Source organism: Rhinatrema bivittatum, chromosome 6, assembly GCF_901001135.1.
Source record: "Rhinatrema bivittatum chromosome 6, aRhiBiv1.1, whole genome shotgun sequence".
NCBI lineage: Eukaryota > Metazoa > Chordata > Amphibia > Gymnophiona > Rhinatrematidae > Rhinatrema > Rhinatrema bivittatum.
The window spans coordinates 74145494-74217582 of NC_042620.1; positions in this window are offsets into that span (position 1 = coordinate 74145494).

Sequence of the window (72089 nt, forward strand, 5' to 3'; positions counted from 1 at the left end):
TTTTACCCTACCAGGACAAGCAGTATATGAGCCACTCAAGATCTTTAAAAGATGTCAGTCCCAGGCTGGGAGGGGCTGCCATTGCATGGGGCATTTCACTGCAGTATTTTCCATGGCAGTATTTTACCACCAGGAAAAATACCACAGCTTAGTAAGTAGGCTCTTAATAAGCTGTGGAGCTCTGAAAAACCTGAAGTGATCGGAGAAAAAGAATCTGGAAGAACAATTAGAATGGCATTGCTCTAGTCGAGGTCAGTTGGGAAGAGGGCATGTATAAGGCAGGGACAGGTGTCAGAAGAAAGAGAAGAAGCATTGGCCTAAATTCCACAAGCAGGCTCTGTAGTTTAGGGGGACCCAAGGAAGAAGGGGGGCAGCTTGCAATTGCTGGTCCAGAAGAATAGCTGAGGACCGTGGGTCCAGCTTTTGATGCTAATTTCTGCTATCGCTGTTTTCCGCTGCTTTCCTCCCCCCCTGGATCTTCCTTTCAGTGCTCTTCTCAAAAAAGGTTTCTTGGGAGCCCTTAATTTAAACTTATATCATTGAGATGAGTAGATTTTGTGTGTCTTGTAAAGGCATTGTTTGAGACTAGAGCAAATCTTAAATGTGTGAAACCTGAAAGAGAGAGAGAGGGATTGAAAGGAGCCCCCACATTTTTGTGCAACTAGAGAAGGAGAGGAGGATTGAATTAATAGAGGGAAAGGAAGACAGGAAGGCTTAGCAGGAAAAATAGAACTTAAGTTTTAGTGACATTCGATAAAATATGGGAGTGCATCCACACCATCACAGACAAGAGCCAGGCATAGTATCAGAAGGAAAGGAGCAACATAGATCTTACAGTCTTTAGGAAAACAATGATAAGCAAACTCGTGAAAAGAAATGAGAGCCAAATCCCGGAAAATAGTTAGAGAAGTGTAAAGGACTGAGGACAGAACTTTGATGCACACCAAAGGAGGGTAGGGGATCAGATTTAGAATGGTTCTGAATGACAGAATGACAGAGATAGGATAAAACCAGAGATGAACCATGCCAGAAATGCCAAGAGAAGAAAAGCTTGGTAAGGAGAATAGACTTGTCCACAGTATCAAAACTTAATGATAGATAAAGATGGATGAGGAATGAGGAATGACCATTTAGATAAGCAATGAAACAGTTGACCTAATGAACCAAAACTTTTTTTTGTGGAGTGAGGAAAAGCAAGATTGATGGGGTCAAGAGAAGAACCTTCAAAGGAAACAAAAGCTTGAATTTGATGAAGCACATCTTATTCAAGATATTTAGAAAGGAATAGAAGTGGGAGGCATCTGGGATCAAGGGAAAACCTTTTAAGAACAGGGTGGATAGATGCTTGTTTATAGGGATGAGGGAAGATACCAGAGATTATAATGAGGGGTTAAATATCACCGGAATGGAAAAAATAGGGAGGTTAAGCTATAAAGAAGGAGTGGGTAAAGGAACAATAAGGGCAGCAGTGGCTTTTACAGGAATCATTTAGTTCATTGACAGACAGTTTACTGAAGAAGGCAGGAATAAAAGAGATGTGCGTTGATGACTGGGTCAGGGAAATTGTGCACTACGTAGCTTGAGTCTTGGTGACAAAATGCTGAAACGAATCTCCAGAAAGTGTTACAGAGGAAAAAGTAGGGGAGAGCAGAGAATAAGAGAAACAGGTGTCGAAGAGATAGCAGGGGCTGTTTGCACAGTGGGAAATGGGGGTTGGGAAGAAAATATAGCAGTTTTTAACAGGACTAGTTGGATTTTGCTCACATAACTTTGGAAGTTATATGGGTAGAGCTAGTTAACTCAAAATTTACCCCTGGGTAGCGAGTAAAAAATTTCATAAGGCACATGCTTTTATGTGTGCCAAAAATAGATTTGTTTAGGATGGTGAGAAAACTGCACATATATATATTTAACATTCAAATATATACAGTAGGGATGTGAATCGTTTTAGGACGATTAAAATTATCGTCCGATAATTTTAATATCGTCTTAAACCGTTATGGAACACAATACAATAGAGATTCTAACGATTTATCGTTATAAATCGTTAGAATCGTGAGCCGGCACACTAAAACCCCCTAAAACCCACCCCCGACCCTTTAAATTAAATCCCCCACCCTCCCGAACCCCCCCCCCCCAATGACTTAAATAACCTGCGGGTCCAGCGGCGGTCCGGAATGGCAGCAGTCCGGAACGGGCTCCTGCTCCTGAATCTTGTTGTCTTCAGCCGGCGCCATTTTCCAAAATGGCGCCGAAAAATGGCGGCGGCCATAGACGAACACGATTGGACGGCAGGAGGTCCTTCCGGACCCCCGCTGGACTTTTGGCAAGTCTCGTGGGGGTCAGGAGGCCCCCCACAAGCTGGCCAAAAGTTCCTGGAGGTCCAGCGGGGGTCAGGGAGCGATTTCCCGCCGCGAATCGTTTTCGTACGGAAAATGGCGCCGGCAGGAGATCGACTGCAGGAGGTTGTTCAGCGAGGCGCCGGAACCCTCGCTGAACGACCTCCTGCAGTCGATCTCCTGCCGGCGCCATTTTCCGTACGAATTCGCGGCGGGAAATCGCTCCCTGACCCCCGCTGGACCTCCAGGAACTTTTGGCCAGCTTGTGGGGGGCCTCCTGACCCCCACGAGACTTGCCAAAAGTCCAGCGGGGGTCCGGAAGGACCTCCTGCCGTCCAATCGTGTTCGTCTATGGCCGCCGCCATTTTTCGGCGCCATTTTGGAAAATGGCGCCGGCTGAAGACAACAAGATTCAGGAGCAGGAGCCCGTTCCGGACCGCTGCCGTTCCAGACCGCCGCTGGACCCGCAGGTTATTTAAGTCATTTGGGGGGGGTTCGGGAGGGTGGGGGATTTAATTTAAAGGGTCGGGGGTGGGTTTTAGGGGGTTTTAATGTGCCGGTTTTGCGATTTTTCGATTTTTCACAATTTTTCACGATATTTTACCCCCCCAAACGGCAACAATACGATTCCCTCCCCCTCCCAGCCGAAATCGATCGTTAAGACGATCGAGGACACGATTCACATCCCTAATATACAGGTAGTTTTCCCATCTTACCCCATCTACAAAATAGCAGGGGAAAAATATGAGGATACTGAGGAGATGTAGCCTCTTGGTACCAACACATCTACCCCATGGTCTGTGGTATCCATGGGGACAAGAACAAGTAAAGCTAGTTAAAAATGGAGTGACCAGATGGAGAACTACATTCGAGACAGAAGTTCTTTTCCAATCCTGGTACAAAAAGTACAATACAGTTTCAGGATAGTCTAGCTCATGAAACCTTCTCAGCGGTCCTCCCATCCATTCCCCATAACCCATGAACACACATCAATATGGACTTAATCAAAGGCCACAGTTTATTATCTGTAACATTATACAGCTAGAGCCCAAGTGATATCTTAACACTTGCCTTGGAAAACTGCATCCCCAGAATTTTGGCAGCATATTACCCACAGCTCAACAGGACACTGCCTTCAGGACACCAATGTTTCCAATGCTGCTCTAGACTGCCTCCTGCATAGGCCTCTCTGTCACGTCCCAACAGGAGATGATCCCACAACCCAATCAGCGACTTCATTCATCTGAGTCTGCCCGTGTAGCATCCCCCCCCCCAACTACATTTGATCACCAAATCAGCCACTATAACTTGTAAACCTAATAGTTTAAATACATTCAAATTAACCCGAGTTTGGGTTACAAGCCACAAAAGAGGACCATTTGCTGATGAATCCTTGTACCCCAAACTTCAGCTGCCTAAATGTGGCTGAAAACCCTCTTCAAAGGACAAGTTCAGTAAAATCAAAGAAATTAAATAACATTGAAGATAATTTTATTAGATTTTCATCAAACACTTGTCCTGAACCTATTTTATAAATTCTCTTTGTTGAGGCACTAAATGTCTTTAGAAATTTCCATTAAAATCAGATGGACAGCACATGATTTTCTCATGAATGTATCTATTCTTGGCCATCATTTTTCAACTAACTGAATTATGGTGCTTATAGCTCATTGCAAATACAAATTTGGCACTTACAGTTATAAGTAGTCTGAGGTATCTATTTTATTTATTTATTTAAGTCTTGTATTCCACCACTTTTACAATGTATGCAAGGCAGATTACAGATTAAAACATTCATAATAACCAATCACAAAATGCATCCTCAAACAAAGAACTTATGTGGTCATATTTCATTGGCTTGGGATCTTGTATCTATATACATCTTCAAATTTGTAGTAGATGCTGTAGAGCAGCATTCACAGCCACTGAAGGAGACAGAATCACAGTCATCATGCAATAGCGATACCTAATGGCTAGACTTAAAGCCCATAATTGAAAGATTCTGGAAGAAACCCCACTGCATAGAAACATAGAAACAAAGAAATATGATGACAGAAAAGACTCTATGGCCCATCACTTTCCTAGAGATCGCCTGTATTTATCCCATGCTTTCTTGAATTCAGATATAGTTTTTGTCTCCACCATCTCAACTGGGAGGCAGTTCCACGCATCCACTACCCTCTCTATAAAGAAATATTTCCTAAAATTACTCCTGAGTCTACTCCCTTTCAACCTCATTGCATGATCCTTCATTCTAGATTCTCCTTTCCATTGAAAGAGGCTTACTTCCTGTGCATGGAAATCTTTAAAATATTTTAATGTCTTTATCATATCTACCCTATCTCGCTTTTCCTCCAGGGTGTACATGATCTTTAAATCTATCTCAATATGCTTTAGAACAAAGACCACTAACCATTTTAGTAGCCACCTTCCAGACCAACTCCATTCTGCATGTATCCTTTTGAAGATGTGGGCTCTAGAATTGTACTGTTGCGTTCATGCCTGATCTCACCCTTGCTCCACCCTCTCTACCTTAGTGGCGACTCCCTTCGGGTCTGACGGACAGATGCTGCCACGGCTTCTCCTCGCCGTTCTTCCTGGAATCCCCGGGCTGGCCTGACGCTGCGGATCTGCCATGTTCCTGATGACGTAAGGGCGCACGCGCGTGCACGCTCCAGAGTTTGTACCGGCAAGGGCGCGAACCTCGGGGGCGTCCCCCCATAGTGACATCATCCGCTTCCACCTTAAAAGGTCTTTGCTTGCAACTACGAATCAAGTTAGCAAGGGGAATTCTTTCTCCGCTGCTCTGCCTCCACAAATTTACCTAGGGGTACCCGCTCCTCGGGGGCCCCGCTCTCTCTTGATTTCAGATTGCTAAGATGGGACCCGATACTCGCTCCACGAGGGCCTACGTCCCTGAATGCTCAGAAGACTCCTTACTACCTGGAAGTGATCGCAGACGTGAATACTGTGAGTTCTATTAGAGATAGGAATCGGTACTCACTCCACGAGGGCATATGTTCCTAATCTCTGAAGACTCCCTTCTGTCTAAGACGTTATCGCAGGTACGGAGATCGTGAGTCATTATTGCAGATTGCAGATAGGAACCAGTACTCGCTCCACGAGGGCCCATGTTCCTAAATCCCTTCTCAACTCTCTTCTATATCAGAAGCTATCATATACCTATATCTTGTGAATTACTATTATAGATTGCAGACAGGAACCGGTACTCGCTCCACGAGGGCCTATGTTCCTACAACCCTCCAAAAACTCTCTTCTATTCCATAAGCCATCTCATACACACATATTGTGAGTTCTCATTCCAGACTGCATATAGGAACCAGTACTCGCCTATGGCTCCTGTTCCTGAATATACTGAAGACTCTCGGTTGCATAGAAGCTATTACAGATCTCTACAATTGTGAGTGTATCATCTACTACTGGTTATGTATCCAGCATACCCTGTCTACTCACTACCTATAGTCTCTCTCTACAGCTCAGCAACCCAGAGACCGCAATTCCAGTATCTGAGGGACTTCAGCCCTGCCGGGCACATCAGCTCACTACTGCCACCTCTGATGATTCTACTTCCTGTCTAATAAAGAACTATCTGTGTTTGTCTCCATACTCCAGCCTAGCCGGTGGTCCCTCTCAGGATATCCTCCTGGGGGTGCTGTCATCTGCCATCGGCCCAGGGATTCACCAATTTACTTTAAGTGTTCATTCTTACACTGCTAGAGCGGTATTATATGACTTCCACTCTGTGGGAAGCCAACCCACCACAGATCATTAACTCTGCCTATGGAGTATTACAATTGTTAGCTGTTCCCCTTGGCAGGATGATTCATAACAGATTGCTAACTCCCAGGCGGACTTATAACAGATTGCTACTCCTAGCAGCAGGGATTGATAACAGATTGTTAACTCTTCCCTCTCCAGGAGGAGATCCCTAACAGACTGCTAACTCCTCCCCCTACAGGAGGAACTCGATAACAGATTGCTAACTCCCAGCAGCAGATTTATAACATGTACACAGTATTCCAAGTGAGCTCTCACCAGGGACTTATTCAGGGGCAATATCACCTCCCTTTTTCAGTGACCATTTCTCTCCTTATGCAGCCAAGAATCTTTCATTCCTTTGCTGTCACTTTTAGGGATGTGCAGCAGGGACGGATACGTTTGATTCAGTATTCGTATTTGTTGGACCCAAATCCATTACATCCATTTTTGGGGGACCCCGATTCATTCATTAGTTACGTATGGTATTCATTTCCCATTAAAGTTTAAAAAACCCCCATCCCAACCCTTTAAATTTAATTAACTACAACACCAACCCTCCTGACCCCCCCCCCCCCCCCCCGCAAGACTTGCCAAAAGTCCCTGGTGGTCCAGCAGGGGTCCTGGAGCGATCTCCTGCACTCGGGCCGTCGGCTGCCAGTATTCAAAATAGCGCCGATAGCCTTTGCCCTTACTATGTCACAGGGGCTGCCAGTGCCATTGGTCGGCCCCTGTCACATGGTAGGAGCACAAGATGACGCTGGCCATCCATTGCTCCTACCATGTGACAGAGGCCAACCAATGGCACTGTCAGAGGAGACAAAATTATGTTCTTGAACGGTGGTTCCTCAAAAGGACCTGCTAACCTTCCAGTTTGCTAGCTACCATTCCCTGCGTATGCCCCACACTAATACTGCCCACCTTCCCAGTAAAAGGGATACAGAAACCCTCCGAGAACCCATCCATAAGTGCCCTAGCTGCCGCTGCAGTCCCTGTGGATTCCATAGATGTAGAACTTGAAGATGATGTAGAAGTGACCAAGGAGCTTGATGAACTCGAACGCTTTCTCCTATGTCGCCTGCTGCAATACTTGCCACCCCAGCCGCTTGTCTCCTCATTTTCACTGTCCCTGTCCTTTCCCCACATCTTGCTTTTCTGCTCCCTCCTCCCTGGTTTCTTCACTGTCTTCGCACCTTACCAAACCCAACTCAATTTGTGGCAGTGGGGGCGCAGTCCCACCCGAGGTTGCTGCTTCTGGCTCCTCTGTCTCCCCTTCTGCTGCTCCTGCTGCAATCGCTCCTTGACTCACCTGTGCTGTCAATGCAGTCACTTCAGGCACTTGCCATCCACTCCGCTGCCCCGGCTCGCCACTCATAGAAACATAGAAATGACAGCAGAAGAAGACCAAACGGCCCATCCAGTCTGCCCAGCAAGCTTTCACGCTTTTTTTTTTGTTTTAAATACTTCTGTTACTCTTGGCCCTTATTAGTAACTTTTTGGTTCTAGTTACCTTCCACCCCCGCCATTGATGTAGAGAGCAGTGCCGGAGCTGCATCTAAGTGAAGTATCTAGCTAATTGGTTAGGGGTAGCAACTGCTGCAATAAGCAAGCTACTCCCACGCTTATTTGTTTACCCAGCCTGTGCAATTCAGTCCTTGTTGGTTGTTGTCTGAATATAAATCCTCATTTCTTTATTCCCCCCTGCCGTTGAAGCGGTCAGCTGCGCAGGATATGTATTCCAAGTGAAGTATCAGGCTTAATTTATTTGGGGTAGTAACCGCCGTAACAAGCAAGCTACACCCATGCTTATTTGTTTACCCACTCTGCAAAATAGAGGGAGATGCCGCAGAACCAAGGACAACACCGGGATATCTTCCCTGTGGGTAACCACAGTAGTATGGGTCCCCAGCGGGGAATCCTCCTCCATAAGGGATTCTCCTTGGCCCAGCCCATTCGCCGCTTCCCTGCGGAGGGATGTGGCCAATGCCCCTCTCCCATCCACCAAATCCCCAACCTTGTTGCACATAATCATGAATATCTCGGGTCCTCCTCAGCTTGTAGGCCATAACCGCCTCCTGACCCTTGTCACACTTCCCACTGCCCTGTGAAAGCAGTAATTGCACCCGCCCAGGGGAGACTGAAATGACCTGCAGGTCCACCTCGCACCATTCCCCATGCTTCTCTTGTCATCCGAGGATCCCTAGACACCCCCATACCACTGGTCCCTGGTCTAGGCTCTTCTGGTCTTTCCAGCAAGCAAGACCCCAACTCCTGGTACAGTCCTGCATCTGAAGGCCTCCCCTGTCCCTCATTGCTCCCCTGATCTCCTCCCCCAGAACTTTGGGTGTCTGCCCGTGGCACGCTCGCCTCCCAGCCCGGGTACCATGCATCCACGCAAGGAGGGAAAGCCCTGCTGCTCCCATGCTGAGGCTTGGATACCCTGATGCTCCCTTCCGGCCCTCTCCTAGCCCCTACAACCATGCCAGCACCAAATTCCACCTCCTCTCCTCTGCCCCTTTTCCATTCCGATGGGCAGAGCTTCCCCTAGTGGGGGCTGTTGAAGCGCAAGGCTCCACTGCTCTCTTCCCCCGGCTCCTGCCTTTGCAGACGCTGCCCTGGACACTTCCGCCCTGCCCCTTGAGTCCCTCCTCTCTGCAAGGCCCGAGAAGCTGGCCTATGCACAGGAATTTCGGGCAGAGGGAGCCATGACTCCACCCCAGGCCCACCTCCCAACCAGGCTCCTCCCCCTTCTCTGCTCCGTTTGAACCGGCTCACCCTCAAAGCCTAGATTGCTGCAGGCACCCTCACCCATTGCATCTGCCATGCTCCTGGACACTCTTCAACAGCTGCAAGCCTCCTCCTCGCTTTTTCAGGGTAAGCAGCCAAGCAGCTTGACAGACCTCTGGCAGGGGAAAGGGACATCCTCCGATGTCCCCCCCCCCCCCCCCCCCCTTAAATAACGTTTCCCCTTCCAATATCTCTTGTGGTGCCCCTGCCAATGGGGGTGCACCGCGATGGGGGATTCATATTTCCCCCAATCGCTTGCCACCACTCTCTACTCCCCCCCCCCACCCCCGCCCTGCCGGCGCCAATCCACCATCGTGTGGCTGACGCGTCTGTTAGGACCGGGCGACTCAACACTGCGGTCAGCCCACCCTTTTATTCCTCAAGAACACATGGTTCCTAAAATCAATTGAGGTTTACCTCACTTCTAATCTTATTTGTGTTTGTTTGATGTGGACTTGCTCTAGGCCCTTACACAGTGAACACTAAACAGAAATATTTGTTAAGCAATTTTGCTTTTTCCACATTAGCCTCTAATATTCCTCCCCTTCACCTATGAGTCTCACAATGCCAATTTTCAACTTCCTTCTATGGCTAAGATATCTAAAAAAAAAGTCTTGTCCCCTATTTTACTGTTTTGCTGGTTTTATTTCTATTTTAATTTTTGCATTCCTGACTACTTTCCCAACTTCTTTTAGTTTTTCCAGATATTGTCGCTTGTCTTCCTCTTTCTGCAATTTCTTGTAGTTTCTGAATGCTATAAGGTGGATTTTAAAAGCCATATGCATGCCTAAGCCGAGAGATATGTGTGTGTCTTGGCCAGCACACGCCACGCAGATTTTAAGAAGTGCCTGGCTACGTGTGTATCTCTCAGTACGTGCACAAATCAAAATGTTTAAAAGGGGTATGAGTGTGGCCTGGGCAGAGCATGGGTGGGACATTTACAACTTGAAATATGTGCATAATCATTTATGAGCACAAACACTTGCCAAGGTCCCATACTGTGTAACTTTACTTCTGCTATGAATGTCGTTTAAGTTTTAAAATAAAAAAAATCATGGCTAGTCAGAGGGGTTTGAAGAGTTGGGGCTAATATGGTAAAAGGGAGGAAGGTTAATTAGGGGGATTAGGAAGTCGGGAGCCTTTACCTGAATGAACTAGAAACGGACTGGAGAAACTGGTAATTGCGTCGGTGTGCTTATCAAATAAAATCCCTCTACTTGTGCGGTAGAGCCGGCATTTGCACACACATGAGCAAATCCATACAAAAACTGTGCGTACATGTATGTGCATACAGCAAATTTATATCATACTCACATATACACACATATGCTATAAAATGGCTGCATCCATTCACGTGAGCCACCATAAGCGCGTACATGTACATCTGGATGGCTATTTAAAAGTAACCATTACCCCTTTTCTCCCTTAACTTTTCAGTTACTTATTTAGAAAACCATAATGGCCTCTATTTCCTCTTTCCTTTATTTACTTTCATAACAAAAAGGTTATTTGCCATTATGATATCTTTGATATCTTCTTTTAGTTTTGCCCACTGCCCTTCTATTTCCCCTAGATTTTCCCATACAGCTAATGAATCCTTGAGGTATTCCCCCATTTTAAGAAAGTTAATTTTCCTGAAGTCTAGGACGCTTGCCTTAGAATGAACCTTCATCTCTTGCATCCAAATATTGAACCATACCATCTGGTGGTCGCTGGATCGCAGATGATCATTCACTACAGCATCAGAAACACTGTCCCCGTTGGCAAGCACCAGGTCCAGTATCGCCACCTTCTGTATGGGTTCTGTTACCAGCTGGCAGAACAGTTCTCCTTGCAGAGAATCCAGGATCTCCCTGTTTCTAGAAGATACTACAGCTGGGATGCCCCAATCAACATCTGGCAGATTGAACTTTCCTTATTGTAGCACCTCCCCGTTCACATCAATCCTGTGAATATCCTCCATTAAATTTCTAGCCATCTTCTCTGTCTGTGATGGAGGTCTGTATATTATACCAATATAAGTAGATGTTCCATTCCCTCTTTCCAGATTAACCCACAGTGCCGCCTCCTCCTTACCTCGTAAGCCCAGTGAGTCTGCTGCTTTAATATTGTTCTTTATATATAAAGAATGGTCCCTAGCCAAGGATCATTCCTACAATGATTGGTCTGAGTTAGTTGGGAGGGAATATAAAATAGGAAAAAAAAACACTAGGAAGTTTCAAATAATGGCTCATGGTACTCTAGTCCAAGAGATGTTGATTGCAATTGAACTGGAAAACCAAAGGAGCAAGATGAAATTGCTGTGCTTAAAAATATGAAAAACTAAATATTAATTATATAATATTGCTGAATGTTCTTTCTGTTCTGGTTTTGATCTTAAAGAACCAATTCTTATAGTACATGAAGCCAGTATAACTGTATTGTGCATTCAGTATTATTACCTAATCATAAAGAGATGAGACTGATACAAAATTAGATTATGCACATTCTTAGTTGCTTTTGGAAGAAAAAGAGATACTGGCCTTTGCTAATGCTGCCATGCTTAATGCAACAGGGTCTGAAAAATGCAGTGCAGTCATTCTGAGGGTATCCAAAACTACAGAGTTGATTGCAGTTCATTAGCAAAGATTTCAAAGGCTAACATGGACAATTTCATTAACTACTGCTGATTCAACAGAACTGTGAAATCATTTTCCTTGAAATTATTTTCTAATACCTTTCAGAGAATCCTTAGGTAATGGTTGACTGCATAGCAATTATTTTCTTCTTCGATGAAAATCACCATGATTACGTCCTGTGTTTTAACCCATCTGCCCTTTATATTCAAGGGACACTTACTGGAGTATATTATGTATATCTTGAAGCATAGCAGTATACATTTAAAGGTTTAAGCATGTGCAGAATCAACAATTCAAGGTGTAGTCAACTCAAAGTATCACACATTTCATGCATGCTGTATCTGGTCTAATGATGAACTTTTTCATGATGTACTTGTTTAAAGAAGCAATTAAGTATTACTGAAATGAATGTGAACAATATTAAAATACTTGTGTTGATGCACAATGTCTTTGGCCACCATTTTACTACATTCTGGCTCTAGAGCTTTTGGACACCACCTGCTATTTCTGCCTCTCATAGTAGCAATATCCACAATGTTTCATGGGATGGTAGCTGTGGTTCCTTTGTGAAACACTACATCTACCTCTTCCACACCGGCCATGGGTTGCTTCTCTTCTCCTTTCCATTGGAGAACTTGGCATCTTAGCTGCTGGAACCATCAATGAATGAACTATCATGGGAAACTTGATATTCAGATTCAGAGTAGTCATCAACCCCAGAAGAAAGTCTGGATCACCATACTTGGAATATCCCTCAAATGATGAATTACTGTTTATCTGTGAAAAATAATCTGACCTCTTCTTTAATCATGCAACTCTCCTTGACTCTGGACTGTAAAAAAAAACAAAAACCTAGCATAATGGCACAATGAAATGAAAGAAATAGGACACTATTTTCCCCCACTCCCTCAATAAAAAAAAACTCTATGGCACAGTTTTGCCAAGTCAGAAATAGGAAAGGATTTCCAACCATCCACTAGAAAGTGTAGGCAGAAACAGACTACAAAATTATTCTCATCAACCCATAGCAGAGAAACAATTCGAAGTGCTTACTGTTTAGGCAGAATCCATTCTATCTAAGATCTCTCCTCTTTCTGTATTGTTTCCTCCCTTTTTCTTGCTTCTCCTTCCTTGCATTTACTAATAAGGCAAAGAGGTGATGATGACTTATGGGAATCAGGAAGGTCATCATAAGGCTATTCTTGATATCTTCCAAAGTGTTCAAGTATTCAAGGAGAGATGATAATGAACATTTCTGAGAGCAGAGGTGATGCAGGGTTCAGAAGAGATTAGTAGCTGATTAGAGGCTAAAAAGCAAGGCTTTGTGTTCAGCAAAAAGGCACTTTGCTTCTAAGGATAACATAACATAATTGGAGTTAAGGTGAACTTTAAATACACACTCTCCTCAAAAAACATGTTGAATCATCTCTGGAATGAGAAGCATATGTTTGTAACCCCTTATCAGATATCCCATTTAGGTGATTGTATAGCTGGACTCCCTACAGGGGTCTGTTTGGACTCCCTCAGTTTTTCTAAGCAGATGCCAAACCATTTGCTGTAATTAAATGAGACTTGGTGGAATCGCTGACAAATACTTAAACAAAATTTTAGTGTGATGGGGGTTCAAGCCGTCAGTAATATTTCCTTTGTATTATGGATATTTTGCAGCTGTAGGAGGGGGGGGGTTATATTTTTGATTCCTCCTTGTGTGATAACCCCGCCTTTTTGGGATATGGAATCTGGGGTGTAAATTTCCCAAGAGCGTTCTCAGAACTTCAGTGGAGTAGAGGGCTGGAGATAGAGATTTCCCCTGGATCTCAAGGAAACAGTGGATTGAAAGTAGTAGTGGAAAGGAGAGTAAATGATCCCTTGAGGATTTCCACTATCTTGCAGAGCTTTGGATCCCCTCAGGATCTATAAGGAGGAGAGAGTAGATTGGGACTTTCTATAGGGTCTCAAAGGACAATAGCTGAGTACTTGGTTGAACAGGCCTAGGCTTATCACATTTGAATTTTGATATTGAAGGACTTTTAGATAAAATATATTTGGGACTTTGACTTGACCATTTTGAAGGGAAGGGCATACCCCTGGTATCCCAGAGGACTGGAGCAAGGATCTGGTTGCCTGAGCAAGGTAAGAAGATTTTGATACTTTTTGATACAAGGACTCAAAGGGCTACACCCCACTGAGATAGTGTGATACAGTTTTCCAGTTTGAAGAAAACTTAAAACTTAGACCTATTGAAATTGGATGTTTTTGTACATGGGAACGCTTGTCCTGCATATTTTGTACTTGGAGATTTTCTTCCATTTGCTAATTCACTTCCTGCTGGAACCCATTTCAGTTTTCCCACATTGCAAGGGGAGCAGGTTTTCTCCATGGGTAATGGCGCAAGAGAAGTGAGAAAGGAGGTAGCATCTAAGATGGACAAATTGACAGTAATCTTCATTGCTATAACATTTTTTATGCTATTCTTGATTTTTGACATTTTGGCCTGGATTATCCTTTTTAAGTTACAGTAAAGACTATTTTATTTGAACATCATTCTTGGACTCCAGAGGGTATTTTCTCCTGATTTCCCCACCCTTTTCAGTGGTTGAACTGTGTGGCTGGACATTGGTGTGAATCCATTTATATAACCATCCAATGTTGCTGTTATTGTCTTCTTTGCACTGTTTGGCACCTGTTGAAGATCCTCTATCTCCAGTGTGAGCATTGAGAATGAAGAATGGATAGTCACACCAGGGGCCTTGATAGATTATTCTTCCTCACCGTCCGGACTGAACCCGAACACATACCACCCCTTAGTGATGGATAAAGCACCAAATGGGGGGGAACGATTACATTAGAAAGAAAACCAAACAATGCATTCATCTTATAAGCCTCTGTGAGTTCTGAATGTCCCCCACAACCTGCAATTAGGGATAATAATTTAAAACATACTTTTTCATGAACCTTTTTTTGGCAAATACTGACCATTGAGTTGACCAGTTTAAAGTGAATCATAAGAGTTTTCTCAGTGAATTCCGACTGGATATTATTGTCCGTAATATGTATCCTGTATTTGTTTAAAGAGAGAAATGTAAGTACCAGAATAGCTATAAGTGTAGGAGAGTTTGGTGCTAAATGTAAGTTTATTCATCCTCATAAAAGGAGCTATTTCTTCTTTTCAGTTCACAGACTTTAGCACATTTTTTGATCTGGCAACTATTTAAAACAGTGAACTGAATTACAACAAAGAAATATTTCTTCCACAATAGTGTACATTCTTACCTTCTTGCAGGAGATCACTCCTTCTCTCTAGCTGGAATCAGCCTGAAGCCACTAGTAAGAAACTTTTGATTAAGGAGAGAGCCGGTTGCCCAGCTGTTAGTGGTCTAAAGTGGATTAGATGTTCCATCAGGTCCCTTCCATTACTCAAAGCCTCTGCACCCTCTTCTTACTCCCACCTTCCTGAGCCTTTTCTACTCTTCTCACTCTCTTTCTTCTGATGCTTCCATCCCTCCCTTCCTTTTAGAGGCTCTTCCCCTTTTCCCTCATTACCTCGGGTCTCCCTTCCCCTTCTCATCCCCTTCCCTCCTTACCTTGGCCCTTCCCTCCCTTTCCCTCACTATCTTGGCTTTTTCTCCCCTTTCCCTCACTACCTTGGCTTTTATTACCACTTCTCACCTCTTTCCCTCACTATCTCGGCGCTTTTTCCCCTCTTTTTCCCCTTTTACAGCTTTTTTTCCTTACTTCTCACACCTTCCCTCCCTCCAGAGGTTCTTCCCTCCCTCCATCTAGAGATTCTTCACCCTTTCTGACCCCTTCCTCATTACCTCAAACTTTTCCCCCCTTCTCATAATCCCCCTCCCTCAGTCTAGAGGTTCTTCTCCCTCTCCCTACCTTGCTCCCCATGATTTTTCCCACATAAGAACACAAGATATGCCATACTGGGTCAGACTAAGGGTCCATCAAGCCCAGCATCCTGTTTCCAACAGAGGCCAATCTAAGGGGCGGATTTTCAAACACTACGCGCGCGGGTACTTTTGTTCGCGCCACCGGTGTGAACAAAAGTACACCAGATTTTATAAGATACGTGCGTAGCCGTGCGTATCTTATAAAATCCGGGGTCGGCGCACGCAAGGGGGTGCACATTTGTGCAACCTGCGCGCGCCGAGCCCAGCGCGGCCTACCTGTTCCCTCCGAGGCTGCTCCGATTTCGGAACGGCCTCGGAGGGAACCCACCTCCGAGGCCCTAACCCACCCCCCTGGCCCTATCTAAACCCTCCCTTACCTTTGTCGGCAAAGTTATGCCTGCCGAAAAGCAGGTGTAACTTTGCGCGCGTCGCCGGCAGCCCCACTCCGTCCTCCGGTCCCGGGGGCGTGGTCCGGAGGTCTCGACCACGCCCCCGGGCCGGCGCCATGCCCCCGGGCCCGCCCCCGAAACTCCGCGGCACGCCCCCGAAATGCCGCGTCGTTTCGGGAACGTCCCCGGACACGCCCCCTCCCTCCCCGTTTCGAAAGCCCCGGGACTTACACGCGTCCCGGGGCTTTACGCGCGCCGGCAGCCTATGCAAAATAGGCACGCCGGCGTGCGCCGGGGTTTTAAAATCCGCCCCTAAGTCACAAGTACCTGGCAATTCCCCAACATTGTGGTAGGAGTTGAGATCTCTTGCTGCTCCACTCGCAAGACTAGCTCTGTGGCAGTAGCAATGACTTCACTCGAACGCTGCTGCTGCTGCTTCTGCTGGCGGCTTGCACAGGGGAGCTCGACATATTGTTACACTGCTTCAGCTCAGGTAGGGGTTTGGGTTACCCCTGCCCGATCCAATACCTAAAACTAGGGTGACAAAAAGGTGACAAGCCTCCTTTCTAAGGTAGCCCTTGCCACCCCATAATGACACTTATGTCAGAGTAGCCCTACAGTCTACCTTTCGGATAGAAATTCTCCTGTTAAAGCCTTAGATGAATAATTTTGAAAATATGCACATTTTGCTGACTATTTTAAAAACTTGTCAAAGTAAAAATTATACTTTGGGACATCATTAATTATATTAAATAGTAAATATAACAAATTATTTAAACATTTTCAGTTGTGTTATTTTAATGGTGTCATGCAGGTGAGAGAACAGTAATGAATCTTGTAAACTATGTTAAAATACATCTAGAAACTGTCAACCCTATGTATTTTCCAACAGGACATCTGATCTCTGACTATCAGCGAAGGATCATTTTCATTCCCAGATTGTACATCAGCTTGGAAAAGCTGCCGAAAAAAGGTGCCTTAACTACCTCCCTACAGAGTCCAAATGCACAGCATTTCCATTTTACAGTAACTCAGAAGGAAGGCAACAATCACTGTAATGTATGTTTCCCATATAACTGGCAATATTTTGTTGCTAAATCATATCAGAATACATCAAAAGATTCTGGGTTGTGCAAGCTGCAGAGAGACCCGGTAGGAGAGCGGAGGATACAGCTAACCTCGGCAGAGTTGGGCTCGTACCTGAGAGGTTCCCGCGGCACCCAGAAGAACAGCAACTCCACCCCTGAGCCCCTGATGTCACAATTAGGGGCCAGGACGCCCATAAAATCGGCGTTGGTGTGGTGAGAACTGCGGTTGTGCAAGCTGCAGAGAGACCCGGTAGGAGAGCGGAGGATACAGCTAACCTCGGCAGAGTTGGGCTCGTACCTGAGAGGTTCCCGCGGCACCCGGAAGAACAGCGACTCCACCCCTGAGCCCCTGACGTCACAATTAGGGGCCAGGACGCCCATAAAATCGGCGTTGGAGCGGCGCCCCGTCGACGCCGGCGCGCCGCCAAGCCGCGCGCACACAAAGGGCGCGCCAACTTGTCCCGGCTTTGCCCGGCGCAGAGCAGAGCAGTGGAGCGGCCAGGCTCTTGAAGCATCGCAGTCCGTCAGTGAGGAGACTATATGCAGCTAATAAACGCAGTGAGTAGCGGTTTGATTTGAACTAAGAAGTTTCCTTTTTGAAAATGCCTCCTAAAAGAAAGGGGAGAGTTCGGGTCTACCCCCCCGAAGCTTCCCCTCTGAATACAAACCAGCGTTTAATAACTTCTTATACTCCTGCGTTGATAACCGACATAGAGGAGAATATCCCCGCTATGGCAGCAGAAATAGGAGCTCCGTCACCATCTGGGGAAGTGACTCTGTCTCCTCCTGATCCCCGTCGCCTAATAATGATGTCACCCACCAGCTCCCCTGTGTTGGCCGGAGATCAGGTAGCCGAAGTGGCTTTAACTGTGATGGCAGGAGTAGAACACAGGCAAGAGCTTCACAGCTCACCAGACTCTCCTAAAGCCTCTGAAGAAGGAGCAATTGGTGGAATAGGAACGGAAGCACTAACATCAACCCCAGAGAAAGGGGTGGGAGAAGGACTGGGTAAGCTGTTGAAGGTGGAGAAAAGAGTGGCTGAAAAGATGGATGAGTTAGTCCACTTTTCTATACCAGCTAAGCCAGAAATTGTGACCTTGGACTCATTATGGGACTTAGTGGCAGGCTTAAGTAAAGCTCTTTTTGATACTAATGCAAATGTAGGAGCTCTTAACATTAAGATGGAAAAAATAGAAGATAACTTAGAGAAAAGTGATTCTAGAATAGATAAGATGGAAACTGAAATTGAGAAAAATACTAATGTTCAAATTAAGTTAAAGACATTACATCAATATCACATAGAATTGAACATATCGAAAATTATTCCAAACATCTCAACCTCAGATTTACAAATTTTCCTAGGGTTGTGGGTCAAACAATAGAGGTTAAAGAAATATTTTCTTGAAAATTTAAAGCTTAGGGGCGGATTTTAAAAGGCGCGCGAATAGCCTACTTTTGTTTGTGCTCCAGGCGCAAACAAAAGTACGCTGGATTTTAGTAGATACGCACGGAGCCGCGCGTATCTGCTAAAAACCTGGATCGGCGCGCGCAAGGCTATGGATTTTGTATAGCCGGCGCGCGCCGAGCCGCGCAGCCTACCCCCGTTCCCTCCAAGGCCGCTCCGAAATCGGAGCGGCCTCGGAGGGAACTTTCCTTTGCCCTCCCCTCACCTTCCCCTCCCTTCCCCTACCTAACCCACCCGCCCGGCCCTGTCTAAACCCCCCCCTTACCTTTGTCGGGGGATTTACGCCTCCCAGAGGGAGGCGTAAATCCCCGCGCGCCAGCGGGCCTCCTGCGCGCCGGGCCGCGACCTGGGGGCGGGTACGGAGGGCGCGGCCACGCCCCCGGACCGCCCCGGGCCATAGCCACGCCCCCGTACCCGCCCCCAAAACGCTGCCGACATGCCCCGAAAATGCCGCGACGACCAGGACCGCCCCCGACACGCCCCCTCCGAAAACCCCGGGACTTACGCGAGTCCCGGGGCTCTGCGCGCGCCGGTAGGCCTATGTAAAATAGGCTTACCGGCGCGCAGGGCCCTGCTCGCGTAAATCCGCCCGGTTTTGGGCGGATTTACGCGAGCAGGGCTCTGAAAATCCGCCCCTAAGTGAACAAGGATTGCCTTGTATCACTAGGCAAATATTCCTGAAGTTCCCACAAGGAGTTAGACCAAGAACTGAAAATAAGGCTGAGGTTGAGATTATGGAAAATTTGACTGGATATTTAAAAAATTCATCTTTAGAACTATGTGATAGAGCAACTCTTCTAGTTACATTTGCTTCAGAGTATGATATGGGTATTGTGATGAAGAATTTCTTTAAAAATATCTCATCTCCATTTTATGGAGCTGGGGTGAGGATTTATCCGGACCTTGCTCGTGTTACACAGCAAAGGAGAAGAGAATTTCTTTCACTTAGAACCCAGGTAAAGAATTTGGGTTATTCTTATGTTCTGAGATATCCTAGTCGGTGCATTATAAAGCGACAAGAAGAATGTTTTGTGTTTTATTATCCAGAGCAACTTAAGTCTTTTGTTAATGCTAGAGTTATCCCTGTGATTTCTCCTAGTATACACTAAGAGGGATCTAGATTTAGGATTGGCTACCATAAAGTTAGCTATTTCCTTAGTAACATGGGAAGATGTTAATTTGATCAATGCTCCTAAGATTTCTTCTCCTCAGTTTTTCTTAGTATGAAGCGTCAGTCAGATATATGAATATAGTTTTTTGGAGTATATATAATTTCTAATTTACAATATATTGACATGACTGTATCCTTATTTTCTTTAATGTAAGATTGTCTTACTTTAATATTGAAAATAATAAAGATTAAATATAAAAAAAAAAGAAGAATACATCAAAAGATTCTAAAGTGGCCCAAGGTCACAAGGTCACAAGTGCTCCCTTTCAACATTCTATGCTGCCTTACAATTTATAGTGCTAGTAGCCTTCAAAGAAAAAACGTATTTTTCATTATTGGGTAAAATGAGGTCAAAACATAATTTGATTGATGAGGTTAACTAGTAATGAAGGTAATTGCAAAAATGTGCCAAGCCCAGATAAAATCTTTTCAGAACTATCTGCATGGACCATTTGGTCCTTTTCTGCCATCATTACTATGGGCCCGATACTGAGAGCTCATTTAGTGCTGGATAGCCAGATAAGTAGGACTTATCCGACTATCTAGTGCTCTGCTGAAAATCAGTGGCCACTAGATAGCCAAATAAGTCACTTAGGCTATCATTTAGCTGGCCAATCTGTGGGCGGGCAGTGGGCGGATCTGAGCAGTGCTACGAATCCGGTTAACTTAACTGGATAAGTAGTAATATTCATTCTTATCCAGTAACTCGAGGTGAGGTTTTGGTGATGGCCTAGGGTTTGAGGGGCAGTTTTACATGCACAGTCAGAGGTACGAAAAGCATAGTACACATCAATGAAGATTTGATGCGATTTGGAATGAGGAAAGATGACATTTGTTCAATGTACCCTCACCCTAGCTTGATGCCCCTAGACCACCACCAAAACCTCACCTCGAGTTACTAGTTGACCCTCCTGCAGTGGTATAAGGCTCTGCAGTAACTCAAAAGTTTCCCTAACCATGCCCCCTTTTTTTTTATCACAGGTGCTATTCATGCAAAATTTATAGCAAAATGATGAATCTAGGCCAAAGTTACTCACCCGGCCAGCACTGAATATTGGGCCCAACATTACTATGTAATGTTATCAGCCAATAGTATTGTCATTGTTTAAATTGTTTAATAGGCCAGTTAAGAAAAGAATAGGGATGTGCATTTGTTTGCAACAAAATGGGAAATTTTAACAAAATTTTAACAAAATTTCCCATTCTGTTACAATTTGCTTTTACAATGAAACAAAAGAAAAATTAAAAAAAATTGTATTCATTTAAATGTTTGCTTCATTTAATAAAATGATTGCACCATCACACTACAAAAAAAAACAAAAAACCCTACCATCTATCTTACCATATTTTCCTTCCTTCATAGGGCAGAAACAAGCCTCAGTAGCACCTGGCCCACCAGAAAAGGAGGCAGCAGATTTTACTATATAAAATGTGCTTGAGTGATGCAGCTGGTGCCAGTTTGAATGAAAGAAATTTATAATGGAGCCAGCCCATGTCTGTCAGCATCATTTCTAGGCATTCTACTGGCAGGTCAGGAGCAAAGATTGCTCCTGCCCTGTGAAAAAAAGTTAAATATGATGAGGGTTCATGGGGAAGAAGGATCTAAAAGGGTCCCAGGAAATGTTTTCTTGTCTCTGATGAGCCCAACATTTTTCTTCTTTTGTGGTTCATTTTTATTTCTTTCAATTTTTGTTTTTTCATTTTAAATAAAAGAAAATAAATGAAACAAACAAAATGAAAAAAAATAATAAAAAGAAATAAAATACAAAACAAAATAATAAAAAAAAAAGTCTGTCCACATCCCTAGAGAAGAACTAGCAACTCCCTAGTCAATCTTTAGGGAGCCAATCATAAACAAAGGGGATTTCTAACCAATACATTGAATAAACATTGTACTAGTCCTTTGAAACTTCCAGCAATCCATGGTCACCTCATAGATTTCACCAAGGGTTACAGTAGCAACCCTGTCTGTCTCAAATGACTTCATTGGAACCATTCAATATTTTCCACGGTCAGATCCACAGGATGCTGCTGATTCCCACAGGGTTTAATGGGCTGGTATTGCATGACCTAGGAATTATACAGCAGCCATGCAGACAGTCGAAAGTTCTCATTTTTCACAAAAAGATCCCTTACAAACAAAGAAATCAGACTTTATCCATAATCACTCTGGAGAATTTTGCAGTAATGAGAGATAACGGATACAGTCTTACAGAGTTCTTTAGATTCCACCACAGGCTCATACAGAATTTTATATTCAGGATCAACCAAGTGTGCAATTCCAGTTTCTAAATAAAGGTTCCATTTTAAAAAGTCACATTTTAAAAAGTCACTTGATATTTTAGTCTGAACTGTTTATCATCATCATATAGAAAGGACAACACATCATCTATTTAACACAAAAGTGATACCTAAAAATCCTTTCAAGTAATTGCAATAATTTGTCTTCTAAAACAAATTAATTTTTGAGCATCTGCAGTACTACCTGATAATATAAATACTATGGCCTGCATATCTGATAGACTTTCAAGTGCACATTAAAGTGTTACTATAAAATCATTTCTATTGCTCTGGGGTGATAGGGGTGTGTATGTGTATGTGTGTGGGGGTTGTGTGACATTGATTCTGGACTTCTTTAATGAAGTCATATTTCATACTGAATGCTTTTTAGCCTGCCTTTTACTTTTCTCTGGCTATTACACACTAGTGTACAGTTCAAAGAGAAGAGCTGCACAAATCAAAAGCTGCTACTAGCCTTTCAGCACGGGTGCTACAAGATGCAAATGCCAACACAAAGCAAGTACTATCCAAATAAAATTCAAAAACACTAGGACATACTATTAAAAAAAAAGTAAACTATTCACATATCTCAGTACTTAATGTGTCAGTCTATAACCAGATTTATCATCAGGGAAGGCAGTCACAGTCTTGTTCTTGGATCAAAATGCTGGCGGTGTTTGGGTACATGAATAAATATTGTATTTCTCTTTAAAAATAGTACACTCTGCTTTATTTTATTTCATGTACACTAATGTTGATTGCACTGTAAATGTTCAGAGCTTGGCCTACTTATTCTCAGGAGGGAAGCTGATATTATTCATCCTTATCTAGAAACAGAAACCTCATGCTATCTTCAACCTGAGACAATGGGTTCGCTCTTTCAAAGGATTTTTCCATTCTCTGCCCTTGGCTAAATTCTTATAAAAACAAAGGCAAGTATGTTTTATACACATTCCCTTCTCTTTCTCCCAGACAACAAGGATTAAAGCCCCTTTATTTAAATGGTTGAGTAGCAAGTGAAGGCAGCCCCGCTTGTGATATTCTTGAACCCAATTAACCTGACAGCTGCTGCCATAATTTTCACCTTGCATCTTCATAAACTTTTAATGCTCATATTTAGATTGGAATCTTTTAGTCTACAATATTGGGCACTACATTGCATTTCAGAGCACAAAAGTAATTAAAAAGAATATTGTATTTGAACTAATGTTAAGATGGCATCGATTGAAACATTTGCAATTTTAGCCTTTCAAATGAAATAGATAAATGCTTTATCATGCTGCAATACTTTGCATTGCTCATCTAAGAAGTAAGAAGATTGTATTTATCATTCTAAGACAAGGAGAGAAGAAATCTTCAATATACTTCCTCATTTAAGTTTCTCTCAAATAAAACTAAGACACATTCCATCTGTGGATGTAACACATTTATAAAATGACGTTAATATTCAAAGCATTTGGAGTAAGCTGGACTCACTGCAACATTTAAAAATCCTCCCCCTCTCCCCCCCCCCCCCCCCCCCCCATGCACCAGCTATATTTTAGATGGGTTAAGTCATGGCCCTGCTAAAAGCAGCATTGAGGGCATTCCAGGGATGGCAAAATGTATCCAGCTAGCACTGATATTCACTTCAGCACCAGCTAGATTTAGTTATCCTGTTAACTCTGGTCAGAAAATCTGTTATCTGAAAGTAACCAGATAGCTAAAAAGATATTGTACCGCTCAGTGAAGGGACCAATCAGCATTCAGAGCTTACTGTCAGTGAAGCAGCCAGTCTCCATTCAGTACTGAATTCTGAATGGGGATTGGTTGCTTCATGCCAGAGTGGTGTATATATAAATGAATACTGAAGTTCTGGTAAATGTCAGCACTATGAGCACTTAGTAGTCAGCCTAGAAGAAGGAGGTGAGAACATCTCCTCCCCATACTTTTTACTTGGGGGGGGGGGGTGTTGGAGGTGGCGGGGGAGAGGGGGTTAGGAATTTTGTCCAATATTTTTGGATTTTTTGTAGGGAAAAGAGTGGGTACCAGGCACAAATCTTACTACACTGTATTTCATCTTGAGAGTGAAAATGAGGGATTAGATGCTCAGCCCACTACATTTTATCTTGGAGGCAGCAGAGGAGGGGGGTGAAGGCAAAGGTAGGTCCAATGCTAGACCCATTGCATTTCTTTTTTTACAATATTTAGGGCTGGATTCATCATTCTTCGCAGAATGATGAATCCCCGGAAAAAGAGGATGGGGAGGTGAAGGGGGGGGGGGGGGCAGGCCTGCGAAAGACCGCAGTCATTCGCACCGCGAATGACTGCGGTCATAGTGCTGACGGCGGTGCGATTTCACTGGCTGTGGTGCGGCCGGCTGCAGCCTTTCACACAAATAGCCACCAGCTGCAACTTCCTCCGATTCCTCTGAGGTGCATTTGTGCCCAACGGCTCGATTCTTAAAGGTTCAATGGGAAAACTAAACCTATGGGGCCCCTGAATAACATCTGTTAACTACGTCGGCCGCAGCAGGCCACGACCGGGACCAGGTGTCATGGCCACCGGCCGAGATTGAAGCAAGGCCGACGGCCGCAGTAAAACTAAACTCACCCGGATCGCCAGCATGGTTGAGGCTGCCTGCAGACGCAGGCAGCCTTCTTCTTCTCTCCCTCTTGGCCGCTGCCATCGCTGTGTCGGCAGCGTGGCTCCTCGGCGATCTGGCTCTTCCTCCTCTGCCCCTTAGGGCCGCGCGCGTGGCTGAAGAGAATTCTTAAAGGAGCCATGACAGGAAGTGTCATGGCTCCCCCTGAAGCTCCTCCCCCGGTTTCCTGTACTTAAGGCAAGGGCTGAGCATTCAGTCCTTGCCTTGGTATTGAGGTTTTTGCTTGGTTCCTGTGTTCCTGGTATCCTGGTTCTTTGTCCCGCTTCTGCTCTGCCCTCCTTGCTGGATTGATTCTTCTGGACTCCAACCTCTGGATTGGCTTTGGACCACTCTCTGGACATCGACCCCTGGACTGGCTTTGGACCGTTCTCTGGACATCGACCCCTGGACTGGCTGCGGACCGCTCTTTGGACTCAGATTCCTGACCGGCTTTTGGATTTTCTTCAACTTCTCTACAGAAACTACCTACAACCTGCTGGAGGTGCCAGCCGTCTGGAACCCACGACCTGCAGGAGGCGCCTGCATCCAGACCATCTTCAGTCTTCATCTAAGTCCCAGTGGCCGTGTCCCTACGGGCTCCTCCTGGGGGGATCACGTGCTTCCAGGGTGAAGTCTTCTAGCAAGTCTCTACAGTCCAAAAGGCCTCGCCCTTCGACGGTAGCCAACTACCTCGACACAAGGGTCCACTATCATAACAACATCAATGCCTCTCCTTTACTAAAGGCACCTTCCAAGGAGCAGAAGACACCTCAGCAATATGTCTCCTGATGTGCCTCTGTTCTTCAGTTCATGTTGCCATTGTTCCTGCATTCTAGTCTTGTTTCTGTGTCCATGTGTTCTTGTAGTCTGGTGTTCCTGCTTTGATCTTGTCTTCCTGCCTTGTTTCCAATGTTCCTGTCCATTTTGCCCTTGCCTTTCCCGTTCTGTATCTGCCTCGCCCAGCCGTGCCCTAATCATTGTCCTTGTCTTGTCAAGGTCCTTGTCTTTGTCTTGTTTTCCCTAGACTTGACTTCCAGGATTCTGAACTCTCCTTGATTGCCACCTGAAATTGATCTCTTGTCTTGGTCCTGACCTTGTTCGTCTTCTGCCTGCCCCGACCTCTGGCCTGCCTCCTGGTATCTGCTGTCTGCTGCCTGCCCTGACTTCTGGCTTCCACTGTCTACTGCCTGCCCTGACCTTCACCTGGCCTTGGTCTCTCATTCTCCTGATAGCCCCTGGGACCTATCTAAGTCCTGCTGGCTGCCAGCACCCAAGGGCTCAAAGTACAGAGAAGGTGGCTGGTATAGGCAAAGCTTCAGCCTGTCCCAACATAGGGTGGGTCCACCAGCTGTTGGCATTGGGCTAGAAGGCTAACCCATGAGGTGGTGCCAACCATGCCACAGTGCTAGGGGGCTTACTGATACTGAGCTCATTACAGTGGTTACAAATTAAAATAGTAAGTAAACAATAACTCCCAAATTCATCATTAAAACAATCCCAATAATATCTATAACCTATCCTTAACAACCCCATGCACAACAGAGAACTTCATTTGACCTCACCAACTGTATCCATCCTCTCACAACAATCATAGACAATCCATTTCTGACCAAGCCCCATCCTTCCACCCCCCACTTGCTGCCCTAACCTCCAGTACACCCACACTCCAGATACTGCCTTTCTCAAACTCCCTTAATCCCTCTTACCTACTACAACAAACAATTTCCCCCTAACCCTACCACCCACCTATCCCCACTACCCTACAGCTCCATAATACCTAAAATCTTTCCAGTGTCAAATCAATCATAAGTTCTTGTGTGGCCAATCTAACCAAATGCTAGTTACAATAAACAAGTGTCTATCCTCTTCCAAAATAACACATAGTTTCATTAGTTTGACTTCACACAGATATCTAGAGGAAGCATATTCTAAAGCCACAGACTAAAACAATTCTGTTTGCAAGTTAACCTCACTATAGGAAATGCAGGCACTGCTTAATAGTGCTTTCTCTTGGGGGTGTGCATTCGTTTCCTACGTATTGGTAATCCGCAACGAATAGGGCCATATTCGTTGTATTCGTGGGGAAGTGAAACGTATCGTGATTCCCCACAAATACAACAAATCTTCGCCAAATTATTCGGCCGTCTAAAGGAGTGAATTTAAACAAACCCCCCACACTTCTGACCCCCCCAAGACTTACCAAAACTCCCTGATGGTCCAGCGGGGGGTCCGGGAGCCATCTCCTGCACTCACGCCCTCAGCTGCTGGTATTCAAAATGGCGCCGACGGCCCGAGTGCAGGAGATGGCTCCCGGACTTACCAAAAGTGGTGGTCCAGCGGGGGTCCGGGAGCAACCTCCTGCACTCGGGCCGTCGGCTGCCAGTATTCAAAATGGTGCCGATACCCTTTGCCCTCACTATGTCACAGGGGCTACCGGTGACATAGTGAGGGCAAAGGCTATCGGCGCCATTTTGAATCCCGGCAGCCAATGGCCCGAGTGCAGGAGGTCGCTCCCGGACCCCCGCTGGACCACCAGGGACTTTTGGAAAGTCTTGTGGGGGTCAGGAGGGTCCCCCAAGACTTTCCAAAAGTCCCTGGTGGTCCAGCAGGGGTCCAGGAGTGATCTCCTGCACTCGGGCTGTCAGCTGCCAGTAATCAAAATGGCCCCGATAGCCTTTGCCCTTACTATGTCACAGGGGCTACCGGTGCCATTGGTCAGCCCCTGTCACATGGTAGGAGCACAAGATGGCACTGGCCATCCATTGCTCCTACCATGTGACAGGGGACGACCAATGGCACTGGTAGCCCCTGTGACATAGTAAGATCAAAGGCTATTGGTGCCATTTTGAATACCGGCAGCTGAGGGTGTGAGTGCAGGAGATTGCTTCCGGACCCCCAGCTGGATCACCAGGGAATTTTGGTAAGTCTTGGGTGGGTCAGGAGGGTGGGGGGTTGTAGTTAATTCAATTTTAGCTGGGAAACAAATAAGAATTAATGCATGAACGTATCGGGGGCCCCCTTGCCGAATGCAACGTATCTGCCCCCTGACGAATACGAATCCCGAATGCAATCGTATTCGTCTGCCCCCTGACGAATACGAATCCCGTATGGCGTCCCTTTGCACATCCCTACTTTCTATTACTACATTATATATAAATTTATTATAATAATATAATCATTATTTATTTTTCTCCCAAATGAATCTGAAATGCATTCCATAACACAATGCTCATCATAATACATGTGTAAATACAAATTCAGATTAAATGTATTTCAATTCATTTGAGGGAATGTTAACCAAAGAGGAGACCATTCTGCACATGCACATATTAACCACTAACACATGGCTGCATGCAGCATATTTCTGTAGTACTACTTATTTCTCATGTCCATAGTATGGAAGACAGAATTTTGTTTCAAGATCTACTGTTATGTCCAAGGTCAGTCATTCATTATATCATATTTGTCTGGGGCAACGTAAGACATCAGTACTATAGACTAAAATATGCTGATGCTAGAAACCAATAAAGCTGAAAGACAAACTAATGGGTATTCTAAAATATGAAATGAGCAAAACGTAATGAGATGTGATTGTGTGGAACTATAACTGAAAGCTGGATCCTCTGGACTATAAGAGCAAATTAATGCACTTTTGTAATTTACTGTTGTAGAAATCCTGAAACCATGAAATGTGAAGAACTAGGAAACTAAAGAGCTTAATGTTTTCTAGTTATTATAATTTCAGTTAAGTGTAAATCACTGAGGTTTCTTGCTATTCAACTGCAGACTTGGATAAGTAGGGACTAAAACATTTACTTTTACAATGATTTGGAAGGCAAATAATGTGTAAATTTTAAATGTTGGGGTGACAAGCTTAAGAACTGAGGCCCCTGCAATGACCCTTCTGTATTCTTCCTGCCTCATGGGTTTTGTTGATGTTTTCAGGACCACGCTGAGTACAATTATTTGGTAGAAGAGCGGTCCCTTGATATTTCAAAGAGGATGAGAAGAGCAGGGAACAGAAGAGGATAGGCTCTAATTAATTGTGAATCATGTTTTGGCTGCTTCAAATTTTAATTCTAAATTATGCCAAAAAAACAAAACAAAACACAAACACTGTTTGAAGCCCTGAAGCAGTTTTGCTGGAGGATGGTAGGGAAAATAGAGTGAGAGAGAGAGGATTTTTATTACAATCCATTTGGGGCTTGAAGACAGGGAAGGAAGATGAATCATATTCAGATAGTACACTCTCAGGTTAAAAATAAAAATAATTTTACATTATTTATAATTTAATTATTTATCAAATGTTTTTCCCTCCAATGACATGCTAGATGACTGACAAATTAAACCAATTAATATAATTATATAACTAATAAAGCAAAAAAACAAAAACAAACCATAACACCTACCCAATGCTATCCATTGACAATCACGATCATAAGAACATAAGAACCATCATACTAGGCCCATCAAGCCCACTATCCTATTTCTAACAGTGACCAATCCAGGTCACAAGTATCTGTGGCATGAGAGTGAGCCCTTATTGCAGTGACATAGTTGATGCAGCCTCATAGGTGAACCTATGAGGCCTACATTGACAACTGGCAAACGCACACTAAAGAGGGTTAGACTGGAGCTTCATTTATACAGCCACCTCACACGTAGGATGAGCCTTTGAGTTCTGGTGGCCAGCAGGGCGGGTCCCAAGGGTGGTAGAGAGAGCAAAAGTCAAAGGGCACGCCAGGGTCAAGACAAGCAGCAGGCTGGAGATACCAGAAACAGGCCAAAGGTCAGGGTAGATGGCAGACAAGCGTAGACAGGGTAAAATGCAAAAGGTCAATTTCAGGCAGCAGGCATACATAATCAGATTCAATGCAAGAGGTCAGGTCTAGGTGGCAGGCAGTTGTAGTCAGGTTCAAAGCAAGAAGTCAGGTCCAGGAGATCAGGCTAAGAATGGACAAAGATACACAAGAGACATTGGACGAGACAGACTGGGAGTTGGGATCCATGGGAGGGAGCGCTAGGGAGCGTTCCCGATTCTGGGGAGATGTGTGCCTTTGGACCATGACACGACTGCAGAGAGGAGCTCCATGGAAGCACCGCAGCAGGCAAGATGTGTCCAAGCATGGGAGGAGCAGTTTGACCACTGCCCTAACCTCCGCTGAACCTGTATGCACCGGTAGAGACCCAGCAACGCAATGCTGGTCTCTGGGGTAGCTCTCCGGCCACTTGATAGCCCTTTCACACCTGCCACTAGGGAGCGGCAGATGCGGCAGGATGGATAGAGGTCGAGGACAGGCAATGGTACTGGAACTAGGAACAAGATGGGACCTCAGACTTGGACCAGGCTTGAAGACTTGAACAAGGCGAGGATACTTAGAACTTGAAACTCAGATGAGATGAGGACACTTGGAACTTGGAACTCAGATGCTAGATGCTCAGACATGGAAGGAAATCAGAGGTAGACTGAGGAAAGGATTCCGGTTACACAGATGAGGACTCGGACAAGGACTTGGAACTTAGAAAGGCTCACACGAAGACTTGGAACTTGGAAGGACTTCAGACAAGGACTTGGAACTCAGAACTTGGATGGGACGAGACAAGGATTCTTGGAACGTGGAACTCGGATGGGACGAGACAAGAGTTCTTGGAACTTGGAAGGAGCGAGGACAAGGACTCAGGATACTCGGAGACTTAGACAGGCACTGCCCCTCAGGGTACCCTACATAGCCTACGTGGGCTGGTCATGGACCACCCTGTCCCATGGCATGCCCTACACAACCTGAAGAGGTTGGTCGCAGACCACGCAGAGAGCAGAACAAGCACAAGACTGAGGCTCAGGAATAGGAAGGAATCTGGGCAGTGCTCGAAGATAATCCCGCCAGGACATCCAAAGACAAAGGGACATTAGGACATCTGGAGATAGGGAGATGTCAGGACACCTGGAGATGTGGACATCAGGACAACTGGAGACGAGAGGACAGAATCTGTCAAGAGACCAGGACATGGAACAAAGATCAAGACGAAGGTTCAGGAACCATGGACGAAGACGACAAGGAACAGAGTGCCTTGAAGAAGTGAAGAGGGATCACGGAGGACTCCTGGAAGGAAGAGCTGGAACTGAAGATCCAGGAGAGGTCCGACTCCATGACCAACTCCTTGCGAAGGCAAAGACTGACTGAAGACTGAGCCCTTTTATAGGGCTGAAGAGGAAACACCTTGATGATATCATGAGGAGGAGCCAGGAGGATCTGGCCCTTTAAATCCGGAGAGGAGGCATGGCCTCATGCCAAAGAAAGCAGAACCATGGACATCAGCCATGATGAGATAAAGGAAGCAGGCCCGAGGCATCGGGCGGCTCCAGCCGCTGAAGAGAGAACTGAAGATGGCCCCAAGCTGAGGAAACACCAGTGGTGGCCTCCGGGCCATGAAGAGGAACTCCAGGCGGCCTCCTGACTGCAAGAAGAGGAAGGAGGAGGCAGCTCCAGCCGTGAAGGACAGAAGGCTTCAGGGCAGCCTCCAGTCCACAAGGAGTCGGCGTTGGTGGCCCCTGGCTGCAAAGGAGAAGAAGACGACGACGGCAGTTCCCGGCTACTGACAGCGGCAGTGATGACGGTGGCTCCAGGCCGCATGGATGCACGGCAGCAAGGCTCGCCATGCTGGAGACAACATGGGTGGCCTCCGAGCCAAGGAGAACATCGACGTCAGCCTCCTGGCTGTGCAGAGCAAGCAGGCAGATGGTGGGGAAGCAAGCAGCAGAAAGTGAGAGACTGCTCAAGGCTAGGCCCACGAGCAGAATTGTAACACTGGGCAGGGCAGGGTTGGAGCATAGGAACACAGGAACAACCAAGAATGCAGGAAAAACTAGGAATATAGGAGCAACATGCAAGAGACCCAATGCTGAGGCGTCTGATGCTCCTCTGAAGAAGCCTTAAGAAAGAGGACACCAATGAGGTTTTCATATAGCGCTGTAGCTGCCTTCTCATCATGGGCTCTAAGATTGCAGACGTCAGACATGCATATACCTAGAGGAAGCTGGAAGAGGTGGCAGCAGGGTGGTGTGAGAGCCACGCAGGGCAGTTCTAGTAGTTTGAAGCGGTGTCCTGGCCGCAGGAGGCCTCATGTGGCATCGGGGTAAGTGAGGCAGCTTGCGGGGCCGTCCCGCTGTTAGGATTTGTAGGTATGTGGGCCCTTGCTGAGGTGAGAGATGGTACCGCCCACAGGGAGGAGCCCTGTGAGCCTCACTGTTGTGAGGCAAGGTCTCAGCGGACGTCAGATACAGCTGTGGAATAGAGTCTTTATTAGAGAGAGAGAGAGAAGCACTGCCCAAGAAGCGAGGAGTGCAGGAGAAAGTCACAGAGTCTGTGCGGTGGGGTATACCCAGATGGAATACCTCAATAGTGGAGATCTGTAAATGGTCCGTAGAGCAGGGTACACAGATGAGGCTCCTGTGTAGCAATGATTCGGTAGTGGCCTGCAGCGCAGGATACATCGGGGGTTCCTCACTTAGAGATGGTATGGTAGTGGCCCACAGCATGGGGGACACCGGCGAGGGTTTCCCATTAGAGATGGTACAGTAGAGGTCCACAGCGCGAGGTACACCGAAGAGGTTTCCTTCTAGAGATGGTGTGGTAGTGGCCCGCAGTGCGGGGAATACCTTAGAGGATTCCACACTAGAGATGGTACAGTAGTGGTCCCGTAGAGTCAAGGTACTCACAGTGATGAATGTTCCAGCAGAAGCCTCGGGGAACGGGGATAGGCAGCAGTCCAAGGCAAGAAGGGATCTCTGAGGAGCGGATAGCCAGAGATGAAGAAGGGCCCCCGAGGAGCCGGTACCCAGTCTCATGCCAAATGTGCAGAAACTGGAATGGGAAGTCTGTAGTGAGTGAAGCGGATTCAGCAACGAGGGAACTTGTTGCCAAGTCGCCAATAGGCAGGGCCAGCCGGCTTAAGTATCGTGGAGTAAAGATGTCATCCGGAGGGGATGCCCCCGAGGTTCCCGCCATGACATGCTTGACTGGCCTGTGCACGCATTCGCGTGAGCCTAAGTGATCCCGAAGGCAAGATGGCGGTCAGCAGCGCCCACACCTTCCCGGGGCTGCCAGGCAGGTCGGCGGTAGCTAGCAGAGGCCACCACTTTCCCCAACGATGTCAATGCAGCAAAGAAAGAGCTGAGCATTAGTGGTCGCAGCCGTATGTGACTGATGGGCATAACACCCGCAAGCCACCAGTCATAATAGTATCAGACAAATAGTAAATAGATTCCATGCTGCTTATGCCCAGGGATAAGCAGTGGCTTTTCCCAGATTTATTTGGTTAATAAACATTTCTAGACTAAACCCAGCTACACTAATTGCCTTTATCATATCATCTGGCAATGATTTCAAAAGCTTAGTTATGTGTTGTGTGGAAAAATATTTTCTACAATTTGTTTTAAATATGCTACTTAGTAATTTCATGGAATATCCTCTACTCTTTTTATTTTTTGAAATAGTAAACATCCGATTTTGCATTTACCCATTCCACTCCACTTATGAATTTATAGATCACTATCATATCACCCCTTAGCATTCTCTTCTCCAAACTGAAGAGCCCTAATCTCTTTAATCTTTTCCCATAGGGAGCCATTCCACCCCCTTTATCATTTTGTCTGCCCATGCACAAATAAGGAATAAGAGGGCAGAAAAGGGGCAGGGCCAAGTCTTACAAATTTAAAACCAAAAACTGCAGCGTGTGTACGCTAGATATTGACATAACTTTACTGTTGCACCTGATGAGGAGCAAGCCTGTAGATCCCGATTTTTAGGGCTTATGGAACAGGGTGAGGGGTCCAGGTCAACTGGGAGGCATGTAGGATGAAGAACTAGAGAGTCTGAAAGACCTCTCTATTAACTGGATAAACTGCTTTACTAATTGTAAAACTGTGACTGTGCCTCACGTGAAAATGTTTTGAAATTTGCTGACATATGAGCATAAAAGCCAACAAGGTCCAATGGAAGACACACGCACACTAGCTGTGTTCAATTAACCTCTTAAAATGAGGATCATACTTGCGCGCAGTTGGTGCATTTTAAAACATATGTGTGCAACTGCACACACAATTAAAAATTCCAGCATATGCTTGCTCACGCACTCATTTTAAAATCGACCTCTTAAAGTAATAGATCTGCAATTTCATTTTTGAGTTCTTTCAGAACTCAGGTGTAAATCATCTGGTACAGGTGATTTCTTACTCTTTAGTTTGTTAATTTGCCCTATTACATTTTCCAGGTTCACCGTGATTCATTTCAGTTCCTCGGTATCACCATTAAATATTGTTTCAGGCTTGGGTATCTACCCAGCATCCTCCTCAGTAAGCACCAAAGCAAGGAATTCATTTATTCTTTCTGCTATGGCTTTCCTTCCCTTAGTGCCCCTTTTACCCCTCGATCAGTTAATGGTCCAAATGACTCCCTCACAGGCTTTCTGCTTTGATGTATTTGAAAAGTTTTTAATATGAATTTTTGCCTCTATGGCAAGCTTCTTTTCAAATGCTCTTTTGCCTGCTTTATCAATGTTTTGCAACTAACTTGCTAATGTTTATGCTTTTTCCTATTTACTTCCTTTGATTCCTCTTTCCATTTCTTGAAATACATTTTTGAGGCTATAATAGGCTCTTTCACCTCATCTTTTAACCATGCTGACAATTGTTTGGTCTTCTTTCCAACTTTTTAAATATATGAAATACATCTGGTCTGGCATTCCAAGATGGTATTTTTAAGCAATGTCCACACCTGATCTACTCTTAATCTTTGCAGTTGCACCTTTTAGATTTTTCCTATTTTTCTCATTTTATCATAGCCTCCCTTTTGAAAGTTAAATGCCAGAGCAGTAGTTTTCCTTAATGTCCTCCCTCCAGTTATTAAGTCATATTTAATTGTGTTATGATCACTATTACCAAGTGGCTCAATTACCATTACTTCTTATACCTAATCCTGCATTCCACTAAGGATTAAGTATAAAATAGATTCCCCTCTCGTCATTCCTGGATCAGCTGCTTCATGAAGCAATCATGTATTTCATCTCTAAACTTTACCTAGGAAGTATATCCTGGACTGACATTTAACCAGTCATTATTGTGTTGCCAAATATGTTAGCTTCCCCATTTTCTGTTAGCATTTCATCATCTGTCTGTTCAGTTTGGCAAGGTGGATGGCTGTATACCCCTACGGCTATTCTCTTTCCTGTCACATATGGAATTTCTATCCATAACGATTCCACAGTGCAATTAATCTCCTGCGGAATCTTTATCTTGTTTGACTTTATGCCATATTCCTTAACATATGATGTCCCTTCCCCCACCAATTTGATCCACCCTATCATTGCAATATAATTTGTACCTTGGTAACGCATTGTCCCATTGGTTTTTCTCCTTCAACTAGGTCTCTGAGATGCCAATTATGTCTTCTTTTCATTTAAAATGTTTGACATTCGAACTCTCCCATTTTAGTTTTTAGGCTTCTGGCATTTGCATACAGACATTTCAAAATATGTATTTTGTTTGCATTTACAAACTTCATAGCAATTGACAGGGATACCTTGGAATCTATTAGCTCTCACTGCTCTTTACTTAAAGGTACCTGGGCTAATTTTTCCTTTATTGGAACCTCTCTATCAAGATGATCTAACTTCCCATATTCATAGTATCCTTCAAAGATACTTCACGCCAAAATATGCACTGTTGAGCAACTGTAGTCTTTCCCCCATTTTCTAGTTTAAAAGCTGTTCTATCTCCTTTTTAAATGTTAGAGCTAGCAGCTTGTTTCCACCCTAGTTAAGGCGGAGTCCATCCTTACAGAATAGCACCCCCCCCCCCACCCCACGTTTTCCAAATTGTGACCCAGACCCTAAAAAATCTAATTATCTCATTATCTCATTCATTCCTTGAAGATTCTGGAGCCCTGCCTGCCTCCAGGGCCCTGCAGGTGGAATGGAGAGTATACAAAAATGCTACTGCAAAGGGCTATCGGCGCCATTTTGATTAGTGGCAGCCGACGGCCCGAGAGGGGGAGATCACTCCCGGGATCCCGCTGGACCACCAGGGACTTTTGGTCTTGGGGGGGGGGGGGTTTGGGCAATTCTTGGGGGGTTGGGAGTGTGGAGGGTTGCAATTAATGAAATTTGAAGAGTTGGGGTGGGTTTGGGGTTGGGTTTTTTTAATGTGCCCTTTCTCCCCCCCCCCCAAAAAATGATAAGAAAACCACACGAAATTCCATGGGTTTTCCTATCATTTCGGCGACCCCTCATACTGCAATGAAATAGGAAATATTGTCTATATTTCCTATTTTGTCGCAAATGAATGCACATCCCTAGAATTCATTGCCAGAGGATGTGGTTACAGCAGTTAGTGTAACTTGGTTTTAAAAAGGTTTGGATAAGTTTCTAGAGGATAAATCCATAAACTGCTCTGATGGTAATTAATAAGCAATAGTATCTTGTCATCTATGCAATGTTTGGGTACTTGCCAGGTACTTGTGACTTGGATTGGCCACTGTTGGAAACAGGAGATTTTTCTAATGAAATGCATACACAAAGTTTACCTAGATTTCTTTTCAAAATCAAACCACACTGATAATCAAACTAGCTTTCTTTTTTGTAAGTCAAACACTGAAAATGTACCTAGCTTTTAAATCAAACACACAGTGAAAGTTTACATAGCTTACTTTTTTAAATCAAGCACACACAGAATATCATTTTACCCAACAATCTTTCTTTGCTCCCAAGCTTTAATTCACAAACGAATACTTAAAAATCCTCCTCAGTCACCGGTAAATTCACCTTCTCCTCTAAATACTCCCACAGGATTGAGGGTAACTGAGCTCTTGTCTTGCTTGCTATATATTTGTGCTTCAAAGGCAAATTGTTTCTAACAAATCCCTTTGATCTTTCATACTATAATTAGTTTGGCAGACTGATGCTCTTAGCTATTGTCCCTTTCTAATAATACTTTCATGAACACCTATTCAGATCAATATTATAGTTCTCTCATACCTTTTCAAACAAGGGACCCTTTCTTTTAAATCTAACACTTACTAGAAGTTTGTGTAGCTTCCTTTTTTTAAATCCAACTCACACTGAAAATCAACCTAGCTTTCATTTCATTTTCCTTTACCTATCTTTTCTTTTTAATTAGACACTGAAAGTTTACCTAGCTTACTGTGTGTGCCCCTTAGGGCACATTTCATTGAATGTTGCTCCTTTGGACACAGAACTAATTTATTTCTTCAGGGGCTGCTCCGGCTAGCAATTCCATTCCACGCTTGACTCTCAAACCATGTAGGGGAGTTTTTATGGGGGAAAGCTCTCACCTCTGGCCCAGATAATGTAGTAATATTCCTAGTGTAGGTATGAACTGTTGGCGCTTCCCATGAAGTGAGAGGCTGCAATGAATAGACGAGACCAGCTCTGGGTGTTAAATAAAGTTTACTAATTAATATTCATAAATTAAAGTCCATCCATCCATATTATTGAAGTTACATCTAACTGTTGGTACATGTGTGGTTCTACATAGGTAGGTGCCCTTTTTTCAGGCATCCGGGTAGCCCCATGGTGGGAATCCTGGTGGAGGGGTCCCCAGCTTTACTGCAAAAATCCTATCTTTGGTCACCTTCTCCTCGGACACCCAGCCCGTCTTGGCCCCTTGGTGTACGGAGAACCAATTGGAGTCTCCTGCTCTTGTCCTTCCTCCCTCAGCGGTTCTTTCATTCTGTATTTACTGATATTTCTGGGGGAATTTTCTTGAGGAAAAGTGAGTGGGATCAGGCAAGTTCTCAGTTCTGCAATCCCAGTGGGGAAGGGGGATCCAGAAACCTCGCCAGTCTGCTAAAGTCCAAAAAATACTTTAAGGGTTAAACTGGATACATCTTCTGCCTTCACTGTCTCCCAAAGCAGGATCCATTACTAGCGCTTGCCCACCTAGGGTTAGAGTAGGCTTACAGGTCTTTGGTCCCCTGAAGAGAGCCCTTTTGCTCCTAAAAGGTATCAGGTTTAAAAATCTATCTCTCGGCAAGTTAATAGGAGAAGGACCCTCTGGCAGGGAGCGCACGATGAGGTATCACTTCTAACGGAAACTTCTTTTGGATGAAGCTGGGAGGCCCCACCAGATTGTAAAATGTATAATCCTTACTCCTCAACTGCTTCCTCAAACTGATCCCAAAGTGTCTTAAAATGGCTGTGCTAAATAGTGTTCGGGCATCCAATCCAGACCTTCCAGGTGGGAGGGACTAAAGGGTATGGATGGCTTCTTACTAGAGTGTTATACTACAGGGGCAGTGACACCTAGTGGCCAGACCAGAAGGGTCAGCCACACAAACACATACAGAATATCAATTTACCCAACAATCTCTCTTTTTCCCCAAGGTTTAAGTCACAAACTTTCCCAGCAAAGCAAACCTCTTCAATCACCAGCAAAATCACCTTCTGCTGTCAGTACTCCTTCATTCACTCCATTAATCATAATACATAGTTATCCAAAATATACTTTCTATGCTCTATTCCCCCTACTAAGTAGTTATAAATTCATATTGTAGCTTTGCCTGTAATAATTAGCTGCATTAGGAAGGCCGGATTTCCAAAAAAAAAAAAAAAAAAAAGAAACTGATTACCTAGGCACTGTTAATCAGCTTCGGACACAATCGCTGAAGGCAACCAACTATGCTTTAACCCATTACCCTAAGCTCCTTTTCAGCTGCAACCTAACCGGCTTGGTTGCAGCCTGACAATAAGCTTAATGCTAGCTGGCTAAAATATAATTGGCCAGATTTAAGCCGGCATTAGCTGTGCCTAGTTTTGGCTGGCTAACTTTTTTTCCACAACTCGACCCCACCCCTGAGACTGCTCAGTTTTATGAATGCCTATCTTTAGAATGAACAGATTTTCAAATGACAGGTCAAACCAGCTAACCAGCTGACATCGGGAGTCAGCCAGCTTACCCGCTTTGAAAATCCACCCCATAATTATTTTTACATTTGTGAAAACTAGAGCAGGAAAACAAACGATGGCACATATCATTAGCTCTGCGATAGCTCAGCTTTCAAAGTAAACTAATACCAACTCAAAGTGACTTGTGTGTTGTGGCAGGCAGCAGTAAAATAACAGTGTAGTCAATGAAAAAATATTTTCTATTTAGCTATTGTAAACCAGTTGGTGGGGCAAGCATACACCACTCTGAGTCCCTCCTGCACTTTGAGTCACAATGATGGAATGGGACTGCTGGTATCATTGAGAGGAATCTGGGCACCTTGCTGCCTTCCTGGGGATTTTCATGAAGAGGGACTTCTACCTGGCCCCTTTAATCCCACTTTTATGCCATAAGTAATGGGAAACCCCACTTGCTCAATGCAGTCTACTAAGGTTGCGAGGAGAGGCTGAGACACAAGATTAAAAAAAAGGTTATTCCACTCCATGAAAACCATAAAACTGTCTCAAAAACCAGACTTTTGATAAATAGCAATGCAAAAACTTTTATTTGAGGGGTACATGGGAATTTTTTTTGTTTGTTTCATATTATTTATGTGTTAGAACATGTTTTATTCTCCAGTTTGTTTGTTTTTATTCCATTTGGCTTCATTTGGTTTTAGTGTTCACTATTTTACAATAGTGTGCATTAAAACCAATACAGGCTGCCATTTTTAAATAGCCCTACCAGAATTTCTCTTTCTGGGGCCCCCCTGGACTCTTTCTCACCCCTTCCTGCAGGCCCCACCAGACTCCACCTTACCAGATGTTACGTTAGCGGGTGTTTTAGTGTGCCCTTGGGCCTCAGCCTGACCCCAGACGAATCCAGGACCGAACCGAGGGTTGACGTCATATTCCAGCATGGCGTGACTACGGTCTTACCCTCTGCCAGACCTGCAAGCTCCCAGCGCCAACAACAAGATGATGTTGGTAGGGAAACGGTCCTCCGACTGTCCCGAGCCCTTTCGGACCTGCTGCTTGGATTGCATGGAGCAGCAGGCCGGCCTGAGGATGAGGGCAGATGGAGGCCTTGACAAGAAGACATGACACCAAGGTTGATGCAACGGTATTGCAGATGACGGTTAAAGTGAAGACATGACACCAAGGCTGTTGAAGACATGACACCAAGGCTGATGCAATGGCATCAGAGACGAGGAACTTGACGAAGTCCAGACGAGACGAGAAGCTGGGCAGGAGGACATTGGCACTGTCTCTCAGGGCGCCCTACTCAGCCCACCTTCACGGGTAGACCCAATGGGCTGGTCACGGACCACCCTGTTCCACTGCACGCCCTACACAGCCCAAGGAGGCTGGTCATGGACCACATGGAGAGCGGGACGAGTGCAGGGAAGAATCCAGCCGAGGCAGAACTTCGACGACGGAGCCATATGTCATCCGGAGCTCCACAAAAGTTGGCAGGACAAGACAGCTCAGGAGCACAGGAGCGAATTCCACCTGCAGGCCACTCCATGCTCGGGAAAGACATCATCTGAGGGACCAAGGCCTGACAGGACCAGAAGGCTCAGGAGCGCTAAAGCACAGGAGCAGGACACCAAAGAACTAGGAACATAAGGAAGCAGGACGTCCAAAGACGAGACACCAGGATGCCTGGACGGGGACCTCAGGCAATCAAGACATGACATGCCCTGAGAGACAGTGCCAATGTCCTCCTGCCCAGCTTCTCGTCTAGTCTGGACTTCGTCAAGTTCCTCGTCTCTGATGCCGTTGCATCAGCCTTGGTGTCATGTCTTCAACAGCCTTGGTGTCATGTCTTCAACAGTCCTGGTGTCATGTCTTCGCTTTAACCCTCGTGTGCGATGCCGTTGCATCAACTTTGGTGTCATGTCTTCATGTCAAGGCCTCCGTCTGCCCTCATCCTCAGGCCGGCCTGCTGCTCCATGCCGATCCAAGCGGCAGGTCCGAAAGGGCTCGGAACAGTCGGAGTACTGTTCCCCTACCATCATCTTGTTGTTGGCACTGGGAGCTTGCAGGCCTGGCAAAGGGTAAGACCGTAGTCATGCCATGCTGGAATACGACGTCAACCCTCAGTTCGGTCCTGGATTCGTCTGGGGTCGGACTGAGGCCCAAGGGCACACTAAAACACCCACTAACGTAACACCAGATCCTAAAGCTTTCTAGGTGCAGGACAAATCCCCAATCATTCCTGTCCCACTGGTGCCAAGTCTTATAATGGTGCTGGCCATTTGCTGTACAACAAAATGGTGCCAGCTGTCCCTGAGATGGGCACCAAAGTGACATTACTGACATCAACCAGAAGGCTGCTGGCACCATTTTTAAAGCAGAGTATGATGGCAGGAGCAAGTCATTCTTCTTGACCTTTAGACCTTACAGATCTTGGGCTTGTCTTTACAGTGTGGGAGGGGGTTTAGAATGGCCCAAGGAGTCCCTAGCTGGGCCAACGTCATCCTAGTCAGGTAGGCCTAGGCCCCAGGGTTGACATTGCATTGCAGGTGAGAAGTTGGAGGGCCTCAGTGGGACTTGATTTTGTTTGTTTGAGTGTTTGGGGGGGGGGGTTTGGTTATTTAATGTTTTTTATGATTCAGGAAATTAATCAAATAAAAAAAAATTAAACAAATCTAAAAACAACAACAACAAAAAAAACAAAATTAAAACATGAACCAAGATAAAATTTTTGACCTGCACACCCCTAGTATATATCCACATGTATTTATTTATCTTATTTATTTAGACATTTTATACACTGTCATTCCATATAATGATCACAACAGTTTACATTAGAAACATTCATAACTATTAATCAGCAAATCTTGACAATTTACATAGGTAGTATTCATAAGCACAGATTATCATATCTCAATTGAAATGAAATGTTCCAATACATATTAAATTGCTTACTAAAGATCTAAGACTAAAGGCAAGTAATTCAGGAAACTACTATAACAAATATCATACAATAGTCTGTACATTGTTTTAAAATTCTTATGTTCTCTCATTATGTATTCCTTATGCTTCAAATAATATTTCTCATCTCTCTTGTTATTGTAGTTCATTACATTCTTATGTTTTTAGGTTAGATGATATGTATTTCTGAATAGCCGTGTTTTTAGCTCATATTTAAATCTCTTTTTATCTGATATCATGCATAACGTCTCGAGTAGAAAATTCCAAATTTTGAACCTGCTAAGGAAAACACACGATCTCTTACTTGAGTCAGATGCTTACTCCATATAGTGGGAACGGTCAATAGTCCTTTATTTTGAGATCTTAGTGTTCACTTTGTAAAATCACGCCAATCATACCAATATTACTAGAATGAAAGCTTTTGAATATTAACGTTAATACTTTGTAATAGATTTGGGATTGTACAGGCAGCCAGTGCAGCGAGATCAGTAATGTGATCAAATTTCCTGGTTCCTAACAAAAGTCTAGCTGAGGTGTTTTGCAATAGTTGTAATGGTTTCAAGATACATATGGGAAGATTGAGTAATAGAGAGTTACAGTAGTCTATATTCAAGAAAATAAGAGTTTGCAGTACCATATGGAAGTCTTCGAAAGTTAATAAAGGTTTCAACCAATGAAATATTCGTAACTTGGCGTAACCTATAGTAATTAATTTATTGATGTGCTTTTTCATAGTAAGGTTTTCATCCAGCTGGATACCTAAATTCTGTACTTGGTTTAAAGGAGTAATTTGAAAAGTACCCAAATCTAACTATAGAAGGATTTCTACTTAACCAAATGACTTCAGTCTTTCTAGGGTTTAATCTTAATTTAAGATGAGATGGTTCTTGCTGTATTGTTTTCATATAGGTTGATAGTGTTAATACTGTATTTTCAAATAATTTACAAAATGGTATGAAAAATTGTATGTCATCAGCATACAGGAAGAAATAAATCCCTAAATCTGCCAGTAATTTGCACAATGGAAGCATATAAATATTGAATAGTGTTGCCGAGAGGGCTGAACCTTGAAGGACCCCGGTATCATTATGGAAAGTATCAGATTATGATTGTCCAATTTGACTTTATTAGATAGGAAGGAAGAGAACTATTTGAGAACACTACCTTCGATCCCAATGTTGCTCAGTTGATGGTATAACAGTGTCAAAGGTGGCTGTTAAATCGATCAGCACAAAAAAACAAGATTCATCAGAATCAAACCCTCGTAAAACAGAGTCCATTATGGAGGAGTAAAGTCTCAGTTGAATAATGTTTCCTAAATCCATATTGAATAGGAAAAAGAATATCCTGGTCTTCCAAATGATTCACAAGTTGAGTTAACACAGCTTTCTCCAGCACTTTTGATAGAAAGGACAGATTAGATATGGGCCTATAGTTGTCCCAGTCATTGATTCTACCAGTTTTATTTTTTAGAATCAGCTTTATCACAGCTTGCTTTAACCTAGCTGGTACAATTCCTTCTGAGAGGGAGAGATTAATTAAGGTTGTGATTGTCAGAGTGATAACACTGTATACTTGTTTCAAGGAACTGGCTGGAATTGGATCACGTGGGTAAATAGCAGGATTAATATTGGCAATAATTTATCTAGTTTCAAGATTAATTACTCTGTTAAATGTAGTCCATTTAACCAAACAATGTGAATCTTCAGGGGCTCTTGTGAGAGAACAGACAGGGAGATGAGATTTCAACCTACTGATTTTATTTTAAAAAGATGCGGCATACTCATTGCAAGCAGCATTTGAAAAGTTATAATTTCTCAGGAAGGAAGATGATGTTTAACAACATCAAAGAGTAGTTTAGCATTAAATATTACTCCATGAATCTGTTTAGCATGGTAATCTTTTTTTTTTTTTTTTTTTGCTTTATTGGTTAATGCATGATATTTTGTTAGGAGGGATTTATATTTTCCTAGGGATTCAGAAGACTTGCATTTCAACCACTGTTTCTCTAATTTATTGAGGATCTGTTTGGTGCATCTTAAATTATCATTGTACCATGGTTTCTTATGTTTGGAAGCATTCTTTTCTTTATTAATTGTTTTCATCTAGGCTGGACTGAGGTTTTCAGCCATGTCAATGACAATCTGATCCCAGGAATCAAATGCTGAAGAGGCATTCTCTTGATTTAATTCCAGGGAGCTTATTTTCTATTGATTCTGAGAGTACCTCCATATTCCCACCTTGATTAACTGGTGGTCAGACCATGGCAATATAGTGTGAGAGGTATTGATTAGACAGTTATTGGTATTGGCAAATATTAGAGCTAAGATATGTCCTGCCACCCCAAGGCATCCATTGTCTCTAAAAACATATCCAGGTGTTTTATCTACATGAAGGTTAAAGTCTCCTACAATTAAGGTAGAGTTTGGTGATGGACACACCTTAGTGAATAATTCAATCAGTGGCGAGCAATCTTTTTGTGGTATTCCTGGAGGACAGTACCCCAGTCCTATGTTTAATTGAGGTGATTCTAGATTTGCCACCTCATAGAGAGGGTTAATTTCTACTTTGTAGGGAACTAGCTTAAGTTTTTTTTTTATTAATTTATTAGTAAACCCCCATCTTTTGTTTAGGTCTAGGGAAATTAAATACATTATAGTTAGGATGGGAAATTTGGCTTAAGAGAACATTATCTTTGTCATTAAGCCAGGTTTTAGAAATGCAAAAAATAGTTGTATTTAAGTCCTCTAACAGGGCATTTTTCAGAGGGATTATTTTTTGTCAGAGACTGAGCATTTAACAGAAGCAGGGTAAACATTAAGCAAGAAGAGATAACAAAGTAGTTATTACTTATAATCAGACAGACCAAATTTGTGTTCCTTCTTAACTTCTTTCTAGGGATTCTTCTTAGATCTCCATACAATTGTCAGCCTAGGATAGGCTCAATGATGCACATCAGATCCATGATTGTTGCAAAGAGGACCAGGCCACTGCTAAGTAAGCATCTCGGGTCTGCATAAAGGGGTGCACAAAGGGGCGCACAAAGGGGCAAGCTCCTTTGTTGTGCTCCTTTGTGCGCATACCAAGGGGCGCGCACCTCACGGTGCAAATGCCTTCAGCACAACCACTGCTCTTGAATAGGCCATGTACCCTCTGCTGAAGTCATCAGTGGGTGGGCTGTGGGTGGTCAGTGGCAGCCCTTGCAGTGCCAGCATCTCCCTGTAAAGGCCAGGGAGGACTCAACTGCCATATTATTGGTGCTGCTACCATTCTCCCACTGCCCGGCCGGTGGAGGAGGCCAGGAGAGGAATTGCTCACCTCTAGAGATGTCGGTGGGTGGGCAGTTGTGGTAGCAGCCCTCGTGGCACTGGCATCTCCCTGTTAGGGCCGGAGGGGGGGGGGCTCACTTGCCATGTCATCGATGCTGCCACTGTTTTCTCACTGTCTGGCTGGTGAAGGAGGCCACCCATCTGCTGTATGTCTGATGGAGGAGGCCAGGAGAGGAATCGCTCACCTCTGGAGTCGTTGGTGGGCAGGCGATGGGTGGGCAGTGAGCAGTGGCAGCCCTCGTGGTGCCGGCATCTCCCTGTTAGGGCCAGGGGGCTCACCTGCCACGTCATCTGTGCTGCCACCATTCTCCCACTGCCGGGCCAGTGGAAGAGGCTGCCCAGCTGCTGTACAGCTGGTGGAGGAGGCCAGGAGAGGAATCACTTGCCCCTGGAGTCATCGGTGGGCAGGAGGTGGGTGGTGGCAGCCTTCGCGGTGCCGGCGTCTCCCTGTTAGGGCCAGGGAGGCTCACCTGCTGCGTTGTCGTTGCCATTCTCCCGCTGCCATTCTCCCGCTGCCTGGCCTGTGAAGGAGACTGCCCATCTGCTGTATGGCTGATGGAAGAGACCACCCACCAACTGTCAACTGGAGTTGACAGTTGGTGGGTGGTAGGTGGCAACCCTCGAGGCGCTGGCATCTCCCTGTTAAGGCCAGGTGGGGGCTCACCTGCTGTGTCGTCAGTGCCACCGCTGTTCTCCTGCTGCCTGGCCAGTGGAGGAGGCCACCCATCTGCTATACAGCCAGTGGGGGAGTCCAGGAGAGGAATCGCTAGCCTCTGGAGTCGGTAGGCAGGCAGGCAATGGGCCGGGCGGGGGGGGGGGGGGGGGGGGGGGGCTAACCTGTACATTTACACCTGTAGTCTGGATCACCGTCAAACTCCTCTTCCATTCCCACAGAATCCATTTCCCTGAGAAGCCAGCCTGTTGCTGCTGAATTCAGATAATTATCACATAATAAAAGCTGCAGCTTTCTGAGCCACAGGCTCAGAGCTCCCCTTAAAGAGACAGTGTATGAATGAGCACAAAATAAAACTTTTTTTCAACATTTTTATATTTTTACTCCAATTGCATGATCATACGTACTTATTTTTTCCTAAAGCATTATGTGATAATTGTTCTGTTTGTTTTTACATGCCTGCTTTTCGTGTTCCTGATTTTGATTATGTAAGCTTTATAAGTACGTTCCATGTGCAATCTTTTCCCCACAGAATGCAACATTCATCCTTAGGTCTTCAGGCCTCCTCTTTAAGGCAGCGGGGGTACCATGTTCTTTATGGATGAGTAATCCAGTTAGCATTCAATAGACCCACCCCAGTTTGAAAGGCATTTGAAACTAATCCAAATTATTCAAACCACAGACAACTCTGTCCTGATAGGCTTCAAACTGTTTCAAACCTGTGTGTCCTTGTCACACTAAAATTGAAGCCAACTGCAAGCCAGCTCACAGCTTTTGAGTTAGATCAGTGAACCGGGGCAAGGATGACTGTGATTTGGTCTAAGCAATGTTAAATTGATACTAAAAGTTATAGGTTAGGTGGGAAATGTGCTAAGACAATAAAAAATCTCTCTGTTCATAACTTACATGACAAGGTGGGCAAATGTGAACTAGCTAGCATCAGAAATGTAAATCAATGCCCTGAAATTTTTGAAACTAATTGAGCCTGGCCAATCTCAGTTGCTCCACATTTAAGCATCTCTGATAATAAACAGGAAAAGCACTATGAACTAATAGAAAACCAGAACCATCTGCTTGCTTTCAGAATCTAGTATAACACAATGGCTAAAAGAGTTAATCTTTTGATGAAAAACCTTAAACTGAAATTGCATTTGCCTGTCAAGGGCTTCATCAGCACTTAAAATATGAGAAACAGCAAAAATGGAAGGGGAGGAATAATGACTTTTAGCACTAAGAAAAAGAAGAAAACTATTATCATGGCCAGTGTAGCATGAAGCAAAGAAAACATACTATCCAAGCAATACAACATAATGTAGAGCACTCTACTGCAATTAATAAAATGAAAGAACATTTCCTTGCAGATGTATGTGTAGGGGAATAATGGAGCAATACTGCACTGAGCTGTCATGCATCAGATACTACATCTGTTATGGAAATCATTGATAGTGGGGGGGGGGAGGGGGGAGGGGGGTTTGTTCAGACTGAGGCCCTACCAACAGGGATTTGCTTAAAGTAGATCTTCTTGTTATTAAACATGATTTCCAGCAAGGAGAGAGGAGATGCTACAGCAGCATTTGGAAGTAATAATCAACATTCAAGCGTACAACATTTTCTAAGAGGCCGGTACTGTTTGAGAGACCAATTTCAGTTCGGAGAAAATATGTGCTGTTCACTTTCCACTTTTGCACATGGATGCAACTGACACCCAGATGAGACTGAGGGCCAGCCTGTTGAATAGTACAATATAACAATGCTGAAAAGATTGGAATAGTCATTTTCTTAAATGGAATCCTATAATGAAAGAAAAGAGATTTTATTCTTTCTTAAATCTGAGACTGATGTCACAGAGGTTTGACTGTCAGGGTCATTTATGGCTCCTAACATTAAATGCAATAGAGGAGAGGGAGAGGAAGGAGGGAGATAGAGAGAAAGGTCACTATGTCACTCTACTATTTATACCACTGTAAGAGGGGGGCACTTTTAACTCGGGGTGAGGTTAAGGGGGTGGGGTAGGTTTTATTGGGGAGAGGGGCAGTTTTACATACGCAGTCAGAGGTACGAACAGCAAAGTTGACAGCACTGAAGATTTTTCTGTCATTTGGAGCCATGAAAGGCAAAAGAGGAGTTGATTTGAACAATGTACTCTCTACCTAGCTTGATGAACTCACTACCTAGGATTAATCAAGCTCTGACTGTGTATATAAACCTGGCCCCCCAAACTCCACTCCAAGTGCCCTCTCTTACAGTGGTATAAATAGTAAAGCAACATATGGGTCTCTATAGAGGTTCTCTCTCTCTCTCTCTCTCTCATTTGTGATAAAAAACCTTTTCAGTTGGTAACATACCTGCAGTAGATTAATCAGCATGTGATGTGAAAATTAACGCTTCTGTAATAAATTTATCGCAGCTTGCAGAAATCACCTGTGCAATGCGGGGGCAGGGAAATTATCCTAACCATGCCCTCTTTTTTTTTTTTTTTTTATCTCAGGCACTATTTTTGCTATATGTATAGCTTTTTGATGAATCCAGGCCTATGTTTGTCAGATAAGGTATACAGATTTTCATCAAACTTTTAAAATTTTCAAATCTCATCCATCATTTGGTTTCTGACTCAGATCAATAAACTGTGATTACTTTAGATGTCTAATAATACTCAAAAGATCTCTCCTGTTTGAAAATAAAGGCCTCTCTACTACTTTGGTTGAACTGCATAGGCCTTCTGTACATTACGAGACCTCTTCTTAACAATATTTCTTCAATTTTCTAATAATATTCTTGTTAGCACCACAAGATTATAAATTAGGAAACATGGTTTTTAACCAAAGCAAAAGAAGATCTGATTTTAACATGCAATTAAAAATGCTTGTTCTATAATTAGTATCATAGGACTGATTAAAGTAGAGATATCCAATTTATCGGGATAATATTATTTTTAAAAATGTGGATGCCCAGAACGGGGATTAAAAGAGCATGTCCTGTTTGGGATTCCATTCTGAAGCAGCTCATAAGCAGCCCTGTCTAAAGGGCATAGAGATATTTACTCCTGAGAAGAGAATTTGTGGCAAGTAACATTCCCTGGTGATATTTGCATCATCAAGGATTGGCACAAATACTTTCTCCTTCTCGTAAAATGCTGATGCCAAGTTAAGATGCAGATACTATTGTAGGGGCAACTTTTTCTTCTTTGATTCTTAACTTATATTTCTTTAGGAATACAATATTTCTACTGGGCACTCTCCCTTCTCTTTAATATTCTGAGCAGAATGGGATCCTAGCACACTTTCACCCCCTTATTAATAACTTATGATTCAAAATAGCAATATCATTTTGCAATTATTTTTCAGGAACTTTAAAACTGTGGATGATTTAAATCTTCAGTTTTCCAGGTTAAAGCCCCTTCCTCTCTCCCCAATATACACAATTCCATTTTTTGTATATTTTCTTGTAGTAAGAATTTTGCTTCTTTATAGTAGAAAATTATTACCCCAGGGGATTATAAATAACATGACCAAAATATCAAGAAAATGCCCAAGGTCAAAGACTAAAAATGTTACTGTCCTCTAGAGTTCATGATGTCTTCTCATAGGATAATAATTTTCACTGAAACCTCACAAACACCAGTATAGACATTGTGTTGAACACTGTCAAGGATAGACAATATAATTTACATTTGATTTGCTGAGAGCTGAACTGTTGACAAATGTGTACTAAGGGGTGGATTTTCAAAAGGATTTACATGCAAAAAAATGGTTTATGTGCATAAATTGCCTTTTGAAAATCAACTGGGGAGCAGTGCATATAAAAGTGTGTGTAACTTGAATATACGGGTATATTTACATACACTTACAAGAGTGGTTCCAGGAGGCGATTTACACAAATACATTCCAAAACTGAAAATCTACAGATAAATCTACATGCATGCTCAAGAGCAGGTGTAAGTTTGTGCACATACAGCATGTTGGCATGCAGACTGGAGACACCCATGAATTCTCAAAACGGAGTTTGGTGCATAAGTTCACTTTCAAAATGTGTGCCAAGCCTTGCGGTTACAAAGTACCCACAGACTTTAGCCGTATTCAGGGTGTTTGAAAAGTACCCTCTGAAGTTTAATTAGAGTGGCAGCAAACGCTTTAAGAATAAGGGATAGAAAGTCACCATGGAGAGGTACATAATGAAAATAACAAAAACTGATTACAAAGAGGATCGTACTAACTAGGGATGGGCATTCATTTGAAATGAAAGTGGAATCCGAAATTTTAAAAAACAACATTTTTGTTTCCCTTCATTTTGTTTGAAATGAAATCGTGATGCATCCAAAAAATGTTCAGGTTTTTTTTGTTTCAGAAAAAAAAAACATGCCTCTGAAGTAATCCCTAATTGCTACTGCCCCATCTGCTCTACTTCAAAAATGGCACCCATTCTCAGGGCCGGCTGGTGCCAAGTTGTTTCATGACCATAAAGTAATATAGATGTACAACAGCTGCCACTAAAGGGACCAATCTTTGTGCCACAAAGTGATAAATGAGCATTAAATGCTGTTACAGCTCTCAGCTGTACTGGCATTTACTATTTAAGTCAGCAGGATAAGGACAAATCTTTTCTGCTTCCACTGGCTTACATTGGCCCTCTTGGGGATTAGAGGTTGGGAGTGGGAGGTTCGGAGCAGGGGTGGATTGACCTATCGGGGGATCGGGCTTCCCCCGGTGGGCCGGTCACTCCTGTCACGTGATTTTTTTTTTTTTTTTGTATTATAAAATTTCCAACCAAAGTATTAGGGGGCGCTGCGAGCAGTAGTATCCCGAGGGGAGCCAATGCCCCCGGGCGCAAGGAGGCTCATGCGGCCGCTGAGCAGCGACACATATATAGCAGGCAGATCGGCAGGGCCGTGGTGAGGCTCACGTCACCACGGCCCGAAGAAAAAGATCGCGTTTTAAATGCACTGATGCTCCTCCTCCTTCCTGCCTGTGCGGCCCCGGAAGTAAACATTGCCGGAGCCGCGTGGGCAGGAAGGAGGAGGAGCATTTGCGCATGCAGAAGAGGAGCAGCGCTTACGGGCTGCCGCGAATCATCGCCGCGGCCCGAGAAGAGGAAGAGGCCGGTAGCAGGGCCGCCGTGGCCTGAGAAGAAGAAGAGGCCCGGTAGCAGGGCCGCCGCGGCCCGAGAAGATCAGGGCCGCTGCAGAACCCATCCTGCGGCGACCCGCGAAGAGGAGGCCCAGAGGTGAGAGAGAGGCTGAGGGTCTGTAGAGTGTGTGTGTGCGCGTGTATGAGATGAGTTGAGAGATTGTGTATGAGAGTGAGGACCTGAATGTTTGCAGAGACAGTATGTGAGGACCTCTGTGTGTGTGAGAGAGACAGCACGTACCAGTGAGAGCCTGTGTGTGTGTATGAATGATTGTATGTGAGAGAGAGCATGTGACAGTGAGAGCCTGTGTGTGTGTATGACTGATTGTATGAGAGAGAGCATGTGATAGTGAGAGCCTGTGCTTGAGTAAGACAGCATGTGGGAGTGAGAGAGAGCCTGTGTGTGTGAGAGTCAGACAGCATGTGACAGTGAGAGACTGTGTGTATGAATGATTGTATGAGAGAGAGCATGTGACAGTGAGAGCATGTGTGTATGAATGATTGTATGAGAGACAGCATGTGAGAGTGAGAGCCTGTGTGTATGAATGATTGTATGAGACACAGCATGTGACAGTGAGAGGCTGTGTGCGTGTGTGTGTTTGTGTGTGTGTGTGTATGAGAAGAGAGAGAAAGCATGTGAGAATGAGAACCTGAGTGTGTGTTTGAGGGAAGAAGATGGAGAGAAAAGAAATAGAAGAAAAGACAATATAAAAGGAATTGGCAAAAAAATAAGAAAGGGAAGGTGAAAAAAAAAGCCTGTGACCAACCGATTAGAAAACTAAGATCAGCCAGCAAAGGTAAAAAAAAAAAAATTACTTTTTACTGATTGGCACATGTAATCTTTGGGAATGTGCAAGAATAGCACTTTCTCTATGCGGATCTGACAATGTACGAGATCAGCATGGAAAAAGTGGAAGCCCACGGGGCCTGCACAGAGGAGGCAGCAGAATGTGCTTCAGTGTCAGTAGCAGCAATCGGTGCCTCCCCAATAGCCATGCGGCAGCAGTGACAGTGGCAGCAGAGGAATGAGAGAGGTTCCGAGGTTGCTGGCAAAAGAGAGGGGGGTCTGCCTTTAGTGTGTGCATGTGTATGAATGGGACTCTGCCTGGGGGTGTATGTGTGTGAATGCATAGGTGCCTGCCTGGGGGTCTGTGTGTGTGAGAATGAATGTGTGCATGCCTGGGGGATGGGGAGGGAGTGGTGTGAAAATGAATGGGAGCCTGCCTGGGGGTCAGTGTGCGTGTGTGTGAGTGTGAGAGCACGAGTGTGTATGAGAAAATCCAAGGGAGTAAGAGTTTGTGTGTGTGGGGGTGTGTGTGTGGAGGGGAATGTCTTAGAGCCTGAGAGTGTGTCAGTGTCAGTGAGAGCGAGAGGTTATGGTGGGTATAAGATCATGAATGTATATGTATGTGACAGTGTATGTGTGAGAGAGAATGGACATGTGAGTATGTGTGAGAGAGAGAGGATAACCTCCTAATCCTCGACAATATCAGGGTGACTGGAAATAAAGAGCTCCCACAGAAGGGGACAGCTTTTAAAATCCTTATTAGTTTTAATTATTGAATGTTATTTGATATATGTGCTGTTTTGAAATATTTTATTAGTGTTTGGGACATTGTAAAAAATATATATGATTTTAATTAATAGAAATTCTATTTATCAGTAGTTTTAAAATATTCTTTTATTATGGTTTTACTATTATAACTGATGCTTTATGTTTCTTGATTTTATTTGTTTTATGAGGAATGGTGGTTCTATTTTTCTATTGTTAATACATGGAGTCTGGCTTCTTGGAGTTTCCATTGCAGCTTTTGTCATTTGTGCTCCTTCATTTTGTATTCTGTATTTGGTGAGAGTTTGTGTTCTGCATGCAAAGACTGAGAGGAAGCATTCTTTTAGCATGTGGTTTCTCTGTAGGGATCTGTAGTAGCTTGGCCTGTTCTGTTTTCCTGATAGGAGGTGTATTGATATTTTAGATTCTGGTGTAATATTTGTGGTATTCTTTTTCATAGGTGGGGTTGTTATTCTTTGAGTGTTGGCAAATAGTACTGTGTTGATATGGGAGGACCATACCGAAATATAGGGGTGTGTACATATATATGTAAATTATATGTAAATTATATATGTAAATTACATTGTATATGTAATTGGTTACCCATGGGCCAGTATGGAGAAAAATCCCCCGGGCCACTATTTTCCCACAATCCGCCCCTGGTTCGGGGTGGAGGGAGGATTTGGGGAATGGCAGGGGACTGGCTTTGCCCATTATATCTATGTGTTTCTGTGGATCAGGGGGGAGGTGGACGGGCTCAGTCTGCTACATAAAATAGATTTTGGTGGGAAGGGGGACTCCTCCACTACTACTGGACAATTATTTTGGGGATCGTGGGGCTCATCTTATACCACATTACAATTTATTTGGGGATTGGAGGGGCTACAAAAATATATCTTGGGGATTGGGAGGGGGTAGGCTGTCTTGGCCTGCTACATAAAATATATTTTGGGGAGGCCAAGGGAGGGGGACTCCTACACCGCTACATAATTATTTATTTCTGAGGATCAGGAGGGAGGAGGGTTCTTCAGAAGCTGCTTTCCTGCATGTGAAATCTGTGTATTTTTTTGGGGGGGGGGAGGAGAATTATCTGTCTAACTTTAGGACTGCTTTTTTTTTTACCATTCCGAGTAATCCCCAGCCCAGAACATCCCCATCCTGCCCCTTTTTTATCCAGCTACATTTTAGCCAGGTAATGAGTATCTGGCTAAAGCTAAGCCATTCAGCATAGGAGGATATTTAACACTGGGTTTTTTGGGTTTTTTTGGCTAAGTCTTGAATATGGACCTTTCAGAGTCAAATTTTATAACAAAAAGTCCACATGTGATCCAGTGGTTCAAAAGAGCAGGAGCAGCCAAGAAAGCAAATAGAATGCTAGGGATTATTAGGAAAGGAATGGAGGATAAAACAGAGAATATCATAATGCCTCTGTATCGCTCCATGCTGCGACCTCATCTTAAGTATTGTGTGCAGTTCTGGTCAACATATCTCAAGAAAGTTATAGCAGAATTATAAAAGATGCAGAGAAGGGCAACCAAGATGATAAAGGGGATGGAAGAATTCCCCTATGAAGAAAGGTTAAAGAGGTTAGGACTCTTCAGCTTGGAGAAGAGACGGCTGAGGGGAGATATGGATTGCCAGCTTGAAGCAGGTGGTTGAGACTAAAAGAGTAACAAGCTTCAAGAAGACATGAGATAACACCTCAGGCCATTGAAGTAATCAGGTTAGTAGCAGCATGCTACTCCAGAATAAGGATGAAAAGAAAATGGGCAGCAGGTAGGTAGGTTTAGTGTATTGGCTGGATCTATCTGGTAGGCCACATAGAATTGTTAGTAATCAAATGGATTTAGACAGTGTAAAATGAACTACAATGAAAAAGAGAAGGGTTCCAACCCTCATATATAAAAATGTAATATGACAGGTGCTATGATTATTAGCAATGAGTGTTAAATGTGTAATTCTTAAATAAAGTTATATTCCCTCTCCCCTGAGACTGATTGGCTCAGTCCTGCAGGTTGTTGTTGGTGGTTTGATATTCAGAAAAGCCATGGGGACCTGGGGAGCCAAACGGTTAGGAGGCAGTCATGCCGGTAATGCTGGCTGTTTGGATTATTGTAGTATATTGTGGTTGGACAACAGAAGGGAGAGGTGCTGAGTGTGAACTACATAGAGGATAATAGATACTTATCTACCCAAGATGGTGGAGCACAAAGGATGATGATGACAAAAACTGTCTTGGATATTTTGCATGCAATCATGCTCTAGGACTGGTACCTGGGATATATCCCTTGCAGTGCAGACAGGAGTAAGTGGGAAGACTGGATGGGTCAGCTGGTCTTTTTCTGCTGTCATCTACAATGTTACTATGAAAGGTAGAAAATAATATAGCTTTATTCACTGATGATACTAAAATTAATAGAATAACAAATAGTCCAGCAAATATTGAAATAATTTAGGGGGATTAAGATAAATTAGATAAATATGCTGTGGTAAACATGACTCAGAGCGGACAAGTACAAGGTCAAGATAGGAAACAAAAATAAAGGAGATTAAGCTTTAGGCACATGTGAGTCATCAAGATTGTGGCATCTAGATGGACAACAAACTAAACAAGTGGCCAATAATGTTGTTATGTCACACATACCACATATGCAGACTCCGCAAAACTCTATAATTATGCAATCGTTAATAAGGTTCCAGGAATACATATTATGTCATTTGTTTTTAGAATATTAAGCAGTATTCTGGAATGATATGCAGTGGTGCAAGAGACTATTTATGACTAATAAGATATGATTAATATCAAAGTCAGCTGCTTTTACGGAAATCAATGACATCATAAAAGCACTCACAGTTACAATCAAAATAACTAGCAACTTGACATTCTGAAGGAAAATTCTATTCATTTCTGGCAAAAGTAAAATACAATGGATATCTCTGATAGGTGGGATTTATTCTCACTGCTCACTTATGAGTGGAGGGGTTTCTATGATTAACTCGAGGCTTTATCGCTTGTAATCTATGGAATCACAATTCTCCCACTCCCACCTCCTCATATGTGATCAGAAAGAATGAAAGCTATATTAGATGGACAATCTTTATGCATTACGTATATCTATTTGTAGGGGTAGATTTTAAAAGGTGTGTGCGTGCATCCATGTGTGCGTGCTTCCCGGCACGCACCATGAAAGCGCTGATTTTATACGTGCGCCCGCAGTGGGGCCTAATTTTAGAAAAGTACATGCGGCGACGAGATCGGGCCTCTCCCAGTTCCCTCTCAGGGAGGGAACTTCCCAAGCCCCCTACCCATATTCCCTCCCACTTCCCCTCTCCTTCCCACCCTCTAAACCCTGTCTCATACCTTTTTTTTTGGTTTGGTTTTGTTGCTTACTGCTCTGTTGGAACAGAAAGAACTTGCACACGCCAGCCAACTGCCAGCGCGCACTTCCCCAGCACAACGGCAAATGGCCGCTGTACCGGCCTCCTCCAACCCCGCCCTTCCCCACCCCCACACCACCCCCGGACCACCCTTTTCCTTTCGCCCGGGCACTTCTGCGCGTAACGGGAGTGATGCACGTGGCCGGGCCTTGCGGGTGCCGCATGCATTTTCAAAGGGGCCAGGCCTCGCGGGTAACCCCCGTTTTTTATGCGCGTGGTCATTTAAAAATTTGGCCGATAGTGCACTTTTTTTGCTTATTCAAGATGTCCATGTTTTATGTTCATTTTTGTTGAAATTCAGTATACACAGTGCCTGATTCACTAAGATTTCTCCCATAAACCCAGAATGGGAAAAAAGCCTAAGGAGTAGATTTTTAAAAAATATGCGTGCGTGTCCATGTGCATGCACTAACCGGCACGCACACATGGACATGCAATTTTATAACATGCACGTGCCAGTGTACGCATGTTATAAATGCGGGGGCGGCGCGCACAAGGAGAGCACAGTTTGGCAAAATTCACGAAGGCGACGCATCGCGGCCTTCTCCAGTTCCCTACCCCCCCCTACCTCACATTCCCTACCCTTCCCCTCTCCTCCCCACCCCCTAAATGCTAGTTTGGGGGGTTTTTTTTACCTTGCTTCAGCCACTTTTTTTTTTTACCTTGCTTCAGCCACTTCAATTTACTTCAGCTTCCGAGCTGAAGTAAATTGCGCGGGCTGAAAGCCGGGTCTTCAGGACAGTGAACAATGGCACTATCCCAGCCCATCCCTCCCCGCCCAGAAAATGCCCCCAGCCTGCCCATTTCAGGAAGGCCCGCACTTATGCAAGATCCGGCCTTTACGCGCGTGGCCGGCCTTTTTGAAAATAGGCTTGGCGTGCTCAAGGGCTGGCCACGTGTGTAAAGGCCGGATTTTACGCGTGTGGCCTTTTTAAAATCTACCCTTTAGTGAATCATCCTTATAGCCTCTTGCAAGTCTTTGTCATGCTGCCAAATTGAATGCTTTTTTAGAAAAAGGATGAAAAATGCTGGTTTTTTTCCAAGTGAGTAATTTTTCACTTGTCAAGTTCACAAATCACATTAAATTTTAGAAAATAGATTTCAAACATCATTAAATGTTCAACAATTGGAATTTTTATGTCTTTTATAGTTTAGAAATATTGAGATTTAAAAATGGTTGCCTTAACATGAATATTAATATTTCTTTTTCCTCTGTTCCTCTTTTTTCAGTGCCTGTTTCTCAACATCCTCAGAAAATCAAAGGGGAAGCACATGGATAAGGAGGCAATAATGCAATTTGCAATGTTATTTGTGATGCAAGTCCTTTGTGTATTATTATAAATGAATGGATATATATTTCTCTGTGTTCATTTATTTACAAAACAATGTAAGGGGCTTACATCACAAATAGCATAGCAAATTGCATTATTGCCTCCTTATGCATTTTCTCCCTCTGTGTTTCTTTCAAGATGCAGAGGATACAGGCACATAGAGAAAACAGAAACTAATAAAAAAGAAACAGAGAATGCACAGATGCGATCTGTGGGCATTCCCTGTTGCCCTAGACAGATGGTCCATGTGTCTTTTGAAAGACAGAAGTTGTATGTGTGCACTAGGAGCGAAGAACTCCTAGCCCTCAGAGAATGAGTGATCTCTGGAGGCTAGGGTAGTAGACCTGGAGGAGCTAAGAGAGGCAGAGAAGGAGACCTTCAGGGACAGAGTACAGCAGTTTCACCTCCAATGTGGCAACCTGGAAGGAGAGCATCATCTTAGTGAGGTAGGAAGCAATCCTGTAGCTAGGAACTGCCCTCAAGGTGATGTGCTGTTCTCTCACACTGAGGATATGCTTCCAGGGGCACGTGTCCAGGAGGGAAGAGTTAGGATGGCTGTTGTGGTTGGTGCCTTGATTATTAGGAAGGTAGATAGCTGGGTGGCTTGTGGATATGAAAATTGCATGGTAACATGCCTGCCTGGGGCAAAGGTGGCAGACCTCCTGCGTCGCATAGATAGGATTTTAGATAGTGCTGGGGAGGAACCATCTATCTTGGTACATGTAGGTGCCAGTGACATAGGAAAGTGCAGGAGAGAGGTTCTGGAAGCCAAATTTAGAATTTTAGGTAGAAAGTAAAATCCAGGCCCTCGAGGGTAGCATTCTTAGAAATGCTCCCTGTTCCATGTGCAGGACTCCAGGGGAGGCAGAGCTTCAGAGTCTCAATACGTGAATAAGATGACAGTGCAGGGAAAAGGGTTTTGGGTTTGTTAGGAACTGAGCATCATTTTGGGGAAGGGGAGGCGGGGGCGTTTTTGGAAGGATGGACTCCACCTTAACCAGGGTGGTACCAGGCTGCTGGCACTAACCTTTAAAAAGGAGATAGCCCAGCTTTTAAACTAGAAAATGAAGGAAAGCAAACATGGATCACAATGATGTATCTTTGAGGATACTAAGAGAACAAGGAAATTAGGAGATCCCGGTAGAGATGTTACAATTAATGCTAAAATGGACAAGGGGCCTTTAAGTAAAGATCAGACATAGAATGATTCCAAATCACCCCTGAAAACTGATCAGCAGGTTGTTAATACAAATTAAAAACATACTTTAAAATGTCTGTATACAAATACACTATTTTAATGTGCGCCCCTGATGCAGTTTGTTGTGACACATGACGTTATGTCAGGTGCATTGTGAATGTTAATTGCTGCTGCTGCCGCTACTTCCAACAATTAAGGGATGTTATTAATCTTATTTTGTTTTAAAAAAAATTTTTAAATTAGAGCAAAGAGATGGTTTCCTTGTGAAAGTGATGGACCAATGAATAAAGATGACCCGGGCATTTTATTTATGTATTTATTTATGTATTTATTTATTTATTTATTTAAGGTTTTTTATATACTGACATTCATCAGGGATATCACATCGGTTTACAGTAAACGTGAAACTGCGCATAATGGGGTAGATTTTTAAAAAGTATGCCCGCGAGTACTTTCGTTCACACGACTGGCGCAAACAAGAGTACGCTGGATTTTAATAGATACGCGCGTAGCCACGCGTATCTTTTAAAATCCAGGGTCGGCGCGCGCAAGGCTGTGCAAAATCGGCAGCCTAGGTGCGCCGAGCCGCGCAGCCTGCCTCCGTTCCCTCCGAGGCCGCTCCGAAATCAGAGCAGCCTCGGAGGGAACTTTCCTTCCACCCCCCCCCCGCATCTTCCCCTCCCTTCCCCTACCTAACCCACCCCCCAGCCCTATCTAAAACCCCCCCACCTTTGTTTGAAAAGTTACGCTTGCCTGAGGCAGGCGTAACTCGCGCGCGCCGGCCAGCCGCTGGTGCGCGATTCCCCGGCCAGGGAGCAGTTTCGGAGGCTTCGGTCACTCCCCGAAATGCCCCCGGGCCAGAGCCATGCCCATGGCCCCGCCCCCGGATGATGCATCGCCACGGCACGTCCCCAGACATGCCCCCGACACGCCCCCAGACATGCCCCCGACACGCCCCCAGGAAAGCCCCAGGACTTACATGCGTCCCGGGGCTTGTGCACGCCACCGAGTCTATTCAACATAGGCTCGGCGTGCGCATGGGGAGCTTGGGGCAGGTTTTCGGGGGGTACAAACGTATCTTATGCACGTACCCCTTTGAAAATCTGCCCCAATATGCGCTTGACAAATAACAAGAGAACAAACTAAAACTCAATTGCACATAAGGGTGTTATCAAGGTCCTTTTGCAGCTATCTATTTGAAATGTCATTGTCATGAATTTTTGAGGATGTGAATTACAATACTAACTCTTCCTAATGATGTTTGTTTTCCAGGGGCTGTGGTATAAAAAGCATCTACTATGTTCAGAGGCCTCCTGAAGCCACAGGACGTCTTTGTAGAGGGCCTTGCAGTGCAAACTGTTGCCAGGCTGAAAATGATGTTTCTTTAAAAAGCAGCACACCCAGTGTCCAAGCTGCAGCACATTCATGATCTTTATAGGGGTTATTTTTAAGTACTTGCATTGCTTGCAGGACCATGTGAGCCTGTGAGCGAATTCATTAATTGAATTTATATATGTATATATATTTTTTATTTCCATCTTTCAGGTGCTTCAAAGCAGATCACATTCAGGTACAGTAGGTATCCCCATGAAGTTTCTTTTTCAAAATTTGGGGGTCAGTTAGTACATTACGTATTTCTAACTGGCAGACTATGCACCTGCTTTACAAATGACATAAAGTGAGCACCATGAACTACGTGCAGGGATTTAAAACATGAAATTCCCATAAGTTACCTGCTAGCCTTGCCTCTGAGCAGTGTGGATAAAATAAGCTGTGAACCAGGGCAAATACTTTTACCCACAAAAAGAGAGGGGCCATTTTCAGTCACCGATTTTGCCCAGTGAATATTTAGCCTCAGGATGCCCGGATATGTTAAATTTGATATTAGGCTGCATAAATATCCCTGGTTAAAGCCGAGTTATCCAGTTACGTTTATCTGGCTAACATTAGGATCGGTTTGCAACAGAACCAAAATTAATCCAGATAATGCCAAATACCTATGTCATGTGGCTTCATGTTAGCATGCCCCAGAACATCCCAGGAATATCTGTTTTATTCAGCTAAAACCTTACCTGGATAAATTAGCAGCTGTCAGAATGGCAGAATTTGTAAATCCCACAGTTTATTTGACTAAGTGCCAAACTTTGCTGGGCAAACCGTTTCAATATGGACCACTTAGTTCCCTGGGTAAAATTGTTAGAAAATTGTCTTTCCCCATTTTAAGCTCATTTTCATTGCCATGAAATACTGAGGTTTGAAACAGCAATGCCCCTTGGCTCTTACTTGCAGTAAAATTGAAAAAACTGCCTCAGCTCATGCTATCCATTGTACCTGATTCTGCAGTATCATTCGCATAAAGCAATATACAATGCGAGAAGGCTTTTGTATATGGGTCAGATATTTTGTGTCCCCCTAAAATTTAGCTTTGCATCATTTTTCAAATTTCTGTGGTTTAAACTGTAATACTACAAGCCCAACATTACTTAAAATGTCTGTTGTGCTGTCTTTACCACAAGAATGGGGGCCTGTTCATAAATTGACGTCTCAGGTTGTTCCTATGTCTTTAGTAACAAGACTCCCAAGGCCAGATGTGCTAAGCTTTTTTTTCCCAGAGACACAAAATGGAAAAAAACCAAAACCCTTTACTACATCTGACCCTCAGTGCCGTCCTTCTGAATAACTATAACACAAATTATGTACAGTACTGGAATGCTATTGTGCCACAAAGTGCCCATTAAAATGCCTGGTAAGCCTTAATTGCAATGCAAGAGAAAAATTGCTATAAAGTGTTCCCAATGTAAAGAGAAAAGTACTCTAGTCTCTTCTGTATGGTTGCTGCCAGAGGATGTGTTTGAAGTGCTTCTGATTAACCCACGGGAGTCTGGAGGAAGCTAATCCTTTCGAACTTCTATCCTCTATAGCTGTCAGAAGCTCTCCAAAGTCAGGTGCATCATATAGGACCTGATTCATTAAGGAGTGAATTTTAAAAGAGTTGCTTCCATTAAACGGCACACGAGTGTCTGGGCCAAACATGAGCAAATCGTATTGTAAAATGGCCCGATTACTCATGCATATGCACATGCACGAGCAATCCAAGGTGCGGAAAAAAGAGGCGGAGTTAGAGCACGAAAGGGGTGCTCCAGTGTGGGGCCAACTTTTATGTGCATAAATATGGATTTTAAATCCAATGCCCTGCAATGCACGTCGGGCTGTTTCCTGCACTTATTTACTTCTGCACTTGATGAAGTATAAGTCTGAAGAAAACTCGTTTTAGGCCTAAAACACTGGGGTAATGGGTCTGGGTAAACTGAGGGGAATGCAGGGTAAAGATTCAGGAGGGTTTCGATGACCAAGAGATAGACTGGGCAAACTGGTGGACTAATTTGTCAAACGAGCTATTTCCTTCATATGCACATGTTTTAAAATCAGCTTGGCTGTGTGCATTAAAGTCAAAGAATTCCTAAGGAAGATTCACAAATAATTTTTGCTCATGTAACCGCTTAAAATTACTAGCACACATGTGCACGCTAGCTATATTTTAAATCATATGTGCGCACTTGCATGGATGGTTTAAAATTCCTGTGTATGTTCGCTCGCATGCGTATATGCGCATATGTGGCACACATGCGCTCATGTTAAAGTTACTGTCTAAATGTTTATCATATTGTCTTGGGCTGAGAAGCAGGGAAGCCAAGGTTTAAATCCTATTTTTCCTACTGATATTTCTTGTAAACTTTAGTAAGTCACTTCATCCTCCATTGCCTCGAGTACAAACTTAAAGGAGAATTTTCAAAAGGGTTCTGTGTGTAAAAATAGCATGTACGCATGTAGATGCTATTTTATAAATGTCGAGAGTGCGTGCATATTTATAGTTTCAGATGTATATTTTATCAGGGGGGAAAAAAGGACAGTCTAGGAGTGTTCTCGGGCAGAGGTTCAGAAGTATGTGCAGTAATAACTATTTAGTAAGAGAGATCTGCATATACAATACAAAAACTTATTTGTACACTTTTTACATGCTAATTGACTCACCCAAGTAAAATTGTACTTATCTGTTGTCTGAAGGTTTTGGGTGAAAGGTCTGGGCGAACTGGTGAGGGTTCAGATTGAAATGCTGGAGGATCTATGTGAACTGGAGAAGGACTGGGTGAACTGGTAGACGTATCAATGAACTTATTCAAGAGGGCCTTTGAAGATTCAGATTAAGACTCAGGACTTCAGCTTTTAAAGCTATAGATTCACTCTTTGAATGATTTAATAACAGCTATGGCTAGAGGGTTAGGTAGCATTTATCAAGACTATGTGATAATTTCATGTATTAGTTTGTTTTTCTGTGTTTTATATATTTAAATATCAAGTACCAATAGAGTACACTGATGAGCCAATTTTATATATCAAATATTAAAAATATACATTTATTTTTATCAAACCTTAAAAAGCTGGTATTACCCAAGGAACTTGAAAAAAACACTTATATTGTAATATAAAAATTACCAGAAATTTTTTTTTTTTACAAAAAATATGTATATAAATCATGCAATCACAAACAAATGACTGCGGATGTTGTAACTTGAATAAAGCTTTCAAAGAATTATCATAATATACAATATAACTGCTCATGAAAGATAACAAAAAAGTAACCTCAGTCTACAAGGTAGACGAATCAGACGAAGCAATTCCAATAATGAGATGTATCAAATGCTGACGACAATGAAGAATGATGGCAGTCTGGGTAACATCAAGTTAGATTGAGAGAACATTGTACAAATCTCATCTTTGTGTGCATTTCTTCACTCCGAAGGGCATCAAATCTTCACAAGAGTGCCTCCTATAGTAGCATAAATAGCTGCTTACTATGGTGTATCCCCAGAGGCTTTCTCTCTCTCGCTCTCTACCTCCCCCTCCCTCCCTCCTCCCACATCTCAGGCCCTTCCCCAGCCTAAAAATGCCCAAAATAGAATTTGCAAAAAAATTGCATTATGGGCATAACACATGATATGGCAGAGCTTAATGCAATTGAAAAAGGAGTAGTTATTTTTTATGTTAAAACTTTGCGATATTGTACATTATGGCTTCGCAAACCAGCCCACTTTTGCAGAAATCCCACCCCCAATCCCTCCCCTTTTAAAAATTTTCATCGCACCATGAATTATGGTGCTTATTGCATGTGTCAAGGCTTTTTCGCATGCGAAAACGCCTTAACGCATGTGAAAACACCATAACGTGAGTTGATAAATGACCCGGTAAGCCCTCTAATTTCTCCTCTAGAATATTTACTCTAGGGATGACTCTGCCCAGAGTGGTGCTTCTGGAACTCAGATCCTCCATGGAATCCTTGAAGGGCTTCAGGATTTGTACCAGCTGCCTCATCACTATCCAATCATGATGTCCCAGGAAGCAATGCACATCTATCTCTGTTTCCAAAGACAGATCATGAAGGGGTGTCTGCTGTTCCACTAACCTCTGCAGCATCATATACGTGGAATTACAGTGGGTGCCAACATCTTGAATCAGATGCTTGTGAGTATTCTAAGCTCTTCCTGCTGCTTACAGAGAAGCTGACCTGCTTTCACATTTCTATGGAAATGCCCTGCTGCTTTCCTGCACCTCTCTATAAGGCTTTTCAGGAATGCATTACCATTGTTGCTGGGCCCATGCACCAGGTCATCTCTTACTGCCAGGTGCAGCAAGTGTGCAAAGCAACCAACACCATGAATGCTCCCATTTTCTATTGCCTTTACCATATTTGCACCACAGTCTGTCACAAAGAAGCTTGATTAAAGACTCCTGCCTTTCTGGTTTAGCTGCCAAACCTCTAGTATCTCTTATGGCTGATAGAATATTGCATAAAGTATGAGGGCTATTCATCAACTGTGTAATCAGCAAAACTCAATTGCACTCTGAGGCTATGTTCATGCTAGAGCTGATGCCAGCCCCTGCAGGTTCCACCAGAGTGTGATCAAGAAGAGGTAAGAATACATAGTGTTTGTGCTGGTCTAGATATCACTGGTGAAATACACATTATTCCTTTCTGCCTTAGCCAACTGCACCTGCATGTGTCTATGGCACTGGTTGTACAGGGTGGGGATGACCTTCCCTGATGCTCCTTGTTACACTGTGGATCCATAAAATCAAGAGGCCGTCAATAAAGAGTGGGTGGCTCACCAGAATGACGGCTACTGCCTGGAGATAATACCCTTATTCAATAAACATACACATGGTTACTGTGACTCCAACATCACTCTAAGCTACAACAGCAAGAGGAAATGTGGAAAAAAGGATTCGCACTCATAAAGTGGGGAGTAGCTGGCTTGTTACGGCGGTTACTACCCCAAACCAAATAAGCCTGATACTTCACTTTCAATACATATCCAGCATAGCTCTCTGCTTCAACGGCAGGGGAGAAGAAAAACTGATACTTCACGCATAGCTCTCTGCTTCAACGGCAGGGGAGAAGAAAAACTGATACTTCACGCATATCCAGCATAGCTCTCTGCTTCAACGGCAGGGGAGAAGAAAAAAGGATTCGCACTCACAAAGCGGGGAGTAGCTGGCTTGTACGGCGGTTACTACCCCAAACCAAATAAGCCTGATACTTCACTTTCAATGCATATCCTGCTTCAACCGCAGGGGAGAAGAAAAACTGATACTTCACGCATATCCAGCATAGCTCTCTACTTCAACGGCAGGGGAGAAGAAAAACTGATACTACACGCATATCCAGCATAGCTCCCTGCTTCAACGGCAGGGGAGAAGAAAAACAACCAATAAGGGCTGAATAACACAGTCTGGGTAAAACAAATAAACATGGGTGTAGCTTGCTTATTGCGGCGGTTACTACCCCTACTACCCCTAACTAATCAAGCTTGATATTTCACTTGGTTGCAGCTCCATCACTGCTCTCTACATTAATGGTGGGGGTGGAAGGGAAATAGAACCAAAGAGCTAAGAGAAACAGATAAGTATGAGAAAAAAATGTGAAGCTTGCTGGGCAGACTGGATGGGCCGTTTGGTCTTCTTCTGCCGTCATTTCTATGTTTCTATGTTTCTATATTTTAGATGTTGCCTGCCTCTTGCTCCAGGACAGTGCTATGGAACACTACCCCATTTCTTCTATGGAGGGTTCAGCTTTGAACTCATGGCTGGGGATCACTGGCCTGCCATCTGACCACTGGAAAGGGTTGTGGGATCAGCTCACCGTTTTCAACTTCTTGGCATGGAAGACATTATCCCCAGGCTAGTACTGCCATCCTCCTCCGATGCCAATGTTAGTGGGTGCTGTTTCTGCAAGTGATGCTGCATATCAGCATTTGTCAGATGCTCCACTTGCTTCCCTTGATTAATATCCTTTTTGTATTGAATACAATGAGCTAAACTCCCACACTTTAAAATGCTTCCAGATCAAAGATTTCTTCCACAATCCTTTCTCTACATTCTTGGAGGCTGATGCTTGCACTAGAGTTGAGGTAGAAGGTGGATCATGAGAAAAAATGCCAGGGTCATCACTCAAGCTCTCTACATGCACTGCCTGCTGTTCCTGGGGTGTTCTCAATATCATCAGTATCATCTCCTCCCCTGTGCTCCAGTGCTTTAATCTCACAGGAGGTTAAAGCACTACTGATTAAACTTCCCAAATTCTCTTTGGCTACTAGCTCTTCAATATCTTCTAATTAAGAGAATCCCAGACAAGATTCTTCCTCTGAATCAGTTGATACAAATACTAGGGATGTGCAGACAAAAAGTTTATGTTGATAAGTCCATAAGTTGAAGGTGAGGGTCAATTTCGGTCAATATGGATATATGGAGAATTCCATAAGTTGAGGCTATGTCCATACGTTCACCGGTTCCCTAAATAAAAATTTTAACCCCCCACCCTCCTTAATCCCCCCCCCAAGACTTACCAAAACTCCATGGTGGTCCAGCGGGGAGTCAGGAAGCCATTCCTGTATTCCTTTGCGAGGAGCACGTGACGTCGGCGTCACGTCGGAGTGACGTGGACGTCACATGATTCACCGCGCCTCCGCTCCGGGACCCCCGTTGGACCCAACCGGAACTTTTGGCCAGCTTGGGGGGGTCAGGAGGCCCCCCCCAAGCTGGCCACAAGTCCCGGTTGGGTCCAACGGGGGTCCCAGAGCGGAGGCGCGGTGAATCATGTGACGCCGACGTCACGTGCTCCTCGCAAAGGAATACAGGAATGGCTTCCTGACTCCCCGCTGGACCACCAGGGAGTTTTGGTAAGTCTTGGGGGGGTCAGGAGGGTGGGGGGTTTAAGTGTTTATTTAGGTTCGATGTATTCAACATAGCTATGTTGAATAAGTTGGAAATCGCGATCGTTGCGCCTCATCACTTTTTTAAGTTAAAAAAAAAAGTTGTGTTTTACATATGCGTTCAAAACGAATGCACACCCCTAACAAATACTGCCTTCACTGCCTCAGAAGCAGGAACCAAACAGAAGTGTGCTGCTAGTTTGTGCATTGAACTTCTGCTACCCCTGCCCAGATAATGCCAGTCTTGGATGACTGTACCACCTTTTCTCTCTGCTCTAAAACAAGAGGGAAATGAAAAAGCAGTGGTGGCATATGCTCTCCAAGTTTCAATTTCTTCTCACCAGTCATTCTATACCTAAAAAAGTCATTCCTCACCAGTCATTCTATACCTAAAAAAGTCTCTATTCAATTTAGGTGCAGGACTACCTATTTTATTGCTGCCCCTGTTAAACTGCCAGCCCTGCCAATATCTCCTCTTCTCTCTTTTTCTGGCATGATAGAATTTGTTAAAGTGCACTGCCTACTGGAGGTTTATTTATACTGTAACTATTCCCATACTCACAGTATCATTCACTATATGGAGAATTATGTCACATACACACATACACATACAGCAACATATACCATGTATGTGTGCTGTGCTGTGTGCACTACTGCTAATTGACTCTACACACAAAAAAACTGTTAAACACTAAGGGGTCCATATTCAGTAGGACCTTTAGTCATCCAGCTTGAGATAAACATCGCTAGAAGGACAGTTTATGCTTCCAGTGCAGCTTTGACAAAAGCAGTTCTGGAACTTACCAGGAGCAGGTAAGTGCAGAACCCGCTCATGGCAAGAATATTTAGCCTCAGGTCTGGGAATTGGGGATATGGAGAATATGGCGGGGTCCTAGTTAACATTGCAGGAGAGATGGGAGGGCCTAGTCTCAGTTCTGCATTTTAGTCTGAGAAAGGTATTTGTCGAGTGGGAGAGGAATGGCAAGTAGTAATCCTGAGACATTTTTGTATTTGTGAGATGTGGGATGGGGAAATGAAAGGCCCAATAGGACATCTTTAATATTAGGTTGGGGGAGAGAGCCTTAGGCCTCTTCAATTCTTCTTTTTTTTTTCTTTTGGTCAACTTTAGACTTGTTTGGAAGCAGTCTAACGTTATCTGGCTAACTTAGCTGGATGTATGTAATATTTGGCTAAGTTAACTGGATACCTCAACCCCTCCCCAGTATGCCCCTGTAATGCTCCTTTTTATCCAGCTAAATTATAGCCAGATAACTACTTATCTGGCTATAAGTTAGCTGCATAAGTGGCTGAATATGCCTATTTGGCCATTTAGATGGATAATCTTTGAGTTATCCTTCTAAATGGCTTTTAAATATGGACCTCTAACAAAAAAAAAAGATTGGCAGTTTGGTAAGACTCTTTTATTCAGTCTCTGAGTATGTACTTCTCATCTTACTAGTGTCCAGACAGAGAAAAAAAAATCACTAGCACAGCCACAACTGCAGTCTCTACTCTGTCTCCCACCCTTATCCTTTCCCAGTGAAAAGAAAAATCAACATCAGCTCTTTCTAAAACAGTGAGTGTGTGAGATCACTACAGCATAGAAAAGAGTAGAAGCAACCCTTTACCAGTGCCACATCCCAAAATTTGTAAGCTTTTTAAAAACTCTGTGAGAGCTTTTAGTAACATATCCTTCCCTGTCATGAGCTATAGGGGAACTACAGAGCTTCTTGGACATGCTTAGTCTTTTACAGTGGGAGTGGGTCAGTGTTAATTGATCCAGATAGCCACTATAAGCTAATTTAAAAAGATACTGCACTGTGATTTATCATCTGGCTAATCTCCTTCCCAACTTATTCTGCCTTGGCTCTGATAAGGCTCTAACAAGGTGGTGAAATCACCCAGGCAAAAGCTAGTTGTTATAGTTCCCAGCTCCTTTTTTTTTCCTTTGCATTATACACACAGCCATAGACTTCAGTGTGCCAAAGAAATGAATGAAAGCATAAATGAACAGGACAAAGAATATTTGTTTCATTTTTAGGATTCCTCTTTTCATTTGGGGGGGGGGCACAAATCAAATTAATATGGACACATTCATTATGTTTTTACAATTTGTTTAAATAAAATGCATATTCCTAGCCCTTACATGACCAGAATCTTCTTTTTTGCCACCCTACTACACTTATTCAAATTTCTCTCTCTCTCCATGCATCCAGCACCCTATCCCCATAACTCTCCCACCACCTCCACCACCCAGCTTCCTCTCTTTCTTCATCCTCATCTCTAACCTATAACCATTCTTTTGTGGTGCCATGCTTTAAAAGTGGTTAGGTAATACCTGAAGATTTATGCTGGCTGCCTCCCCCCCAATAAAAATGGTGCCCTAGGCAACTACCTAGTTCACCTAATTGAAGAACTGCCCCTGCCAAAAGTACTCATTTTAGCAGGGGCAGTTCTTCACATTTACACAGTCACATTGTTTTTAAATTAGTGAGAGATGCATTTTAAAAATTTCCTGTAAAAAAACTGTACAAACACTATTGTTCTGTTGGGCTTACATAGAAATATAAAAATGACGGCATGAGCCCATCCAGTCTGCCCAGCAAGCTTTCACACTTTTTTTTTTCTCATACTTATCTGCTACTCTTGGCCCTTATTAGTAACTTTTCGGTTCTAGTTACCTTCCACCCCCGCCACTGATGTAGAGAGCAGTGCCGGAGCTGCATCTAAGTGAAGTATCTAGCTTAATTGGTTAGGGGTAGCAACTGCTGCAATAAGCAAGCTACTCCCATGCTTATTTGTTTACCCAGCCTGTGCCATTCTGTCCTTGTTGGTTGTTCTCTGAATATAATTCCTCTTTATTCCCCCCTGCCGTTGAAGCAGTGAGTTGCACTGGATATGTATTCCAAGTGAAATATCAGGCTTAATTCATTCGGGATAGTAACCGCCATAAAAAGCAAGCTACACCCATAATTATTTGTTTACCCAGACTATGTAATTCAGTCCTTGTTGGTTGTTGCCTGAATATAAATCGTCTTTTCCTCTTCCCCCCCTGCCGTTGAAGCAGAGAGCTATGCTGGATATGCATGGAAAGTGAAGTATCAGACTTACTTGGTTTGAGGTAGTAACCACCGCAACAAGCAAGCTACTCCCCGGTTTTTTGTGAATGCAAATCCTTTTTACCAAATTTCCTCTTGCCGTTGAAGCATAGAGCAATTCTGGAGTTGCATTGACAGTGAGTATGTTTATTGAATAAGGGTATTAATCTCCTGGTAGTAGCTGTCATTCCCGCAAACTACCCCCATGCCTCTTCTCATTATTCACATCCTCTAGACTTTATGGATCCACATTATTTATCCCACGCCCCTTTGAAGTCCTTCACAGTTTTGGTCTTCACCACTTCCTCCGGAAGGGCGTTCCAGGCATCCACCACACTCTCCGGGAAGAAATACTTCCTGACATTGGTTCTGAGTCTTCCTCCCTGGAGTTTCAAATTGTGACCCCTGGTTCTGCTGATTTTTTTTCCAATGGAAAAGGTTTGTTGTTGACTTTGGATCATTAAAACCTTTCAAGTATCTGAACGTCTGTATCATATCACCCCTGCACCTCCTTTCCTCCAAGGTATACATATTTAGATTCTTCAATCTCTCCTCATAAGTCATACGATGAAGACCCTCCACCTTTTTAGTCGCCCTTCTCTGGACCGCCTCCATCCTGTCTCTGTCCCTTTGGAGATATGGTCTCCAGAACTGAGCACAGTACTCCAGGTGGGGCCTCACCAAGGACCTGTACAAGGGGATAATCACTTCCCTTTTCTTACTCGATATTCTTCTCTCTATGCAGCCCAGCATTCTTCTGGCTTTAGCTATCGCCTTGTCACATTGTTTCACCAACTTTAGATCGTTGGACACTATCACCCCAAGCAAAGAAGTCCCAGTAGAAAAATAGCACCTGCTATTTCACAAATCTAGAACTCAAAGATTGATAAAAATGACAAAGGAGCTTTTTTGTGTATCTTTTAGCTTGTGTATATTTTAGCTTGAACCGTTTTATTTTATTCATTTTTGCCTTGTGTCAAAAGTATACCTTAGAACAATTGTGCTGAAATAAGTCCTTAGTCGCCCTGTCCAACCAGTTGGGCTTTCAGGATATCCCTAATGAAGGGGTAGCCAACTCTGATCCTTGAAAGCCAGGCCAGGTTTTCAGGATATCCACAATGAATATGCATGAAATAGATTTGCATACAATGAAAGCAATGCTCCTGTCTTAAAGAAGGAATAGGATATATTTGTATGAACTGCCTCCACTCTATGGGAGGCACGCGCACGCGCCGAGCCCTAGGGGAACCCCGATGGCTTTTCCCGTTCCTTCCAAGGCCACTCCGAAATCGAAGAGGCCTTGGAAGGAACTTTTCTTTTCCCCCCCCCACCTTCCCCTATCTAACCCACCCCCCAGCTCTACCTAAATCGCCGATCGCCGTCATAGTGAGGGCAAAGGCGATCGGCGCCATTTTGAGTATTGGCGGGACGGCGATTTTGAGTCTCAAAATGGCGGTGATCAACGCCATTTTGAGTATTGGGATCGGACGGACGGCTTGAAAGGAGGTCACTCCCGGACCCCCGCTGGACTTTTGGCAAGTCTTGTGGGGGTCAGGAGGCCCCCCCAAGCTGGCCAAAAGTCCCTGTGGGTCCAACGGGGGTCCCGGAGCGACCTGCCGTCCGACGCCAGGACTCAAAATGGCGCCGATAGCCTTTGCCCATTCTATGTCATAGGGGCTACCGGTGCCATTGGTCAGCCCCTGTCAAATGGTAGGAGCACAAGATGGCGCCGATGGCCATGTGACAGGGGCTGACCAATGGCACCATAGCCCCTGTGACAAAGGTTATCGGCGCCATTATGAAACTAGCACCGAGGGTCTGAGTGAGTTCCCGGACCACACCGCTGGACCACCAGGGAGTTTTGGTAAGTCTTGTGGGGGTCAGGAGGGTGGGGGGTTGTAGTTAATTTAGTAGTAACGTATTTACAGATTGAATTCTCCATACTTCCGCATGAAATGGAATTGACCCCCCACGAATACGGATCGCGTACGCAACGAAAACCTTTTGCCTGCACATCCCTACCCTCTATTGTTTATAAACTGCTTTGAAGAAACTATCTCTCTCTGTGTTGTCTTTGGGGGACTGGGGGCTGTCTCACCCCAACTCCATATAAGGGGAACCCAGAAGCCCAGCAAAGCCAGGGCCAGCTGAGATCCGGACCCAGGGAGTTACATGCAGCTGACGGACTCCAAGGGTATCTAGGATTCACGGAAGGCCCGAGCCAGAGGCAGAAGAGCGGCACCCAGGGCAGCATGGGCAGTGAGCCTTCACAGCGTTCATTAGAGATATCCTGAAAACCTGACAAGCTGGTGGAGTGGGGGGACAGGGGGATGGACATGGATCAGTGTGTAAGCACGCTGGCCTTAGACAAAGGCTTTTCTTCCATTCTGTGTCTACAGAAATAAAAAAAGAAAGGTTAGAAAATCAGTCCTATTGTAACCTCCCATGTGCTTAAATGCTGCTGAAGGAATTCTATAAAACAAATGAACTGACTCCTAGACCATTTGCTTTAAGAGAAGCCACTTGTAGTAAATATTAATTTTGCAGTCGTTCCATTTCATTTCCTTTTGCCTTCATCTTTCTATATTTTTTCTGCTAAAAATTCTCAAACTTTAAAAAAAAGGCATGTGCAAATAAAAACAAAATCCAGGTTACAACACAAGTGACTAACTTTTTTGTGATTACAACATTTATTAGCAAAACACAGCTTTGAGTGTATAAGTTTAAAAAAAAAATCACAAAATGTCTTCAGTAGCTGTATGTTAA